Source organism: Chelmon rostratus, chromosome 1 (assembly GCF_017976325.1).
Source record: "Chelmon rostratus isolate fCheRos1 chromosome 1, fCheRos1.pri, whole genome shotgun sequence".
NCBI classification, from domain to species: Eukaryota; Metazoa; Chordata; class Actinopteri; order Chaetodontiformes; family Chaetodontidae; genus Chelmon; species Chelmon rostratus.
The window spans coordinates 9,200,604-9,266,058 of record NC_055658.1 but is presented as its reverse complement, the minus strand read 5'-3'; the positions used below and the strand labels follow the sequence as shown (position 1 = coordinate 9,266,058).

Genomic DNA, 65,455 nt, shown 5'->3' with positions numbered 1-65,455 from the left:
AGCAACATAAATGTGTCAAAATTTTGTCTATACAGTGCATGTGAACATTGTGTTATCTTTAGAAATATACAGCAGGCTGTTCAAGAATGCAATCAACCACAGGCTGAGCAATAAAGGTTTTCTCACATTTCTATTTAGGGACACGGGGCAACGTCCCGAGTCACTGGCTCCTACAGCTATTTCATAGCTGCAGGAGCCAGTGACTCGGGGCGTAGCCCCGAGTCACTTATTACTATCCCGCGCGTTTCTTCTTCTTCTTCTTCTTCTTCTTCTTATTTTTCATCTTCCTCCAAGTTTTCGTCCTCAAACTCGCCCCGCAGCTTTGAGAAAACCCTCGCAAATTATATATCAAAACGTGCGTATTGTTCGGGATCGGTGTGCTATTACTTTTCTCAAATTTATCGCAGTTTTTCGCGTCGTAAGACGCGAAAAACTGCGATAAATTTCCCATAAGAAATGAATGGGACGGGCGAAAAAAACAAGATTGAAATTGGAGTTTTTCAAACATCTGTAGCTCAGGCATACATTCACCGAGAGACTTCATTTCAACTTTAAAATGTAGACCCAAGTCTGGTCTATTGGTGTGTTCATCCACATTTTGATTGGTCCTATAGTTTTTGATCAGTCACTGTTCAATGACAGTGATCGTTTGGCGGGAAATTTTGAGATTATAATGGGTGTGTATTGCGCGGAATGTTCGTGCTAGAGTGCGTGCTAGAGTGGCACAGAGTCTAAAAACGATCTGAAAATCTTCTCTTTTTCTCGTCGCTACGGCCACAAATTACACTCTACACGCATAATTTTGGGCTCATTTTGTAGACAAACTTGTCCTCTTTCGTGTGATGTCCTCGAAAAAGCCGAGAGACTTACTGAATTTAAATAGTGAGACGTTTTGTGCAGCCAGCGCCCTCCTGTTCTCCCATTAAGTCCCATGTTAAAATTCAGAGCTGTTTTGTGAGCAAAGCAGAAATGCCTCCTGTCTTTAGATCGCCATAAAACAAAAAGTTGTTGTGTCAGGAATAAAACGAGGAGATGGCCGGACTCAGGAAGTTCTCGGGAGTCCGATGATCTATAGTACACTCTGATACGAGGTACGGTTCTCTCACCAGAGGATTTAGTTCAGGAGGTTCGCCGAACCCAAATCTCACTGCATACAATACAAACTCCTGTTCTCTGAGTCGCAGAGTCTTTTTAAGTCGACCATTTTGTCATTTTTCTAAAGAATATCTGGACATAAAACACACGTACATCTGGCCCAGACTTGTCCGCATCTCACAGTGTAATCGGTTTTTTGATAGCAGCTACGGTTTTGACACAATCGCAAGTTGTTCGGAAGAAACCGACAGCGAAAAAGCCGCTTTTCAGTTAACAGGTGTAACTGTCATTTACACACACACCGGTCAATAACCCACGCACACACATCTGCAGGACAACAAGCCTGAGAATGATTATCTTAACGAGCTCAGTCAAAACAAGGGCATTGTTTGAAAACAATCTCCGTCCAACAAACAGTTAAACTCAGCTTCACCAAGCGCTTTGCCAAAAAGGTTGAGACAGTAGTCACACAAACGCACACACAAGCAGGGCTAACCAACAGCTAAAAAGTGATTAAAAACAAGCACGTCAAAACTGAACAGGAACAGGTAAAAAGTGGGTGAGGTAGAGAGGTAATTATCAGCAGGTGGGGCAGAAGTTACACATGCACACAAACAAACACACACACACACACACATTCAGACACACATATACCAGACACATCTCCATGTAGGAGCTGGTTGGGCTGCTTGTGTAGTTCAAGCAGACACACACACACAAACAGACGAAGACACACACATACGCAGTCACACACAACGACAGATACATAAACACACACACACAGACAAATGCATAATGAAAACCCCATCCCCCCGCCCCCTTGTTAACGCCGTTAGCTCTGTTAGCTCTGTTAGCACAGTTAGCTCTGTTAGCGCTAGCGCCGTTAGCTATATTCGCACCTTTAGCTGTTAGCTCAGTTAGTGTTAGCTCTGTTAGCTCCGTTAGCATTAGCTCCATTCATGTTTATTGATTCAGTTCATTAATTCATGTTAACAGAGACATGAAGCAGAGGAGAGAAGCAGACACAGACAGCTGAGGTGATCAACAGAGACAGACAAGGAGAAAGCCACAGAAACACAGCTGAGAGCAATTCATTAATCAGGGACTGACTACCTCTGATATCTGCCGTTTTCTCAATTTGCAGCCTTTTTCAATTGTCCGCTGCTTCGCCATAGTTTCTCCTAGAGACTTCATTCAAACTTTAAAACGTAGATAATTTTGTCGGCTCAAAATGACCCTCGGCACATTTTGATATCTCTTACGGTTTTCGAGCTATGACCATCGAAGGCCGACGTAAGACGCAAACAACTGCGATAAATTTCCCATAAGAAATGAATGGGGAAATTTCCTCAAATTTCAGCCTTTTTCAATTGTCCGCTGCTCGGCCATACTTTGTCCTAGAGACTTCATTCAAACTTTAAAACGTAGATAATTTTGTCGGCTCGAACACACCCCGTGTCCCTTTCAAAATTTCCCAGAGGGAATTTTCTAGTTAATTGTTTTTGTCCCAGCTAATACAGTATATAACAATTTAGGTTTCTGCATGTTTGACTTACTGGAAATTCTTGCTCTCTTTTATTTCACATGAAGACTTTAAAAAGAAAGTTTTACATTTAATTTTAGCTTCCAGAAAGTTTGTTTATGATTGCCTATAAAAATGTTGCAAAATGAACACAGTATAAAGTAAACATGACAAACACACAACAACACTCCAAAAACTTCAGGCAGATATAATCTTAAAGAGGAAGAGGAAATGTGGAGGTGCAGCCTGAGCCCACAGAGCTGCTCACAGGCCGCCGCATGCCGGCACCATTATGTAACAGCTCTGCTAACTGTGCTGTAATATGCCTTGATAAGTACCGACGTGGGCTTGAGGTCATGCGTGGAGATGTGAGCTGTTGATCTAGCACATTGCTACACTGCACACAAACAGGCTAAAGCTCACATGCTCTGTGCATAGAACCAGCATACACACTGACACTGAATGTAAACTACCCGGTTGTACAACAGAAGGACACACATGCTCGTACCTCTCGGTCAGAAATACAAACACACGCACACACAAAATGAGTGTAGAGTGTTTTTAAGGACACAGTCAAGCTTTCTGGGAAAATATTTAACTGGTAAAGTAATCTCTCTTCATGTCAAAGGGTTATTAGAGATTATTCTCAGTAAGAAGTTGGTGTTACACTTCTATTCTCCACTCTTATGTGATGACAAGTCCATCAGAGATGCCTCCACCTTTCTATAGAGCTGACTTTCAGCTTAGTTCCACTCACTGTTTTCTATCATACACTTATCATACATGGCCAATCCAGGCCTACATCCCTGCTGCTGAGTGTTTGTAGTCCAGTAGTTCCATTTTCATACTACATTTAGTAGAAACATTCCTGATACAGGTGAAGTAGAAGGGGACCTTTTATAACATAAGTTATAGGGTAGGAAACTATGGAGTAGCAAGGAGTCTACAAAAGAAAGCACATGGTTTAAAATGATCATCTACTGTCCTGGATTATAAATAATAATGATAATGATAATAAATATAAAAATTAACTAAATGTTGTATTTCATTTTGTTTAGCTCAGCAAAGTAAGATTTTTTTTAATATCTGTTTGTCTCTTTGTGTGTATTACTCTGCTGACCTCATACAGCTATGCAGCAGATATATTATTATATTGTTACCCAGGACCAGCTGTCATTGGGGCTGTCATCCTCACTGTGGCTGCTGAAGTCTTGCTCTTCTGTGTGGGTCATGGCTCCATATCGCTCAATTCACGATGCTGAGCTGCTGTCAAGGCTCTTCAGTGAAATGTGTTGTGCGGGGTCTCAGAACGTGGCAGGATATCTAGTGGAAGTCTTCTGAAAGGAGGAACTGGTTACTCCTCTGAGATGATCAACAACACTTCCTGACAGATGCAGAGTGCTGTTTGAACTCAATCTGTGGGACTGTTGGAGTTGTTAGCTCCTGCTTGAGCAACATGCTGCGGGTGTTTTAGACTAAATTTATCAACAGGCTTTTTCTAGGAATGGACTACTTGAAGGAAATCTGAGAAGGTCTAGAGATGCTTGACTCTGCTGCTCGTCTGACACCAGCCTCCACACACACACACACACACACATTTAAAGGGATGGTGTCTATGTACGTCCTATCAGTGTTTCATTGTGAGTGAAGCACCTACTTCTCCTGAGAAAACAAAAGCTCTTCAAAAATCTTTTTTTTTAAATTCTAATTTCTTTAATTTAAGGGTAGAGTTTGCCACTTGACTCTCTCTGTTTGTGATACTTGTGATACTGACGACAATCTGTTGGACTTAAGAGGCTCTAATATCTCCTCAACAGTGACACTGGCACTGCAGTACACCTTTTATAATGTCGATTAAAGTTGTTCTGGCAATGCAGGGATTATGACAATTTGTTTTATGTGAGTCACAAAAGGTTACACAAACTACATTTGGCCGTTCAAGTTAGATAAGTATGAGCTATTCTAGCTTGTGTTTAATTTTCAGTGGCAGTGACAGCAAGTGTACAAGCACAAGAATCCACCCTAGCCTTTAGTCTGTAAGAGTACAGAGTATGTGAACCATTCTGTATCTGTTCAGAGTAAACTGGAAGTTTAGAGCGATCATTAAGGGGTATTCAAACAAACACACACGAAAGAAATGTAAAATGTCTGTACATTTATACAGTTAAAGGCATACAAAAGTATACATTGTGAAATGCTGCCAAGACGAAGTGGATCTGCGTTTCTTCAACAGTTACACACAAAATCATCATACTGTCTGTGGAGCATAAAGCATAACAAATGTTCTACGTACAAACAGAATACTACAGACACAGTACAGACACACACACACACGCAGTTAATAAGTACTTTTTTTTTACATACTGCAAATCTGACGACATATATTCAAAATATTTCATTTGTAAAAACAGATATGCAAAACAAACCTCTACCTCTAAATTGGCCAATAAGAATGTTTGTTGCCAAACATCGGCTACCATTGAACACAAATGATTGTGTTTACCCTTTTTTAAAGCTTCTGGTGTTGTGTGCACCTGCAAGGAAGTGTGCAGAACACTGATATTGCAATAAAAACTTGAACACAGCTAAACCTGCAAACGCATTCGAAGATATGCAAAAATACTCGTCGTTGCAATCACTAAGTCTTGTGGATAAAATGCACCGATTTCATTTTTCACCTTCAAATATAGTGTCGATCAAGATACTGTATGCGTTGATCAAGAGGTGGTTTTACAAGATGAATCCATCCACCTTATGATCACCATCATCATCAAGTGAAAGTGATTAATGGAGTGCTGCACAAACCACACTAAATGTAAACAACACCATTTTGTGACCAGAAAAGGCCTCCTGAACAATCCTTAACATTTCCTCAACAATCTTTTGCTAACTGACAGGATAACCACGACTCAATAAAGGCCACATAAAAAACACATTTTGCAAAATGATTTCCTCTTGTTTCCTTGCCGACAACATGTAATTATTTTCAAAGATAACAAACTTTACAGGATGAACGTGTCCGTCTTGATGTTGTTGGCGGCCGAGAACTGGACCTCACCTCCAATTCCTATTGTGTGTGTGTGTGTCCATCCACAATGTTTCCAGTGGGTCTCACAGGTGTGGGTAATATGCATAAGTCTGCTGTCTTTTGCATATCTTGCATCGTCTATTCAGAACCTGTTAGTGTGTAGAAAACACTCTTCTCTTCAGTCATATGTGTTTTCCGGTCAGAAAGAAGAGTGGTCGGTCCTCCTTGGCGTTGGCTGTCTGGAATTCGTCGCTGAGCCTGAACCTCCACTCCTCCTCGAGCTCCAGCCTGCCCACTGTCTGCCTCAAGGAGCTACGATCTGCACTGATGACACACAGAGTCGCACCTACAGGGAGGCAGACAGGAGGGAGAGGGATTGAGACTTTAACTATGACATGGAAATTAAAATGACTTTAGGATGCCATCATCATAAAGACCATTATCAGACTTTTATTAGTACACAGTAGAGATACAGACAGGGAATATGGGTAGATGGAGTGTATGACAAGCAGCAAAAGTGAAACTGAACAGAACTGAACCTGTGACGCTTCAGTTATATCATATGTTTCTTCTTCCCATGCGGTAATATAAAGAAAATGCAACATTTGGCACATTCAGAATGAGATCTAAGAGGTCATGTAACGCTTTCTTGGTCCAACACTGTTTCTAAAAATACATCATTGCCTATGCAGCACCTATAACACACATATCAGCATGTTTTTTCATTGTCTGTATTTGGTCTACTTTGTACCTTTGAGGAAAGAGAACTTCTTAAGGAACCCAGGAGTCACAAAGGAGTCAGCGAAACAGAGGAGAAGGCCGCTGAACAGCAGCCCTGTGGTGCTGATGTTGACGGAGTGAGGTCTGGAACTCACAAAACACACTGTCACCTGCAGGAGGCAAGAAGAGAGTGACTTATATACACTGTACGCTGGACTCCATGTGTATGTGGAGCTATACTACTGTTTAGAGGTTAATAATTTACCACAAACAAAGAGTGTGAGAGCGGATGTGGGTGCGTGCGTGCACGTGTTTGTGTGTGTGGCATACCTCAGGTCCCAGGTTGAGATAACAGTCCACAGACAGGACAGGGTGTGTGTAGTTCTTGGTGCTGAGTGGAAACAGCTTCTGGCTGGTGTGTTGGAGGTATTTTTCCAGGAGGAGCTGAGCTGGTGTAGCCAGGAAAAGGTGCTTGCTGTCTGGGGCACAGACGTACTGCGGGGGCCCCACTGAAGTGGGAACATCTGTCATCTGGAGAAATTTCAAACTTTTATTTAAAAACTTTTGCTACCACAAACCTCTGTGACTGAAATGTCTTTCATTAACTGTTGCACACATACATTTTTATGGTTATTTCGCTGTTTCTCTATCACGATCTATTTTGTGGATACTTGGGTTTGATGAATTGAATGTGGGTGAAAACCACAGAAATCATACAGGTAAACAAGTGTTTTTGGAGCCTAAAGTCAAAACAAGTCAATTTCTTCTTGTGTCACCAACATTTTACTTGGCATGTCATTTTGCAATTTATTTGAAAAATAAAAATAATTGGTTACTTGTTTGTCTTGATTAATGATGATGATGAATAGCCACTGCATTGGCTATTGTTAACTGAATTTTGTTTTTATGGAAAATGTATATTATCGTTTGTTCCTAGCTGCAAAGGTGGTGTAACATGATGTGTAACGAACTATAAAAGTAAAGCAATAATGATTAAATATTCTTCAGATCTCGTTCTTTCTTGTGCTGTGTGAGTACTATGTGGTTGTGTTTTCATGTGTCTTCAGCATCCACCTTGGTCTTGATGATAAACGTCCTGTATCCTCCTATGGCGATCTGCTTCTTCATGACGCTGAAGCTGTTGAACCTGCAGACGAGCAGTCCGGCACTGTGTAGCCTGAGGGTGAAGTCCACGTCGTGACAGGTGAAGCGGTTCTGGTCGTACTGGACATTCTGACTCCGATCCACATTGAGGAGGAGGAAGTCATGAAGGTGACCTCTGGAGAAGGGTTCCCGCTGTTTATAACCTGGAGGAAAGGCAATAAATTGGAACTTCAAATGTATTTTAATTGCACTTAATTCTTTATTAAAAAAATAATGTACATGTTTCTCATTGTAATTCATTAAATGGTTCAAATAACTCAATCAAAATGACTGAAACAGAGAACACAGATTCTGTCAGCCTAAGCTTTGCATTTTGTTAACTTACTTAGTGAAACTTAAAATGTTTCAGTGTTACAGTAAGATGTATGTATGCTGGAATTTGTTATACTACCATATTTTGACCCCTGGGAGGAAAATGTAGTTCCTGTTATTTTGAAAAGTATTTACATGCAGTCAAAATGGTTCTTGATATTTTAAGGCTTCTGACATCATGACCCCCTGACCTTTAAGTCCACGACTGTTCCACTTCCTGATCCCGCAGAGTCCGTAGTGGGCCAGGTCTGGACAGGCCTCCATGTGCTTTAAGACCTGCTTCAGTGACACGGCATGCTCCACGGGACCACTAATGACAGCAAGGAGCAGACAGAAGCTCTGTTAAAACCAACTCAGATAATTATAAAACATATTCTTACTTCTGCTTCAAGGAACAGCTATTATGTCCTACACACTTTTCATATAAATAATGTGTCTGTATGTACTTGTGTGCGTCCAGGTCCACTGCGTTCCACATAACACAAGAGTCATCAGCCAGGATGATGAAGGGCCAGACGTCACCTGCTGGGCCCCCTCCCTCCAAACGCCGACTCCGCTCCAGCTCCAAGTTGTGATATGAAAGCTCTTTAATCAGGAAGTGAGCAGCACCTGCAAGATAATAGGCATCAGTTATCAAAGTGGTGGATTATGAAAAAACTGTTGATATTGACATTTCATCGCTGTATGTGTCCATGTGATTGAGGAAGGAAGGACTCCCTAAATATCTAACAGAGGTAGCAGTGACATACCTATTCCTGCTCCATTGAAGACAGTGGGCAGTACCAGCATGATGTGGTTGGGCCAGTACTTCTTATAAACAGCCATCTCATACTCTTTGACCACCAGGATATGTAGATGTGAGGCTCCATCCATAGCGTGATACAGGTTAAACAGACCGTGCTCATGACGACCGGTGGTTGGGGTGAAGATTGGACTCTTGATGCAGTCTGGGCTCTGGGGAAGTGGAAGAAAATCAGAAAAATCTCTGAGTGTAAATCATGACTAAATAATGACCAAAAAAAGATACCTATATACATTTACATTTCAACACAATCCTATGAACGCAAAAGGGGAGGGGAAAGAGATGAAGCACTGTCATCAATGGCAATACACATTCAACTGTTAATTAAAGAAATACATATTAATTGCAGCTGCAGTCAAAATTTCTCATGAATTGTTGATTTCTAATGAGAGAATCTGTGCCATGACCTGTTGGCTAAACCCCTAAAATAGAGGTCTGCAGCCCCCTGGAGGTCTACAGAGATACAGGATGCAGAAAGTGAGCTTAGGGGAATGATGATGATATGAACAGATGCTTTGTGGCTGGTGTGGTGGTCAGAGGCTGTGGTCAGACTTTTTCAGTGCTTGAATAAATGTACAAAATATCTCCTCAAGAAGAAATCCTCTGTGCGCATCTCTCTCATTAAAATAACTTGGACTCAATGGGTGACAGTAATCCATTCTCACGCAAGGTCAATGTGAGCCATAGTCTGGCCTGTAGCACCACCCAGTGGAGCTAATGGGTGTTACGCTGTGGTCAACCTTGAAAATAAATATAAATACAATATATATAATGTGTTGTGGTACGCTGAGTGTTTGCACCTACGACAGATTAACAAAATGACTGACTCTGACCAGGTTTCAAAATATCAGTGTTCTTTTGCAATGTCAGGAAGGCTTAACGAGTAATTCACATCACCTTCTATCGAACTCAATTTTTTGTTTTTTCTTTCCTAGCATAACCCAGTCCTTGTTCTTCTGCTTTTATTATTTTTCACTCCGTACATCCGCATCTGGAAAAAATTAACTGCTGCAATCTGAGTTCCCTATGAAGGACTTACCCAGTCAGAGGTGAGGGGCAGACGCATGCTCTCCAGCTGGCCTCCTGGTTGGCTGAAGCTGAAGTAGTGCTCCTTAGACTTTGGTATGATGAAGTAGAGCTGGATCTCTTCCCCAAGCAGTAGATGGGTGAAAGTGAAGGCATGCAGCGTTGACTCATACATCTGAACATAAGATTAGAAGAGACTTACATGACAACCTGTGACATTAATATTTCAACAGCACAGTGTGAGGTTCCGTCATCATATTGTGTGTTCGTCATGTTCTGCTGACCTGGTATCTGGGGTTGAAGCCCAAATACTGATGACACTGTTCACAGTGGTGGTAGGTGTTGTAGGCCGCATATTTAGACAGCTTGATCCTAGATGTCCGCCTACGTAGGTAAACATCCTCCTGACGCACGGGGTTTCCTTGGAAAGACAACAGGGGCAAAGACAGATTAGGACACTAGCACAATATAAAGGTGAATTCTGTGGAAAGGCCTGGATTTGTTTTTGTTTTTTTTACAAGCGACAAACATTTAGAGAAGATGAGTGCTCTGTCAATATAGCTGTGGTTGTGCATTAATGTTCTGACTGTGCCTACCCTCAGCACTGGACTTATATCCAGGGCTATAGACAGAGCTGATGTCATCATATTTGGGGTCATGGAGGGTGTAGTCAAAGGGCATCGTCTTCATAATGTCTGGGTTTGGCCAGGAAGCATTGGGTGGGTGGTACTGCACCCCATCCGCCTGGGCACCTAAACACACAACACATTTACAAGTGTATGCATTAGACATGAGTTCACAGCACGGTGAACACTGAAGATTAGGATCTATTGTGGACACAAAAGCAGTGACAAAACAGAAAATAGTTGAGTTGAGTTGAGCCTAGACTGTGTGATTTAAGGCAGTTGAGAAATGGCAGCCACTGATGCACATATACTGACTGTAGTTGATGTCTTCTTCATCATAGATATCCACCTCCATCAGCCTGATCAGCATCCGAGACAGAATACCCAGGAAGTGCAGGTACGCTCCTGTCTTACCCACCTGACCGTTTAAAGAACAAAGAGAAATTAATGTAAAGATACAACACAGTATGAGCTTGAATTTGAATAAAAGAAAGAAATGGAGACAGAAAGTACCTGTGGGGGTCCACTGAGCAGCAGCCTGCGAGGGTGAAAGTTGTCGCTTCGTCCTTCAGCGCGATTGCTGCTGTCCATGTGGTAAGAGCGGGGGACTGTCCACTGGCGATAGTACAGTGACTGCTCTGTACATGTCATCATCTTACTCAGCAAGGGCCTGCACAAAAGATTCGGTTCACTGTTACATTCCTCCTATTGAGATTTACAGGGTTGGAGTCTTTACTGAAAAAAAAACATGATTAACTAATTCACCTGCATGACTTTTCAGTTCTAAACATTAATACCCCCTGAGTCAATCCAGTACAACCTTAACAGTTAGATGATTCTCTCTGGTGGTGTGCTTGAATTAAAGCAAACTATTTCTGACAATTTAGATAGCAAGTTTTCAATGCTTTATCACATTATTTGGACTGCAGGATTGTTTTAAACCTACAGCTGTGAGACCATCAGACCAGTATACTCTGGACATTCTGTGAAAAAAATACCAAATCAGTTAAAAAGATGAGTCTAATCTATTGACAGACAGTGTAGTTTAGTGTACATGTTCAACTAAAGCTAACTTTTCATCGTATTTGCAGTCCATGAAAGTAAATAGCGTTAGTGTCGGCAGGTGGAATAGTGGTTGGTGAATGGTTTATGGGCTTTTGTATCTATAATATCATGCTATATGTAGCGGTGTGTAAAAAGTGTGTTGGCTTTACCTGAAGCTGCTTGCCCATGCGACAGACATGTGTGGCAGGAATGAAGTACATCGTGGAAGCCCGCTGCTGTCACTGGCTGTGATAATGTCGTAGAGGGCACGGGGGAGGAGCACAGAAGGCGGGCGACTCACTCCCCGCGCCCAAGAGCAGCTCAGATGAGGAGAGGAGGCTCGCGGGGACAAGGAGCCGGAGGAGGTGGATTTGGAGTGCTGGCGGCGAGAATGGGTAGGGGGAAGCGTTTGAGTGTGAGGTTGGGAAGTTGTTTGAGACAACGGCTGATTTTGACCCTGAATTTGGGGTTGTGACTGCAGCTGGGAGATTGGCTGGGCCTGGGAATAACTCTGCACTTGAGGTTGGGCTTGGTGGTGTAGTGCAGGTTGAGGATACAGAAAAGATTGAGACGAGGGCTGGGATTGAAGTTGGGTCTGTGATTGCGAGGGGGTCTGTATGGTGTCCATGGTGCCTTTCTGGACATTTGGAGAGGTGGTGCTTTGGGCAGGGAAGGGATCTAAAGCTCCATTGTCTGGGCATGACTGCAGCTGCTGGCTGGATGACAGAGGGGAGTCTCCTGGACATGGAAGGAGGAAAAAAGAAGTCAAGAGAAAAAATAAGCCGAGAAAAAAAGCGTATGAACATTTCCCACATTTTAAAATCAGTTCATGTGCAGCTCATCTCACCGTTCTCCTGGCCCTCCTCCTCCTCGTTGTCAGTACTGCTGAGCTTCTCTGCGTCACTCTCTAACTGGTCACTTCCTGGTCCAGGGTTGTGTGGGGGTCGTGACTCTGCCCTCACGAGATAAGCAGCCAGTCCCAGCTCTTGTTCCAGTGTGGTTCTCTGAAGGTAGGAGCAGCTTATGACTCTAAGATCACAGTACTTCAGGGACCTGTGGGCAGAATGAATTCATTATTAAAGGCAAGACAAGACATGCCAACAGGGTAAACGTTTTAGTGAAAAGGTTTCACCATGAAAATTCCCTCGTTGCTAACTTACATTAACACAGCTTTTTTTTTCTACTAAATATGCACTAATTTGCATCAATGTTCAGAACAGAAATCTGAACTAAAATAAACACCTAAATGTATATTTTTGATCTTTTCTCTCAAAAATCTAAACATGCATGAAAAACTATGTTTCTTCCTGTAGTGTCTCCCATTAAATTTACATTTATTATAGGTTCTGGGGCTTTCCTACAAGAAACTAAGGTGTTACACTTTTGCATCAAACAGTAGAGATTGATAATCTTGATGTTGCTCACATCAAACCTAGTTCCACTCAAAATTAGCACTTGGTGGTGAGACTACAATATATGGGGGTTAGGAACAAAGTTTCAGGTCAAAAGTCAGGGAGCCAGGATCAGGACTCAGTCTTTGTACCTGGGCAGTGATTCTCCCAGTGGTTCAGCTCCCGACAGGATCAGGATGCAGGGAAGGGCCTCCAGCTCCAGGTAGGTCCGAGGAACCCAGTCAGCATCCTGGATCTTCAGCCATGTCTGCAGGACACGAGCACAGAAAACACACAGTTTTCACAGTCAGTCAGCGTCTTCTTTCTCTACTTGTGAGTTCATCTATCCTTAAAATGATTCATCCCCACCTTGATCTGGTCAGTGAAGCTCCGTCCAATGCTCAGAGCTTGGTTTGGATTCCCCAGTATGATCTCAAAGCTCTCCTCCAAACCCAGCTGCCTCCTAACTCTGGACAGCCGTCTGTGGGCCCAAGCTGCCAGAGCCAAAGACGGGATTCGCAGCAGGACCATGTGACCGTGGTGGGCAGGACATTGCTGGGCAGCATTGAGCAGTGATTGTACAATCTCCAGGGTCTCCACGGAGGTGTGTTTGTGGAGATTGTGGGAGCTGCCGATTTTGCCGGATGCAGCCATCAGAGCCACGCAGTAGTGTTGAATCACAACTGTAGTCCGGATCACAGCACTGTGCAGCTTAGGGAACCTGGGAGACAGAGATTGTAAGGTTCTCCTTGCTCTATTTTTTGTGTCGGGCTGCAAGTAATTAAGTTTGTGATGTTAAGTGTGTGTAGATTAAGCATCTCTGCGTTTGTGCTACCTTTCTTCTAGGGCAGAGGCCATGCTTTCAAAAGAGGAGTCATAACGCATCAGAGGCAGGCTGCTCCCTGAACGGGTCGACTCTAAAAGCTCTGACACACCAAAGTACCGCGTCCTCTCGTGGTACAGGTCCACATCCTACACAGACACACAATGTTAAGGGTACGCACACATTCAAGTGCAAACTCCCAGTCAATCATTTGTGTCAATCTCCAGATATGTGCCACTAGTGTGTGTTACATAAACAGAGAGTGTATCACACACAGATTTCTGTCTTACGTTACTGAATGCAGAGGGCCAGTGGATCTCATTGTAGGGGCTGATGCGGGTATACTGTGTCTGCAGCGCGAAGGGGAAGGAGGTGACGTGGAGAATTAGGATGTTTGGAGCATCTCTGACCTGTCGAGAGTTCAGCAGCTGGTCCACCAGACCCAAACCGCTGTCTGAGCTACTGCAGGATGCACTGAACGAGAGAAAGAGACAAAGACTCACAGACAGAGAAAAGACTTTTGATTGCTTTGTTGGTGCTCTTGTTGTTGTTGAGGTTGTAGCCCTGATAGAACAATAACAAGAGAACACAGTAATCATTCTGCATCACTTTTGATCTCTCTCTCATTTTCTCTCTCACAAACACCAAACACACACCTATTAATATCCCAGTGTGCGTGGTCATGGACCAGGATGTAGAGTGTGTAGGAGTTGCAGTGTGCTTCCTGGATGAGGTTGTCAATTCGTGCCTGAGCGCTCTGATCCATCTTGACCACATAACGCTCAGCTTCCCGTTGAGACACACACTCCTGGTCTATAGCTCCAAGGACACCTGAAATACACAGACAAACAGGGTGGTACACTTCAACATAAACACATCGGCATGCTATAGACGAGAGTGAATGAAAAAACTGCTGACAAAGAAAGAGCCATGAAACTAACCAGAGCTCCAGAGATGGAGAACAGTTTGCTGAAATGTGACCTCAGAGGGCGGGACCAGGATGAGGAAGCTGACCCTGTCGAAGGAGCCAAGGTCCAGGTTCTGTGTGCTGGAGTCTGCTATGGCACAAACATGGGACAGCAGCTTTCTGGCCACTGCCAGCTGGATGGGCCGAACCTCACGCCACTCTACGGAGTATTCTGCACATACACAAACACAGATTTATATCATTGCACTCAGTCAAAAGTTATTTTAAAATATAAGGATTGTCCTGGTCTCAACTGTGCATGTTTGCTGTTAAAAGGAGGAAAAAAGAAGGAAAATACATGCAGATGTAATCTTTTCTTTCAATTTTTCTATGTTCCACTTGAAATCAAATGAATCCCAGGGAAGAGTTGCATCAGCAAGCAAATAAAGTATGAAGTAAGGCTAATGCAAATGAGAAGTTTTAAATCCATATGATATTACGTAGAAATGTTAAGCTCAAAAGCATGAAATAGTATGGATTAGCTGTGGGAAAACCCAGTGCAACCTGTACACAACCTCTGGCCGACGAGAACATCATCTCATCCGAACACTAGTTTAAAGGGTGTTTTGACACTGAGGAGAGGCAAGAAAACTCAATTTCACCACTTTAACCTGTCTGTTTCTCACCTGAACAGGTGTCTTTGGGACTTGAAGCTCTCTGGACTAGTACAGGACTGGGTGAATCTTTTGAACCCTGTGTGTGTGAATCCTTTGGACTGTGTGGGGTTTTAAGAGTCCTGTCTTCAGTTGATTCCTGGCTACTGGATAAGGGAGGTGGGTCGTTGCTATCCACAGTGGCACTATCCAGCAGGGAATCCAAATCGCCATCTGAGGAACAGAAAGATGCACATTAATACGCCTGCACTGCACACACAAATGTGCATGTACCAACAGGCAGACAGTCGCATGCACCTTGTCCGAGGGAACTGCAGAAGTGGATGAGTTCTTGGGCAACACCAGTGGACAGCTGGTGGTTGATTTCTTTCAGACCCTCACTGGGAGAGTACATACTCTCTGCCAAGGCACGACATTGGTGTTTACCTGAAACACACACACAAAAATATCCTGAATTAAAATGCTGCTTTATTCTTTTTCTTTAATTCTCAGGGAAACTTAACAATATTCACACAAATATAAAAACACAACTCCCACCTGTAACTACCACACAGGACTGTGTTTCCTGTCCTGGTGCAGTAACGATAATCACGACGTAGTTGGTGTTTTCAAGCCGTCTGTCCATTAACCTGCTGAACGTTTGCTGGATGCCTTGAGCCAAAGATCCGATGTGCTCCCCCAATACCACCACACCTTCTCCGCAGGATGACGCAGCCAACTGGGCGAGCCAAGGAAGCTGGCTGGGGGTCAGGGGTTGTTGGCTCTGGGGAGGTAAGGAGAGATGCTGGGGGAGCCCTGGCAGGGTGGATGGTGTCTGGAGACAGAGTAGAAAATGAGTTGTTCATTTATACTTTTTATCTTTATAGTTTTATTCTGCCCTGATATCAGTACTTGTTTCTGTAATATGCAGCATGTGGAGGACATCATATTAAATTAGACAGGAAGCAGAGCAACACAGTCTGAGGTGTTAAAGGTGGGAATTGAGAGTACTGCATTTCATAAATACTCCTCTCTACTCTAAATATCAAGACCTCCTAAATGTCTGGAACATACATTTTACTTGTAAATGTGTTTGCTTAATCACATTTTCTGTATTTCTTTCTTTCTTTCTCAAACTTAACATCTGTCAATAGGACAGACGCCTCGGACACCCTGTCTCACCTCTATGCCATAGTGCCTCCCATGGGCGACTGGTGTTTGAGGCTGCTGGTACTGTCTGATTTCGCTGAGGTGGGACTCCCTCCATGACCTCATGAAAATCTGCTCCAAGTCCTCTATCAGGGGCACCTGGTCAGGGCCTTGGGTGGAAACACGTGAGAAATGTTTTATGGAATAACTTAAGTTGAACTTGATTCAATAACTGTTATTCGGTCTGCCTCCTAGTGGCCACTGTGAAGCGTAGCAACAATATCATCAAAGATCAATCACTTGCCTCCACTCGCAGTCCAATTGAACCATGTATGATTATAGTCTTTATTCTGGAAGACGGTTTTATACTGACCTAGCTGAACAAGGTAATAGACTGTGAGTAGAATCTGCATCTCAGTTGACAGTGGCTGAATGGGTGATGGTCCATAGTGCTGGTAGACTCTGGGGAGTGTCTGGGAGCTCAGGTAACAACTCTGGAGCAGAGAACTGACGAGCACTTCACTGACATTGCCAGTCAGTTGAGGGAGTGGGCCGTGACCTGTGTCAATGTGAGGTAAATGGATAAAACAGATGAACACAGTGAGGTGTCTGAGAATAACTTGTTTGGGGTTTGGGGCTGTAGCTCATGTGGTCGATTTGGCCATTATCTGTAGGGCTGTTCATTCAGCCAATTCCCTCCTCCTCCTTTCCACATGGCGAAGTGTCCTTGGGCAAGATATTAAACCTCAAAATGCTCCCATTGTATGTGGATGGGATAGTTTTGGAGACAGGAATCTGGCAAATGAATGTAATGTAATGAAGAGATCAAAAAGCACAAAGCTTTAAAGATGGATTGAAAAATGTTGAACACACCCCTAAATTATCTAATGTAACAATTACAATTTATTTTGCTGATCACAGGTGTATTGTATTTGTTTCAGTTACTATGTGAAAGTCTTACACTGCAACAAACCAAAATAGATTTCAGTCAGGTGGTGGGAAAATAAAGTTCTATCTACTTGTAAGGGAGAGAGGGACAGTAGCAGGGATAGGAATATGTGATGGGAGGCACAAAGAGGAGATAAAGTGGAGAAAAAGACAAGAAATAACACGATGGGTGGATGGTGAGGTGAAGCACATAGGTGATGAAGGAAAAAAGAAAGAAAATAAAAGTACATACGCCACATAGAGGAAGTGGGTGAGGGCACAGAAGATGGATAGGAAAAGTGGATGAGTTGACAGGTGATACAAAGGGGTGAAACGGGTGGAGGGGATGGGATGAGAGGAGGGCAAAAAGGCTGAGAAATAGCCTCGGGTGTTGGCTGACCTCTAACCTGTGAGGAGAGGCAAGTTAAAGTGGCCATCTGTTAGGTGGTTACTGCAAACTTCACCTGTTCAACGACTTGAGAAAGGCCAGTACTGACAGCTGAGTGGAAAATGATCACTAAACACCAACTAGTCAATAATAACTTCAACAGACCAGTTAGTCATCTCTGTCACAGGTACATATAATCTAATTTGTAGACTACAACTGCGTGTGCTGTAGGTGTGTATGACTGCTGATGAAAAACAAAGCACTTCTATCATCAGAAATCACTAATATAATTGGCCATCTGACCTTTAAAGATGACCGGTTGCAGTCTGCAGGTGTGCAGCAGCTGATCAGGGATCGTTACAGACAGCCCTGGGGGAGAAAGGGGGGTTAAGGATCCCTGCGATGAACTCAGAGGGGCTGCAGTCTCTGGAGAAAGCACAGACATGAATTTACATTTATTCAAGATTCAAGATTCAAGAGTCTTTATTGTCATTGCACATGTCAATGAAATTTTTATTGCAACTCCCATGTTAGATGGTAAGAAAGATAAGACTAGAAAGAGTGAATAAAATTAAGATAACTACAATAAAATAAAATAAACCAACATGCAATAAAAAAAAAATATTCGTGAAGCAATTAAAAATATATCAGAATGAAAATATACTTAGGCAATAAAATATACTAAACAATAAACAATAAAATATGGCACAATGACACACAGAAACACTGCAGGCAACACACAAGACTGTAATTCATGCACACAGCATTAGCGCTTCTCCTATCATTTTTTCTGTCTATGTATCTCTCCTCTCCTCGTTTTTACCTGATCTGGCTCCATTTGTGATGACAGAGGACACCGATAATGCTGCTACAGCTGATGAAGACGGCGGTGTCTTCACAGTGGTCTCTGGCAGACTGTTGGCAGATGACTCAGGTGACCAGCCCTTGTGCCTCTTTTTTGGAGGTCCAGCATTTGCATGTGGCCCTGCAGGACAGAACATCACAGAGCACGTTATTCTTTAAAGTTTGTAGTTTACACAATTTTTCTGCCGTTCCCTCAGCTAAAGGATCTTGCTGCATAACTTGCTGCTCCCGCTTTAACAGCAGCCATCACAATTACATTCAGTGAGTTGATTTTTTTGCTTTATTCAGTTTCTAAACTTCCACTTTAGAAGTGATTTCCTGTATAGCAGATGAGTCACTTTTCAAATTCTAATGATCAACAAATCCATAAAAAATGCACTAAATGAAGTTGTAGGATGGACTTCAGTTGATACAGTAATGGAAAACAGTAGTATTTTAGTCATACATTAACCTGTCTCATCCTCTTCCTCTGTTGAAATGCAGTAATAGGGAGGCACATAAAAGCTTTGCTTGTTAAAGGGCGCCATGAAAAAAACAACATCGACAGGAAGGAAGCTTTTCATTCAGCGAGAAGGCAGGAAAAAAGATGAGACAGAGAGGGAATTTTACAACCCTGGTTAATAGAGGTGACAGGCAGAGGGAGGGGGTGGGAGAGACGGAAAGACAAAGGACAACCCCCAACACACAATGCAGCTGGCTAGCTTCTGTATAGCAGGGGTGTTATAACGCGTGCGCACACACACACACACACACACACACACAGACACACACACACACACACACACACACACACACACACACACACACACACACAGTGGCTACTGGTGGTGGGAGCTCACCCTTTCAGAGGTGTGAAGAAACCCAGGGGAGGGGCTTAACGACAACAGACACAAACTGACCACGTTTACATGCACTCGAGAGGCCAGATAGGTGAGAAATCAGGTCAAAGCTGGAAGTCAGATGTGCTCCACGTTACATGAGCAGCAATACATTACACAGGCTGCAACAGTTATTTTTAAACTCAAGTTGGTGTTGGTTAGTGAGTTATCTTTACAAACCATTCATTTTGGAATACTAAGGAGCTTATTTTATGATACTTAAAACTGTCTCATTCACAATTTTTTTGTTTATGTGATGGATAATTTAGTCTTGTGTCTTGTGGTAAAATAAGATGTCAATAAGGCTTCTCATTAAATCTTCTCATCAAGGCCAGGAATAATGACTCCACATGCACGTAAATTGCAGCAAATGATTCCTCCTTTCCCTCTCTCAGCAGGTATGTGGGGATGTAGAAATCAAAGTGCACTAAATACAGTTTCTTATGGTTCATACGGTTTATATTTTGGGGGGTATTGTAGCGTAGTAGTACACTTTCAAATACTTATCCCCCAACCTCCCTGAAAACATTAAGTCAAATTCTAACACCTTCATCTTCGAGGTTTTCTCACACTGAAGCAATTGCAATTCAGCATAGCTTGAATTACACAACTAAAACAAATGCGTCAGTCTTTCATTTTACATGTCAAATATACTGTACACATCGTTCTGGATACTAAGTGGACTAAAGGGCTGAAGTCACCAGTGTGCACAGTCTGTACCTGTAGCTGAGGGTCTGCCAGGCCCTGACTGATTCAGAGGTGGCTGGGCGATTGAGGAAACAGCATGGCTGCCATTTGTCAGCGAGTGGGGGATGTCAGCTACTTGTGGCAGACCAATTGGGTCCACATGTGATCCTGCTGTTTACAGACAGATAGAGAAAATGAATTAATAACATTCATAACAGTGACTTATCACGGAAAAGGGAGGCCTGCAATCCCTTCTGTCTCTGTTACAGTTTATTTAAGTGAGCTACTGGTCTCTGTCAACAATAGTCTGCACTGCCGTTAATGTTTAGTGCTCTCATGGACAAACAACAGTCTGTTTGAAAAAGTAAAAAAAGAATGCAAACACATAACCAAGATTTTCAGATTTTCTCTCAGGCATCCTTGGACTTGATATTTGAGTGTGTCCAGATTTCTGTATGTTTGTGGTGTGTTATTTGTTTAGCTTTTGGTGTGTGTTACCTGTGTAGCTGCAATGTGTGTGTGATGGGTGAGTCAGTGGCATATTTGGTGGCTGTTCATCTGATGTCACATGGCTTTCTGAGAGGCTGGACCCCATCTGTCTCATCCTGCCATCTGAAACACACAGAGACACAAAAACTGAGTAATCTGATAGCCAGGAAAACAGACACTTCACAGTAGCTAGGTTATTGCAATAAGTTACTCCATGTCTGAGTGAGCCTGGGGGAACCACATACTATGCTTCACCCTTCCTCCTACTCCATACCCCTCTCATACCAAAGCAAGGGCCCAGGACATGTGCATGTTTTCTTTTTGAGAGGAATGAGTCAAGACAAGTTATCCAAACTATGTCACTGATGGTGACTGCGCATTGATCTAACTCAGGTTTGACACCGACTGACTCTAAAACATCAAAACGCAACAACAAACTAAAAAATTTGGGACGATGTGCCAAACGTAAAGACAAACAAAATGTGATCGTTTGCAAACAAGCTGTGTTTACCAACAACGGTTCCACGAAGTGTTCCCGCGCCCATTAAGAACATCCTTTATACAATCATGCGTTCACAAAGTGGCATTTATTTAGAAAAATCAATGAAGCTGACGAGGTAAAACATCAAATATTTTTGCTCTGTACTGTTTTCAATTGAGTATGTATAAAAAAAGGATCACCAAACTACCACATTCTGCTTTATTTATGTCCCAGCATTTTGGTAACAGGGCTATAGATTACCTGACGGGCAGCATAATTTCTATTTACTGCATCCACAGATAAACCCCAAGCTCTGACTTGTTTTACACTAAACTCTTAAGCTTCACTCTTGTCCTCACAGAAGTGAAGAACCAACAGGAACATTCAGAGAACACAACATCTTAAGTGGCTTAACTGTCACACCATGTTAATTTGGTGGGATACCTCCAGGCTGTGGCCTCTGAGTACACTCTATAGTCTCACCTTTTACCTGTCCTTAAGGCTTTACTACCTGTCCATCTGGTCAGACTCTTGCACTCATAGTTTCCCGATGAATACAAGTCAGATTTTTAGACTTCTGTACAAAAATACAAGATCTAATTTAAAGATATATCCTACAGCATGAATTGTGTTTGTGAACTGCTGAAAGTGCACATTCACACTTCTCACATAAACCATTTTATTCATGTTTTGTTTCACTTATTTCACTTTCATTATACAATCTTTTGCAATGAACACATTTACATTAACTGTTCAGAACAACAACGTTATATTGCAACTTGTGGGAATAACAGTATGATTAAGACCTGACTCTTGCCAGCATGCATGCATGTATGAACGTCTTTCCTTTCAATTAATTCATCCATACAGCCAGAAGGTGGTAATGCTTTTCATTTGCAGTCTCCCTCAGTGCAACACACACCTGATCCACAGTGGTTACCTTCATTAAATAAAGACAACTTTTAAAAACTAGGATACACTTTTCTTTTGCTTTATCACACTAGAATATGACCAAAAACAAGTGTAGCACATTTTAGATCAGAAAATCACTTCAGTTGCCAAATACGACACATGTATGCATCTCTTACCGTGTCCCCTCCAGCAGATGGGCGCTCCTTTGACCAGTATGCCCTGGTTGTTTCGGTACAGATGGTACTTCAAGTGCTTCTGTTTCTTGGGCTGGGTGGTGAGCTTCAGGTTAATGTGGTTGGAGAACTCTGTGAAATAGCGAAAGCCTTTCTCTCCACAGCCCATGCAGTTCCCTGAGAATCCTGGAGGGAGTGCACATGCAGAAAATGTATGATTAGAGCAGGCTGTATTTTATGTATTCCTACAGTCACACACGTAACCATTCGATAATGTCACACATTCTTTGTTATCAACTTTAAAAGAATAGTTCAGCATTAGTTTTAGGAGTATTAACATTTTCTAAAATCGGAGAGAGCCGGGGGTTGTTGTTTCCCTTTGTCATGATGCTAAGCTAGCCTTAGAACGTCCCATCTCCTCTGCAGTTAACACGCATACATGAGATTTTCTGATCTCACTCTTTAAAAACTACCAAATAAAGGTGTTTGCCAAATCAGGAACTTTTTTCCAGTCCCGAGAGTTGAGTCTGCTGCCTCACCCAGCAATGCATTGTGACCCCGTTCGTCCGGCAGGAAGCGGCGGTCCACGGCACACACCAGCAGGTTCTCAGGGAGGGAGGGGGACTTCACCCCGACCAACATGAACCCAGGGGGCACATCCAAGGGATCTGATGCCAGCGAGGACAGACGCAGGTCCCTGCCTGCCTGACAGAAGCCTGTGGGGAGGAGAAGACAACGATGGGATGAGAGTCATTTTCACAAAATCATCTGGGAGCTTTTCTTTGACTTTTAGATTCCTTTGTCTTACTGTAGCATAAATAAAAAGAACAACAATATGAAGTTTACTTGGATATTTTTCTGCTGCTCATTCACTCTTATCTGTTATCATTGAGATTTCTAGTACAGTCAAATTATATTTTCTGCCTACAACTACAACACACAACCAACCAAACTCACAGAACTACAAAACTGATCCTTGCAAATAGTGTGACTACATACCCAACAGAATGCACAACCAACCTCACTCATACCTAACCTTTCATCACTTGCATGATGGTTAGCATGCCTGTTTGAAAACACATCTCCCCTGGTGACGATCCTGTCTGCAGTGCAGATCTGAATAAATGTGCCTCTGGGGGTGTATGTTTAGTGTGTTTATGTGTACAAACCATCTGTGGTGCAGCATCCCTCGGGTGGGGGCTTCATCTGATAGGGTATTGGAGGGCTGTTAGACTCTGAGCCGTCTTCATCATCCTCATCATCATTCTCTGTACGTCCTGTTGGGGACATACACAAAAAAATATACAATTTTATTGGGGAGCAAGAGACAAGCAGACACAGACGCAATAGAAATGTCAGGATTCACAGTGGAGGAAATGAACACTTGTTATCACACCTTCTCCTTTGCATCCATGCAACCCACCGTCATGTGCCAATGGCTGCTCTGTTTCAAGGTACAGCTGTGAGAAGACAGGTCGAGGCACAACAGTGTTCGACCTCAGTGATGCCTCAATGGAGTTATGGAGGACCTCCTCAAAGCGCGTGGTCCGCAGCTGGCCAGCATAGGAGTTCCCCATTGGTGCCCTGCCACAAACACAGTCATTTCATTTTGGATACTCAAAACATGTTTACCATTTACCAAAACCCCATTGTCTTTTGTGTCCGGTTTAATTTTTACTGGACTGAAGGCCATGCTTTGTTGCTTCAATGTGCATTAAATACCGATTTACCAGCCTTCCATTCAGTATTGTATGATTTAGTATTGAAATAGCATCAGCTTCAGCTTGAGAAAGAAACAGGAAAAACTGAATTCACCCCAATAACATCGGATTATCATTTTAGAGGATCAACTATGACAGTAAAAAGGCTCTGTATGTAGTAAAAGGTCTGCTGTTTGCACTTGTTGAAGCACCCTGACAATGAGAATAAATGCACCGCTTAATATTGTCAAGTATGAGCCACTCACACACACACAGACTCATAGAGATATTTATGCACTGATGAACACACTGAAGTACACGAAGAAGTACACTGAAATCTATAAACACATCTACTCACACAGGAACAAACACACAGCCCTACCCCAGACACACACACACACACACACACACACACACACACACACACACACACACACACACACACACACACACAAACAGTGGTTACTAGAGGATGGCATCTGTCCAGACAGCATGCCATAAAATCGGCTGCAATGACAGAGTCAGGGCACCCTGACCTAGACGCTACTCCTTCTCTTTGTTTTTCTTCTTTCTCTCTCCCTGCATCTCTCTCTCTCTCTCTCACTGTTTTTCTTTCTGGTTCACCTCGCTCATCTGGCTCTCGAACAGATGAGATATGCCAAGAGAACGCAATTCTTTCCATGCACTTTTTCTAAATGTGCAGTGAATACTGCTGCTGTTAAAGTTTAACATATCACCATGAACGCATTTGCTTTAAATGATTTGATCCTATTTATTTTTCATGTTTTCACCTTAAAGAGCATGTAAAAGAGACAGACACTTAGAACTGTAACAGTTTTTATTATTTTGTTATTAATTATTGTGTTTTTATTGTTGTAGTTTGTATTTATTGTTCTAAGTCAGTATGTTGTTCATAAAAAGTGTGTTAAAGAACAACAGAAAATGTGAGAAATATTTTCATTTTTGAACAGTACATGTTAAAGGAGTGCTGTATCATTTGTCATTGCGTAATATGAGACACCTCACACACTACTGATGTGTGTCACTGCTGCCATCCTGATTTACAAAATTACACAATCACTCCTTGTACATAAATAAGATGCTGAATGATTGTGTAATAAACACTAGCTGGGGCCTAGGACAGATTCGTGTCAGACCCAAAGATGTGTTGTACAGCAAACAAAGTGGGTCAGTAAGGAGGGAAATAACAAGATTGGACTGAAAACACCAACTTAATCCCCCTACTCTACCCCTTTGACTGTCCATATGCTGGCTGCTAAGCATGCACGCGCACATACACACACGAGAAGCTACACATGACTGACAGTGATTGATGACAAGTCACCAACTTGCAAATGATTTAATGAATAGACTAGCCTGTCAGATTACAGATGTAAAAGTGGTTGTGTTTAACTCTTCAGGTTAGCAGGACTACAGCTTCCTGACAGTGAGCATTGTGTCTGTTTCAAAACGACGAATCCTGTAACCAACATCATTTCAGGCTGTCAAAGTCGAAGGCAATATCAGTCAAACAACAGCACTTTGGTGATACTGAATATAAAGGCACACAGGTGAATGAAAAACAAAGCTTTCTCTGTCTTCAAAGTGATGCACTGATTCGCTCATGCTCAACTCTCTCTTAACAGCGAAACAAATCAAGGCAAAACCCTTTTTGCAGCCAGGGTCACCATCCTTCTTTCCTAAACAGGATCCAGAGGTGCTCAAGAACTGCTTCAATTTGTTCTTTCAACACCAAAAAATAAACTTCATTTTCTAAGCAGCACCACATTTATATGACATTTCAGTTGTGCCTGTATGCAGGTTACATTCCACTTGGAGTGCTCGCTTTTAATGTTACAAAAACAACATCAATATTGTAAATACTTGAATTTTCTTCAATGAAAGATAAGATGATTGAATTTGTTTCACAGTTTCACATAATGACAACAAACTGATTTGCTCACATAAATTCAATAAAAATATGAAGATGTACAGTAGGCAAGAATTTCAGCATCGCCATCAGGATCAGAATTTCCCAATATCCATTCTGCTGAGCCGAAATCTAAATTTAGCATTTCCCTTTGTGTGCTTGTTCAGGTGGGCAACAGCTGTATGCTACTCTGCACATTTGATATTAACAGTTGTGGAATTTATTTTCATTACTCACCCTTGGGGAGTTTATTTTCGCCTTTATCTCTGACAAAAAAAAGTCCAAGCCACAGACTGCAGCAGCTACTCTGGCTATGATTTTCTCTAGACACCTGCACGAAATCAGATGAAGTGAAAGACACCTATTCTCCTCTTTTGAAATTCACGCTGGAGATGAACACACACACAGACTCTCTTTCTCTTTCTCCCTCTATCACACACACACACACACACACCTTGCCAGCCACCTTCTGCTCCCACACTTTCATATGTAAAGAAGCGGTGCAGACTTTTAAGGCCTTGCACCACTTTGTAGACAGACAGAGGATGGAAGACAAAAAGCCCTGTCATAACACAGCCAGCACTGACAGGAAGTAATCACACCTTCTACCAAAGAGCACACTGATCTTTTTACAACCAGAGAGCGAGGAGACATGGAGGGAAACTGGGAGAGAGGAGATGAAAGCAGAGAGGGTGTATTCTGCCTTTGATTGAATCCTGACCAAAATCCTAAACTTCTGACCAACTGGTAATCAAATCACCAAGTAGTGTAGATCTAAATATGAAGCTATTTCACTTGCTGTCACTGCGTGGTTACTACTGGAGGTAGGCTGTTTCGCCAAATATTAATCAATACTGTATTGTCATCAAAGGGAGAAGTTTATGCAGGTATTATTGATTCAGGATAAAGCAGATGAAGGTGTGTCTACTATGATGTCAACCAATGTGTTGAAAGGTAAAATCAAAGGGTTGTACGGAAGCACACAAAGGAACCTCCTGCCGTGACCTGTATTGTTAAATTAAACTGTCCATTTTAATTTCTAGCTGCACAAGAGCTCTTGTTGGTGTTACACAGCACTATCTGCTCCTCGCAAAACCTAAAGGACACGTGGCACATAACAGGAGACATGTAGGAGAGATGATAGAAACAAGCAGAATGTAAAACTTCTCATGAAGCTTTGTTGATCTTTTCTCTTCCCATCTCCCCCACCCCTTCCTCTCTCCCTCACATGGAGGTGGGAGACCCTTTCATCTCCCCGCCCCTCCCCTCTTCTTCTCTGTCTTTCTTTCACCCTGGGGAGAGAGACACCATTGTGGTGTTTTATGACCCCTTGGACTGCCTTCCCACCACCGGCATCAAACACCCAACCCCACACATACAAACCTGTAGTTAGGATCCTTTTAAGCTCTGAGCCCCATGCAATCCACATATAACACTACCTCCCTACAGCTTTCAAACTAAGTATTTCGACACTTTAGAGGAATTATTATGAAAATATTTTGTCAGGATATTACTGATTGACTGTCAAATGGTTGTAGCTGAACAAGTAAGAAAGGCACACAGACAGGTGACAAATTAAAGGAAAAACCAACAGGAAGGGTCTTAGTATGGTGTTGGGCCACCACGTGCTGCCAAAACAACTTCAATGCACCTCGGTGTTGATTCTACAAGTCACTGCAAAGCCACTGAACATACTCCCTCATTTGGTGTTTTGATGATGGTGGACTGCTATCTAACACGTCTGTCCAAAATCGTCCATAGGTATTTAACTGGCTTGAAGTCTGGTGACTGTGAGGGCCTTAGAACATGATTCACATCATTTTCATAATAATCAAACCATCCATTCTTGTGTCCTACGGACGGGGGCATGGTCATCCTGGAGGAGACCACTCCCATCAGCACAGAAATGTTTCATCACAGGATAAAGGTGAGAACAACTTTGATTGACTGATTAGGAGAGTCTCTTCCCTCTAAAGTGGACCCAAAACATGCCAGAAAAATGCCCCCCACAGCATAGCAGAGCCAGATCCCCTCACTGCAGGGGTCAAGCTTTCAGGCCTGTACCGGCCTCTTTGTGTAAGTCTGGTATAGTATCACTCTCCCTAATAGACTTGCATCAAAATCCAAGGATTTCAGAAATTATGACTCACTCGACTGGAGTGAACTGGACTAGACATGCCACAGCCTGGCGGAGAGTCAGTTTGGGCTTTCAGGGAGGGGTAAAAGCACACTGCCGTAAAGGAAAGGGGTGTGCTGTATTTATGATACTAGACAAAGGAGAGCATCAGTGCCAGACATAATGTGGCACAATAATTGTTTTATCTTGATTACCTTGCTTTAATAATCATTAAAAAGAAAATCTGATCGATAGCCCAGCCCTCGCCATATAGCATGATTGGATGTTAACTGCACGATGCAGTGCACCTGTGTTTAAACATCTGCAATCGCTATGTTTCTCTCTTTTTTCCTTGTGTAATTCTGGAAATGATGGAGCAAAATTGTATTGTATGCTAAAAAAGATACTGCGTATAAAAGAAAGAGTTATGAAGAGATTTGATGTCCTGGTTAATGCCGCTATGCCTCATTTACCAGGCCTATACATTATGTTCTGCTCTGTTCCTTGCTAATATATGCAAACCCACACATGCGCTCTCTGCTTTGAGAGCATGACTGTTATAGTTGAGGGATGTCTCATGGCTGCAAAGGTCAAAGGGGAGTCCAGATATCAATGTTTAAGTAAGACTTTGATGTGGCCTATACTTCTAATACACACACACACACAAACATATGCAGATGCACACAACGCATACGCACCCACGCACATGCTCTCCCATGGGCTCAGGCTCAGAGCACACAAAGGGCTTGTCTTGAGGGGTGAAAGGTCATCCTGGGAGAGGTCAGATAAGAACCCCAGGCTCTTTCTCTGTTGGCCGGGCCCACATACCAGGCACACACAAACACATCCAGCATCCCTGCTATTCTTTCTTTCTGTTCAGTCTGACAAGCAGGGGTGCAGCGTCCAACCTCCACCCCAGCCCACCTTCAATAGCTGGTCATATTACACAGACACACAAACACATGCAGACATGCTCAGTTAAGTGAATGCATGCATACAAATATGCTCAAAACAGTTCTTGAGTGGTAATGTTTGAGTGTGTGTGTGTGCACGCGCACGTGCATGCATGCATGTGTGTGTGTGTGAGAGAGAGATAAGGCAGAAGAATGTCGAGCAGTGTCAGCTGGTCAGTGCAGCATCTCTTTCAAGCCTGAACAGTAGAATTAAAACTTGCAGCTCTGCAGATGCTCTGTGATCACTGACCCACAGCAACACATATGCAAAGCCATGTCAGTTGTACACATAGACACGCGCACACACACAGCGGACCCTCCGATGGGCTCATCACTGATCAGTGACCCACATCAAATGCTCCCATTCACAGTTTGCTCCTCAGAAAATGGATTGATGGCCAGCCACCCAACTGGCCAACTGCTCAGGCAACCCCTCAGCCAGCCATTCAACGACACATCCACGCACTCATCCACACGATCTGAACTGGCCAGCCACTCAGCTAACCTGTCAACCCTGCCAAACCCCGAAACAAAGACTTTCCAACCACTGTCCTGCAGGCACCCTCCAACTAATCGTGTACGAACAATTATTTTTCTTCCTTTACATGCCTGTATAACTCCATGGACGAGAGTGTCAGCTGTGAGCTACGGTGTGACAATACAGGCAAATACAGGCTGTCAGTGTGTTAACATACTGCTAAGTATACCAACAAGAGGTAGTGTAAAGAAGTTGCTGGAAGGTAATACAAAGCTCCAACCCTGAGAAGTCACCGGCTGCTCTGCCTGTTGGTTCACTATCTTGCTCCACGTCCTTGGGCATTTTTTTCTTCTCTTCGCTCTATCTTGCACAGCTCCAGGGGAACTTGTGTTGTCTACAGACATGCAAGTCTGGCTGGACTTGTACCTCAGCATGCTTTTAAACCTTTGGATGTTAGGAGCAGGATCACGAGTCGACATGGGTACATACAAGCATGCAACTCCATCTTTCTGTCTGCATGTTTTTTTTCTCAAGTTTTCAGGGACAACACGTTGGTTTATTTAACAGCCCTAAACACCAGGGCCAATAAAACAATATTAAAAGACTAATATTATAGGACATGTTACAGGAATTTTTGAGATACACAGATGTACAAATGTTTTGAAAATCAGTAACCTATTCTGATATATCTTGTAATACCAAATAATTACAAACAGCAGCCTAAAAGTTGACAAAAAAAAATCACAAAGTTAGTTACTTAAGGGCAACACACACTGAAATAACTGTTAACTTTTAATCGTTTCAGTGGCAGCCAAATTGTGACCACATTTGTTTTGAACAATACATGAGATTAAGAGCTGCACTTTAATCATGAGATCAGTGTGTAAAACATTTGACATAATAAATGACCTGGCAGAAGAGGCACAGAAAAACGGCCAGTACGGTGTGCCAAGGCACGGAGGATAATACATTGGTAATAGAGAAGGCACAAATTGGGGCAAACTGGTGTTTCCCGTTTACACAAAGTTAAGAGGGGTTTGGAGAAATGCACCGCAGTTTTCAGGATTTATACGTTAGTCATGATAAAGAAAAAACAGGGCGACATTTCTGTGGACAAAACGGGTTAACGGTCAGATCCCGAAACTACACATTACACAGTGAACTGTTCTTAAAAGCGTACTGGACGTGAAAGAAGATGAACACGAACAAAAGTGTCAAAGACCGATAAATACCACAGATTTTCTGGCCAAACAGCCAAATTCAACAGCTCAAATCCGCGGCTCCGCGATTTAAACCCCTTCTTAAACACTGTTAGCATCGATTATTTCCCGTTGCCGAACAGCATCAGCAACAAGCGAGCGGGCAGCGAAGCTCCGCTTTCCATCACCGAGGAGCCGGGGATGGTCGTTAACGTGCTCCACCTGGAGAAAACACGGCACACACGTACGAAACGACGGTAACATACCTCACCTGTACGATCCAGCGGGAGAAGCGCCGGAACTACTCTTCACCAGGGGACCGACAGTTGGTCCTGCGTGCTGTCATCGTGACTCCGGCGCGAGATCTACGACGGGGTGTCGCGCGTGTCATCACCTCTGATCCTTAACGAGGAAAGGTCCCCCCCCCGCACACACTTCCTCCACAAAATGGTATGGTCCGAGCGGACTCGCCGTAACCACTTACTGCGTTTGAACCACTCTTTTCAAAGGTAATGTCATATCCTAAATAATTCATGTCATTGTTGTATTGTGACGACGAACAGACCTGGCAACAGTTCAAAGGTGGAAGAACATGTCCTTTAAAAGCGTAAGAATTGTGTGACACCTCAGGGATTTATGGTAAATCAGACGACACCGCTTAAAAATACGACGTAAGTGTCAAAGTAGTGCGGTTTATTATGATATGGCCTATTCCTGTATTTCTCATTTGTCTGTTCAGTCAGAGCATTTCGGCCCAAACACTAACTGGACTGTAGATTTATTTCCTCCAACTTTTAGCACATTGTCAGTTTTGCCCTTGCTCAATTTGCTTAAGGCGAATCAGATCTGAAGGGCCAGTTCCGCCGTGGATCAGAGCTGAAACAGTCTAAAATAACATAGAAGCTCCTCTTAGTAACAACAGATATGACTCAGACTCATTAAGGAAAGGTCCTCTGCCAGATCCGTGAACACACCAGAGGAAAACTATGTGGTCATCATGAGTATCTTTTTCCTTGTAGCCTAAGCCAAGTAGCCTGCTGCTTAACATGATAATGAATTTACAAGTAGCTCGAAACAATAGATTCAGCACTTTTTATGTAGCGTTATTCCAGTTTTCTTTATGTAAAGTGCAGTTAAATCTTGTGAAATGTAGTTACAGTAAGTCAGTCAGGTCAGTTTCATTTATGCATCCCAAATGTACAAGGGCTTTACAATCAGTATATTTTCAGCGTCAGATGAGGGGAAAAAAATCTATAATAAACTTTTAGTTTAATTGCTAAGATTAGAAGCAAACCAGCGTCCCTGAAAGTGTCAGAAAAAGTAAGGAAAACGAAAGAAAAAACTGCACCACTAAGTCCGTGATGTGTGTCAGTTACATCTAGCAAATTAAAACTGTTTGATACTTTTAATCACATCACTGATCAACTCACATAACTGTGTATCTGTCGCCCTCTACTGGACTAAACGCGGACGTTGCGTGTACACGCAGAAGAGAGGAGAGGGAGTGCTGATTGTAGTCTCACACACACAAAAAAATACTGTAGCAAAGCCAAAAGCAAATCATTTTTACCATAAAAGTGGTTGAAAATTGTGATAATAGAACAGTTTTTCACACCAACTACTCAGTAATGTGGGCAAATCTTTGTCATGAATATTTTCATTACATTTTGGAGTTGAGACACATTTGATAGTTATCCTTTGATATAGGGTGAATATGCCTCTTCATCACTGCAAAAATAGCAAACCTGATTCTGCAGAGAGTGGAAAAGAAACCGGCCCACATGGGCAGAATTATGAACATGTGACACGAGTCCGTCACGGCCTCAGAGGACAGAGCTCACCTATACGCTGATGCAAATGATTTCTCATTCAGCACCTCCCCTCTCTCCAAGGCAATCTGTCATGACGATGGGACAAGAGAGAGACCCCCCCACCCCCTGCGCTGAATGTCCCTTCGGCCACAACAGACAGACAGGTGAGTATGTAAGGGGCATTACAGCTCTGATACTCATGTTCTCCATGTCATGTTGGTAGAAAGGCTGGTTTATTAGATATGTGAGGAAACTGTAACTGCGATGAGCCATTTCAAGCAGTACAGATGTAATATTTTGGAACTACAGATTTTACTCACGAGATTTTGTTTTTTAATCACCGTCCCACATTCACAGAGTAATTACTGTGTGATTGGGTTTGACTGCAGATGAATTTGTTTTTCCCTCAGTGTTTGGGAAAACTTCAAAACTAAAACTGCAGCAAAACATCAGATTGACTTGCAAGATAATTAAATTATTTTAGCAATCTCATTGCTGAGATTCGGTGATGCAACAGCTCTGCTAGACGCAGCATTGCTGTTAAGTCTTTTAGGAGAACCTGCACTAGCAGCCAGACAAGCACATCAGTTGCAAACGAATCCTGCGTATAATCACATCATCTGCACTACTTATTTGTAAAAGTACCTGAAATGTACATGATCTTCATCAATTGCATTCAAAACCTGATGTGTTAAGTTGAACTGAATGATAAAATTAAAGGTAAACTATGGATGCTTTATGAAGAATAATTTAATTATAATTTAATTATATATCAAAGCACTTTAAATCACAAATGTATAAATGAATAACAGCAGAAAAGACTTGATGCTTTATTCATGTGACTGATGATCATACTCACTTTCAGGTGTTTCTCTCTAATAAGAATACTGTGCAAATCAAATCCAGCAGCAGCTGAAACAGTTCATCCATCTGCTAAAAGAATAACGTTATTTAATTCACAATTAATTTAATGAATGAATTGGTTGTTAAGACAGCTAAGACTTTCATACCAATGTGACACCTAAATCATAAAATGCAGGGGATATTTATAAAAGTCATGACCGTTTTCCACTGTGGTCCTCCCTCCTAATTACAGCTTACATTTTGTCACTGGGAATCTCATACTTCATCCTTTCCGCTGCCCCAACTGGGCAGTGCCAATCTGTACAGTGGCATAGCCATGCCACGCCAACACAACATCCCCTGATGGGAGAACAGGTGTTGGACAGGGTCCAGTGGAGCAGAGCGGAGCGGGCTGCCATGATATATCAGATGAACCGGCCAGCACCGACTCCTCTGGCCCGAGGGAGGGGGACCCAGCCATTTATTAAGTGTGTGCTAGCGTGTGTGTGCGTGTGTGTCTGCAGAGGTTCTGTGAGGGCAGGAGCAGTACAACAATGAGCCCCAACAAAACTGATTGGGACCCAAAGACCCAACAGGGAGGCAGGCTAATCTGGGAAATCCCTGAACAAAAACTATATATTCTTCCTTGAAGCAATTCAAAATGTTACAGCCCACAAAGGACAGACTGTTCTGATGTTATGTACCATGACATGAGACATAGAGATGTCAAGTTAAAAGACTGCAAACTTTTTGCTTAGGCCTTTTTATAGTTTAGATTAACTAAGAATAAATGTTCAGTCAGCTGCTTAAACAAAGCAGACGTCATACGGACACAATGCTGTGTTTTTGTGCTGCAGAGGGTTTTTATTTTTTGCATTACACCTGTACATATTTTCCTTGAATTGTGGGTGGCCTTAAAACAGGGCCCCGTGACCCCTCTCTGTTTCCTGACTCAGACCTTAAGAAACTGCTTTATTGGGTTTTTGAGATCAGTTTCTCGAGTCCCTTTACTGCTAATTTTACAGCCAAAATGACACTGGGTGTGATGATTTGCTCAGTCGCTGTGGAGCCATATTGGCCAAGGCAAGGCTTGTAGTTCCTGTTAATGGGTCGAATATAATATTTTATGTCCCGTTGCTATAGCCACGCTGCTTAACTTGTGATGTAAAAATAGTCAGGCCCATTCATTTTAGTATAAATACTTCACTTCGCTTCAAGACACAGACTGAGCTGTATGTAAAACATGTCTATTTGAATGTGCCCCGGCAGAGGGAAAAGGTATTGCTACTTTACACATAATGACGGCCCAGGTCGTTTGGCTGAGAATAATGGTGGTTTCGCTGTAAAGCATATCACTCTCATTAGGTTTTTACACACTGGTCGTGCCTAACTGGAGATGCACTTGTCTGGACACGCGCGCACACACACACACACACACACACACACACACACACACGCATTCAAACACGCACACAAACACACACACGCACATGCACACACACACACACACACATATCCATCTCCAAAGTCATTAAATCCCTTTGAAAAGAGGCCTCATTTGAGAGAAGCAATAAAATTTTTAATCATTTTATTACCAAAAGAGTATTTAACAAGTGGGTAATGAAACGCCAAAGGCAGGTTAGCTGAGTTTAACCTTCATAGAGGAAGCCATGTATCACATGCTGCCCCGAGGCATGGTGGGACAGAAATGTCATCCTCCATTATCCACCATACCTGAAGTGTGGCGTTGCACGGCTGGCAGGCAGGCGTCGCGCTCTGCAAGGCGAGGCTGACGGGAAATTAGGGGGAATTCAATTAATGGACGTTTTTTACGCACCAAGGAGAGGGCACAGCTGCACACACACCTTAATGCGCGGTGCACACACACCATAGCAAATGTAACACACTTGTGAATGCACCTCAAAGCATATCCTACACATCTCCCACTCTGAGGGGCTACTGACGGGACAGGAGAGCAGGGGGGACACATGTTCTTTCTCCGCATTACAACCCCTCTGTCTCTTTCTTTGGCTCTCTTCACTGTTTCTCTCTTTTGATACCTCTACGACTTAACTTTCCGTCTTCCTCTCTCTGCCAGTAGAGAGTTGGCTCTGTCGATTCTCCTTCTCTCTCCGCATCTCTCTCTCTCTCTCCCTGAGGTGATGGTACAGCGGGGTCGCTCCACTGCTTTCCCTCAGCAGGTCAATTAAGGAGAAAATGAGGCAGAGGGGGACACTCTCAGTCTGTCACCATAAAAGAACCATACCTACCTACCTGCCCGCCTGCCAATTGCTCATATAATATACCGTTAAACTGCCCTGCAGTGTAAGCGCAAGTCTGACTGTGTGTGCATGTGAGAGGGAGAGGAAAAAGAAAAGCAAAAAAGGGAGGGGTTGATTCATATACATACTTGTTACAGAGTGAACAGAAGTGGTGTTTCCAGAAAAAAGCAATCGCCAAAGTCCTTAAGGGAGGGGAAATACGCCATCCACCTCTGGAAGCACCAAATGCAGGCCCATACATTACATCTTTCAATTTCTTTGACATACAGGAATAATTTATGGCTGATAACAAAAATACTCTATTTTCAATAACAAGCTTCTGCGGTACTTAGACGGACTGGCCCCCAAAGTTAATTGAAAAGTGTCCTGGCTCTCATTTGCATAAGAAACGCATTTAAAGGTGAAAAATTATAAATAAATATGCGGCCACCTGTGAAATATGGCTTTTGGCCTGCTGGTCATTTATAACTTTGCCTTTAATTACGTGACAGGCTGGGGTTCTGCAGCTGTAATGAGAGGCTGGAGTGATGGAGAGGAGTGTGTGAGAGACAGAGGGCTACAGGTCATTTGGTGCATGAACAGACAAACATGCATTGAGACACACACACACACAGATGGACAGACACACGCGCAGGGAGGAAGATATTTTGAATGTACAGACACAAACGCACACATGCAAAGACAGAGAGACACCTGCATGGTTTTACACACACACACACACACACACACACACACACACACACACACACACACACACACGTAAGTGGACAGCTATCCACATGTTCATACACACAAAGATGGACCAGAGAAAAACTATACACAGAAACACACACACACATAGTCCCGTTTTTGTTCTTTAAAGGTGACAAGCAGGTTTTATACACACTGGAAAGGTTCTGGTTGACCCCTCCCCCATGTGAGTTCACCCAATCAAAGAAGAGAATTTGTACTTTAAATAATGAGTTTTATGATGTGAATGACTAGTTAGTTGTGGAAAATTTCTCCTTCAGTCATCCCAGTCTCCATCCATGAATGGACAATCTGACTGTGGTTCATTTGAAGCCTTTTTTTCCCTTTTTCACTGAAAAGAAAGGACAGAAACAGAGGGAAAACACTTTGATATGTAGCCAACCCCCTGCAGTCAGCCCAGAGAAAGATGTCATCAATGATCTTTTATTATTTATGATAATTTACAGTATGTTTATAATCAGTTTTTCCAAATGTTTAAACTCACTTTGGATGTAGGCTTCCCTTGCTGGTACTTTTCACTAATTCAGTGTATTTTGAATTTACTTTGCCCCATAGAACTGCTCTGGATATGTTGTCTGTGTGCACACCAGCACACCTTTCTGACAGACCAGCAAATTATTATTAAGCGTCCTGCAGACAGGTTGTAACAAAAGTCAGGCAGAGAGACAGACAGACAGGTATTGCAGAACATCAGACAGAGAGTTAGACAAAAGACTGGGTGGTGGATATGCGTTGTGTGGCACTTCTGTCTCAGTGTCTCCTCCTCCCTCCCTCCCTCCTTTTCTTTTATGCATAAAGAAAACAGCTTGCATTGCCCTGCAGGTACTACCAGAGCGCTGCGCCACCACGCACCGCTTTCACTTTCACCTTCACACCTTCTCTGCGGTCACTTCCCGGTAGAGCTTGCGTCGCAGCGGCGGCACTTCCTGGGGTGTTCTTTCTCTCTCTCCTCATCTCCTTTTTTTTTTTTTTAACCCTCTTTCTCCATCTCTGAATAGCAGTAGGGAGGGAAGGAGGGAGGCACAAGCATGCCCCGGCCCATCTCACTAAGTCCTATTATAAGTAGAAGAAGGCGATAGTTCGCCATTTCACCCCCCAGAAATATTACAAGATAGACAAGCAAGCGGGGGCTAATCCCTGGGATGAAATTAGCAGCGGAGGGGTTAGCGGCAGGATGGAGGGATGATAGAAAGGGGGGTTGGGGTGGGTAGCTGAGCCCAGCTAGAGGCAACTCGTCCACAGGGATAATTACAAGATGCTCCCGGGATCTGTCTGTCTGTCTGTCGGCTGTGCTGGGCTGGCCTTCATTTTTGATGGCTCTATTTTCAACAAGGGGGACTAGGTCTGTCCCTTGCTCTGTATGTATGTGTGTGTGTTGGTGTGTGTGTGTGTTGCCCTTTCTTTCTATGTCTCCAGTGCTTCAGATACATAGTAAAAGCTATTAAAATTGAAATTGTTCTAGGGGCAGTGAGCGAACGGGGGAGAGGAGCAACACACTCAACCCCCATGACAGACTGTTTAATAATGGGTGTATGTGTGTGTGTGTGTGTGTGTGTGTGTGCGTATGCGTGTGCCTGCTTGCGTGTATGTATGTGTGTATGGGAAGTGAGCCTATGACCCACCTGGCAGCCCTGGTGTGAATATTTCTTCCTCCTTCTAGCTACACTTGTATTGTCTTAGCAGAAAAATGCCTTTTACAGACATGTTTAAAATTCTGATTCCTTGTGTCACCACATTTAGGGATTTTGACACAGTCTCTTCTTCTTCTTCTTCTTCTTCATCTTCCATTAGAAATGTTGCTAAACCTGTTCTTCTTTATACCGTTCTTTTCCCCAGTAAATATTCCCCAATTATATACAAAACAAATACAGTTACAAATGACCACAGAAACAGTGATAGACCACAGTGTCACTTTAATTTGCCTACATTAGAGGTATAAGTGAGTAAGTCTCCCTCCCTCTCTCTCTCTCTGGTCAGTGGTGGGAGGTGAGCATGGCAGCAGAAAGCTTTGACCAGCACACTGACCCCTCTCTAGGGAAACAATGACTTTGAGAAGGCTGGAACACACACACCCACACACACACATGCGCACACACACACACACACACACACACACACACACACACACACACACACACACACACTCATGAAATGAAGAATGGAATGGGCAAACTCATTCATCACTTTAACAAATATAACAGGCTATTGTAGGAGCTCGCAAAATAGAAGACAAAAGCTAAAGCAGTTGCACTCAGGCCAATGGCTGCATTCACTCAGCCACATACAGCATATGTACACAGCGTGCACACACACACGCGCACACACACACACACACACACACACATACACATACACACACAATCTATTTTCACAGGCAGGTCAGTGCATTCCACAAATTTAAAATGACACAACTTCTTTTTGAAACTTTTATGAAAAAGTAGTAGTAATAAATGTGAGCACATTCAGTGTGCTGTAAATGCAGCATTATCAAACAGACCTGATTTACCCTTGTGGCAATTATATAATAGAAATAATTATAATAATAAAGTTTTTTTTTCCTCCAGCTGATATATTGCTGTAGAGACATGTGAATATAACTGCAGCATACTGAAATCAGTGATTCATCTCATAATTTTGATAGAAAAATTACTTCAGTTTTCTTCTTCCGGCAGCCCAACTGTCCTGCCAGGGACCAGCACCAGGGAAGTAATTACAAAACAACATGTTTTATACTGAGTATAATACTCTGGGGCGTTTTTAATGTATTAAATTTCATGTACTTATACGTAGTGTTCATGTGTGTTGACACTAATCAGACATTGCTGAGTTGTTGCAGAGTCTAAAAATGTTTGTCCCTCTTGAAACCAGCAAAAAGGAGTAAAAAGATCTGAGTTGCAGCAGAGGTGGTGATCATGTGACCTGTAGATGGCGCTCTATACCAGGAAATGGCGACAGGCTTTGATGGACTGCGGACCACAGCGCAGAACAAATGTGTGTGTGTGAGAGAGCGAGAGGGAGAAATAGAAAAATAGAGCAAGAAGGATGGGAAGTGTGTGTGTTAGAGAGAGACAGAAAGAGAGAAAGAAGGAGAAAGAAACAGGGAGAGAGAGAGAGAGAGAAGTGTACAGTACCTGATGTTACAGAATAGTCTAATGACCGTCCTTCTTTGTCTTTGAGCTGGCAGACAGAGTCATCCAGCACATTCAGCACTAGAATAGCTACAGAACAACCACGCATAAAGTGAAGTTATAAACAAAAAAAGAGCACACTAGATCATTGAGACAGGCAGAGCCGGGATGACATTTTCCTTCTGATAACTGCAACCTCTCACATAATTCACAAATTCCTCCAAACGCTTGCTCTGGAAGCTCCTGTGGGGTCAGTTAGTTTTGAAAGGTATTGTTTTGCTGCTCAACTTCTATCAAGTATGCGCAGGTAAATGGAACAAGATCATCTGCAACACTGTTCGAGTTTTTCACCTTAAATTACACAAAACAAGCCCACGTATAGAGCTGTACTAAATTAGGTAAAGTTTAGAGTTAAACAGGGAAGATGAGGCTTTTTAATGACAGCTCAGATAGTGTTTGATATTTTCCTAATAATCAGGATGACTTGAAGCCGTTTCATCATGTCATCTCCATTATGTGGAATTTCCTCCTCTCAATAATTGTGGATTAATTCAATCTAAAAAAAAACCCCAGTGAATTATGAGTTGTTCTACAGGACCTATAATGTGGGGAAAATGCGGGACAGGTGGCGTATTTGTCTCATGGTGTCACTACGTCTAACGGTGTGATTAGTAAATTCAGTCAAGGTCAGGTGAATAATTGGCCTGGTGGTAGCAAGCAGCTGTGTCACATTTTGTTACACGTAGTTACGCTGTAATTACACCGTGATCCCCGAAAATAACTGCTGTGTTACTCATACTAAAGATAATGTGATGATTACAGAGATTTCAGTCTTCGTCGAGTCACATAAAAATGCATTTGATTTCATGACGACCATTATTTAGTTTCATTTTAAAAGGGCATATCACAAATTATTTCCTCTTTATAATAATGCACACATTGGGAATAAAATGAACCACTGAGTCACACTTATTATTTTTATCCAGCATTTAAATGAAGACTTTTGAGGGTAAAACCGGTTTATTATTGTGTTAGTGGCAATGACAGTCGTCTCTCATCTAAAAATAGAATTACAGATGTGACCACATAACATGCACAGTGCTGCGATCTTGACAACGACCTGCATGTCGCACAGGCATGCGTGTATAGCCAAAATACTGCAAATTTAAAAAATGATGAAAATAAAAAAAGAGAGGCAGAGACTAGAAATGCATCCTAACAGATTTTCTGCCACTGCCACATTTTTATAACTAATATGAATATGCATAGTTAATAAAATAAAGTTATCACTGGCAATGTTATTCAAGTGCATTCTACACCGGTACATATGATTAATGTATTTTTATTTTTTTTAGCTGACATGGTCTTCAGTTAATCTCATTCCAATCAGATGATTAAAGGTCTGGCTGATACTTCATGCACAGATCGTGAGAAAAAAAAAATTCTCATACAAGCCTGAATCTCAATCAGGCTGACTTTTTAAAATTCCTCAACATTTGGTTGGAATAAAATATACATATGCTGAAATTATAGATGTTAAATATTTTGTCTTTTAAGAATTTAGCCAGTGATTAAAAATCGCAGAACACTTTTGGACCATATGCTGCCTTATTGTCGACAGTGCAGTCATAATTTAATAGTAGCTGCATATGCATAATCACAAACATGTCCTACCCTGCACTGCATCTAAAAAAAGGTGCCCTTGACAATGACTCAGCCTTTCTGTATTGATGCTTTCTATCCTTGTTTAATTGAGCAGTTCTGAGATGTATTCTTTTGTGCTGTAGCAGTTAAGAAGCAGGAGAAGCAGGTGAGGTTTCAGGTATACAGAATGGTTAATGCCAAACTTGTTTTCCCTTCCATCTTCTCATAAATTGTGTGATTTCAAAAATATTTAAAATACTGTATAACAAGGGCAATATCCCCATTCTTCATCAAATAATTACAGAAAATCAGTTTAGACTTTGTTCATATTTCTCATTGTACTTTATATGACACAGCTGCTGTTGTTCCTGTGATGTCGTGTGTGTCCACCGAACCAACATAAACTCTTCAAAGGTATTAGGGAAATTTTGCATTTTAATCTTTCATTCCTGTAGAGCAACTTACTTCATTTGCTGCCTCCAGGGAGGTCAGAGGGGAAGGTTAACTATAAAATGGCACCCATGGGAGCCAGGGAGGGTCCAGTCTCTTGCTCAAGGACACTACAGCAGGGAAATTACTTCAGAAAAAAGGGGGACAGCAACCCAAATGCCAAATTTTAAACATTAAATTAAAAAAAATAGTCCTTTAAAAGCAATGCTAAATTTATGTGCATAATTTGCTAATTATTTTGTCGTAAATAAAGTGATTTACCTGAGCAGACATACTGTATCTGTATGTGTTGCAGTGTATTGTTGGCTTTATCTTCTATTATATAACTGAATTCATGCACATGCCAACAAAAATATATTCAAATTTTAATTTTCTTCATCTTATTTATAGTTCAAACTGGCTGTGACTTGACCATCATCACCTTCATACCCCCCCAAGGTGTCTCTCACATATAAGGACACACACACACACACACACACACACACACACACACACATATACACACACATACACACACACTACTGGCTCTTTAGCACTCACCATTTTACTGTTCAGCCTGTCCCACTCAGCAGTGTATGAAAATAAAGCCAGCGCCCTTGACAAAGACGGTCCAATGTTGCAAGTCCGCTTTCTTTTTTCTTTCAAGTTTTCTGATTAGATTCTTTATTCAGCGCTGCTTTAGCGAAGCTACCAGGCTGCTCATGGACAGCCATCGTCACATGTGGACTTTGTCAAACGGCACGAAGAAAGTCGCATCTCTTTGTCCTCTCCTCAGATAAAACTGAATGTAGTCTTTCTTTACTCACCTCAATATAAACTGATAGCCCTTTATTTATTTTACTACAACAAATGTTAAACATTATTTTAATTTTATGTTTAATTCTATTAGTGTTACCATTACTTTTCTTCTTCTTCTTCTTATTATTATTATTGTTGTTGTTTTTATTATTATTATTAGTAGTAGTAATAGTAGTAGTTTTATAGTAGTAACAGAATTACTAGTATTATAATGAATATTATGAGATGTAAAAAAAGGAAAAATTTATAATAAGGGGTAATAGCATATATGCCATATATAGTCTCTCCTACTTCATGAAATTGTGGTCGTTTTTTTGTACATATTTGCGTCACATTTTCATAATACATGAATTTCTTTTGCTTTGAGTGGCTTTTCATTTTCTTTTAGCAGTATATTTATCTTATTTTTTTTTAATTATGATTATGGTTTAAATGGTAGATTTTACTTCATGTTTTTACTGTTACATAAAATGATCTGATGATCGCTTTTTTGCTATTTATGACGCGTCTCAGGAATACATTGAATACAGGCGTGCAGCCGCAAACACTCCCTCTCTCCTCCTCTCTGTCTCGACGCTCTGACTTTGTTGTGTGCGTAATAGTTCCTAACGGTTACAACTAATGAATTGACCAGCCTCGGGGAGGTATATATAAACCTATTAGCTTTAATAAAGTGTGAAGGTATAAAATGACTCTCTGAGGTATTTCACTATACACTTAGTACTCTCCCCAACCTAATAATACCAGCTTCTCTTCCAAGCACATTGTCGTGCTCTTTGATTGCATTCTGGGGTCTGTCTGCACAATTATTTTCAATTTAACCACTTAGAGGACAGTGAAGAGAGAGAGAGAGGAGAAAGAAAGGAAGAGTCGGGGTGAGATGTGTTGTCTCCTAGCTTTGAGATGCATGCAACCTCAAAGTCAACCAGGACCTGGAGAGAGGTAGAGGCAGAATGAGAGAGAACAAGAGAAGTTAAACAAACGGAGGGAGAACGATGGAGAATGTGGAGGGAGCGATGAGGGGAGAACATGACGAGACGAGGAGAGTTAGCTGAGAATGTGCATGTGTGCTCATTTGGCTGCCTCCTAATCCCTGATTCAATTTCCAGCCTTTAAACATGACGAATTACATTCCTGTCCTCACCTAATGCTTTTAACACATCCCTATAAGAGGCCTTAATCAGGTGAGATGGGCCCCAATGTTGCTGGTTGTGCACACACACACACACACACACACACACACACACACACACACACACACACACACACACACATACACACACAGGCTGATTAGCCTAGCCACGGTGCTAGCCACCCTGGATAAGCCACCAGGTGGATAATGTGCTGCTTTAGCACCTTAATTACGCCATAATCTGTTCAGCGCCTCAACCCCCTGCACAGAAGGACAGAGAGAGGGTGGGGGTGGTTTGGTTGGAGGTAAGGGGGACAACAGAAGAGCGGGTGGAGGGAGAGAGGGAGTTGGGAAAAGGAGAGGAAAAGCAGCCTGGAGGCACTCTGCTTCTTGACCTATACCTCCTTCCCCCCTCATCTCATCTCTAAACTATCTCTGCTGTGTTTTACCTGCTTGTATTGTTTCCTTCCTTCCTTTCCTTCTTTCTCTCCTTCCATGCTTCCTTTCTTCCCAGATTATTTCGCACACTTTTGCCTCAAACACCTCAACTCTGGCCTGTCTCCCTCTCCTCCTGTTTCCTGTGCATCTTGAAGCCCTACTGTATTTCACATCACCCGCCTTCTCTTTCTTTCCGTCCCTCCAGCCCCCCCGCCTCCCCTGGCCGTTCCCCCTCCGTCCACCTCTCTCCTTTAGTTGCTGTGTGTCTCAGTAGCTCGGGTCCTCCTGTACCCTGTACCTGTCACTGTGCGCACCCCTTTGACAAATCACGTGAAGGGCAGACTGAGTTTTGTAGGACGAGACAAAGCTTAAACATATGGCTGCCGTGTCCCCAGGTGCTCTGCTGTGTGCTGTAGCAAGTCCCCGGGAGTCCTTATATATAACATTAGCTACCTGTCTGTCTGCCAGGCTCGCTGCCTTTCTGTCTGTCTGTTTCTGTCTGTTTGTCTGTCCACATATTTATGACTGTTTTTCTTCAACCCTGAGTCTGTTTGGCTACTTCTACCAGACTTTTTCATTAGTTTCAAAGGTGATAAATCCATAAAAGTAAAGTGGTACTACTCTGTGGCAAAAAAATGCACAAACATATATATATATATAGCTGAAAGTTTGCAATATAAGAAATGTTGAAGCACAAATTCAGACATGTCAAGATAAACCAAAGGTACAAAAAATAGTGAGAAATTTGGGCCTGGTTCCCCACAAATACGCTGTGTGGAATAATAGATGTCAGCAACAGTTGATTCTGATGACACGTTAATGTATGTGGTGTGTGAAAAAGTACTAACCCAGGCTAAAACAGACACTTGGCACGGGCAGACACACCCTGCTACCAATTACGTCACAGCTTCACAGAGCAATTCAGATCCACTGACCTGACAGGACAATGGCTTTTTATTTGACCTAACTTGTATTTCTTACATCATTCATGGCAGCATTGGAACTGCTATAATACAAGAAGATAAGATAAAACTTTACTGATCCCACACCAGGGAAATTTACTAATGGTCGATTATCAGTTTTTCAAGACCTCCCCAAAACTTGAACGTCTGCTTGAGATCATGCCATATTTTGATATTTAAAAACAACAGAGAGATGCATTTAGGAATATTCTACTACAGTAACAATGGACCTCAAACACATAGGAGTGACAGCAAGTTTGACATTTACAGATGATTACATGCCAAAATGTCAGAGGCCTCTTTGGACTAGTTGAGGAATGAAACTGGACCATTGCTGTGGCAGGTCATTTAAACCAAAGTAGTTTTTTATTCATCTGACGCACCTTGTTCTGTCAGTACTGAAAGAATTCTGTTGGATTTATTTTTCAATTTGATACTGAAAGTTTTCCATTGAAAATACACATCTGACCCAGTAAAGCTGTTTTTATCAGTGCCTGCTGCTGACTGTTCCTTTTGAAGTACACACAAGCAAATCACATCAGTTTTTCCCGCTAATGAAGATGAAGTGAGATATGAGTGTTCTCTCACCATTCTCGATGCCCCATTTAATGCCAATTAGCCACTGAACCTCAATTTGTGTCATGTTGTTTATTCTTTTTAGTTTTTCTTTCTTCCCATAATATCCGTCAACGCAGGAGAAGAACTCTCTTTCCTTCATTCAACACTACAAAGATACAAAGATGCTTCAGACTGAGGCACAAAGACACATTAGCACAGCAGACACACGTAGCATGTACTGGAGGTTCTGGTAAACCTAAAAAAAAAACTTAAATCACAGTAACAGGTTTGTTTTTATGGGGTGGGGGAAATGCTTTTGGAGTGCTTCAAGAAGTTTCTATGGATGGCTCGTAACTTTTTGTCACAACTTGTCACCACTTGAATTCAAACTGAAAACTGCCACTGAGTAAACAACCAGCTTTTATTGAGACACCACTTTCACAGCATGCAAAGTTTTTAAATGTGGGTAAACCTGCTAAAAATAGCTGACTGACTCCTTTCTCATTGCCAGAGGAGCTTGTCTTCCTGTTTTTTCTGTTGTGTCATGTTCGACATCACACAAAACAGGCAGCAGCAGAAAACAGCCTACATGGAGGCCTGTGACAGTGTTATTGAGGTAACTTTTTTATTGCTTTCATGAGGTGATGATGATGGGATGGAAACAAAGTGTAGCGAGTTGACATTTCTGTCTGATTATAGGCAGTGTTTAAGCCACAGCATCCAGAACATCTGCGCCGTCATTACACTGGAGCAGGGGCATAAAAGAGCATTTCCAACCCTGGTTTCATGTTTCCATCACTGTTGATCGGAGCAGCAGTGATGGAAGCATGACACCAACCCATGTCGTTGAAAAAAAAACCAGTTAATAATAGGTAGTTTTAAGTTTTAGTTTTAGTCATATTGCTCACAAGAAATCAATCAAGCTTCCTAGATTTGGCAGTCTAAATGATTTATTTAACAATGATTATTAACTAACAAACTGTCTAATGTTAGCTGTCACTGGCTCTGCAGGACTAGCTGTTGTCCCTGAAGTTAGAATGACTTGCTTAGGACGGAAAGATAATTTTAAAATGTACTGCTTTTGACTTGTCGTGGCCTTTGAATGTTCCACCTCTGGTGTTATCCTGAGATCTGATTAAAAAAGAAAAATGATTGTTTTGTGTCAATGCTGAGTACTTCCAGTGTGATGGGCTATCAGCACATCAAGACTAAATTAAAGTCAAATAGTAATAAGGTAATTAATTAACACTGGTCGTCACACTGTCAAGTACAGCAAGAGGTTTTTTTATCATGCCAGGGGATTTATGACTGTCCTGCTAATGTTGGCAGCCTGTCTGAAATGATCACCCATCAAATGCTGGTAAAACTACTTCTAGATGTTTCCACAAGAAAAACAGCAACAACAGACACTTATTATATGAGCTGATAAATATCACAGTTTACTCTTATTTGGTAAAATTAGCAGCACTTTGCAGAAATTGGTGGCAGGTAATATAGGCAAAAATGTGTGATGAGTGTAAGAGAAAGGGGAAAGGAAAAGGTGGGCAGAAGGAGAAAGAAAGAGGGAGAGAAAGACCAAGTTTGCCAACGTCCTACAAAGTTCTGAAGTTCTTTCCTTGTTCAAACTTTATGTGTATTTGCTGTCATGCAGAATAATTCTGGGCTTTGCTCGTCTCCGGGGCAATGGCCTCAGGGGCAGGCAGACCCCCATGGGGGACAGGTGTCAGGCAGGTGTGTATGCATGGGTGTGTGTGTGTGTGTGTGTGTCAGTGAGTAATGGCGCTATCAGCTGGCCTCCACGATCCATCATGCGCGTCCCTGGCCTAGCACCTCTAGGGCCGTAGCACACACATGCGCACACACGCGCGCGCAAATGAGCAAACGCATGTACACACACACACAGACATGCACACACACACAGCGACTCATAGAGGCACATAAATACACGCCCACACAAGCAGATGTACTTAAGCATGAAAAAACCATCAGATGTTGGAGCAATCAGTTTGCTTCTGCCCTGCGCGTGCGCGCACACACACACACACACACACACACACACACACACAGAGTAACTATTACATACACTGTATGTCTCTCACATTACCTTAGTAAGAGTTATGTTATGGTAGAAAGTTTCAGTTTCAGTTGGTTTTGGAAAGTTTCGTGGTTTTCTGCTTTTAGCTGCTGTGAAAACTGCATCTCCATCATCGGAGGGCAAACACCACAAGAGTCTAGATTTCAGTCAGCCATCGCGGACACTTGCTGCTTCAAAGTCCATGCTACTAAAAACTTAATCAACACTAATCACAAACGCTGTTGCATTGTTTAGCTTGTTTGAATATGAAAAAAGGCCATTTTTAATTCTCACTACCATGCACCACCCTCCACTTCCTCTTTCCTTCTCTTTTTCTCTCTTTGTCCTGCCAATTCGTCCGCCGTCTTCCTTCATGTTGCAGAAAATCTTTCAGAACAAATCGCTCTGTTCGGTTATTATCTCAACGGGGGAGGGTGGTATTATAATTAACAAAACAATAAAAGTTTATTAATGAACATTAAAATGCAAAATAGCAGGAAGAGAAGACGCTGGGCGCTATCAATCAAAAGGAAGTGACTCCCTCGCTTTTTTGAGTCTTAATTAGCCGTCCGCTCATTAATGGGATGAGTGTGTTTGTGTGTGTGGGTGCAGGGGAGGTTACAAAGGGACTTTAATTGATCAGTGGCCCCTAAATGGGCTATCAGCAAGTTGGAGACAAAAAAAATGTAATTTATAGAACGATGTCAGTTTTATTTCCACGCCAACTAATTATGAATACCAAGGAGTGCAGCTTTTACTTGGCTGAAGGCCTCGTCCAATCAGCCGCTATTATTTTGCATGCATATGAAAATGGATTTTAATAATCTACATAAAAGAAAAGTTTGACATTTTGGGAAAGACTCTTATTTGCTTTCTTTCCAAGCGTTGTAACAGGAGATTGATGCCACTTTCACATCTGTGCCACAAGCAACTTGGTGTGTTGCATAAGGCAGTGGTTCCCAAAGAGAGAGCCTAGAGGATGGGCCGAGGCTGCCACAGCATTTGTCATATCATTGTTCATATATTGTCTGTTTTTACATTAAATATTCATCTGTAAATCTGCAGAGCGCCAGCTGGCCTCTAGTCTGAGTGTTTGAGAATGCCCATTAACTATTATTTAATATATTATGATAGACGAATCATTCTGAATCATTGCTGCTCCTGGATCTGATTTACAGCAGCCAATACAAAGAGAAAAATGAGAGAGTAAGACACCAGGCTGTCATAATGAAGCTATATTTAACAGTGTACTTTGAACCAATCAGAGGCTACCTCCCTTTTCCTCTCTCTCTCTCTTTCACACACACACACACACAAACACACACCTGAACACATATACAACCCAGCTCGATTTATAATAGTTGGCATGACCCTGTGGCCCCTCTCAGGGAGGAACTAAGAGAGTTCAAATCGTGGCCTAATTACGCCCCGCTCCGCTTCGCTCCCTCCGCCCTGTGCTCTCAGAAAGTAGAGCGCATGGCTGCAGCACACACATAGACACCAACACTGACACACGCTCTGCTTTCAGAACAGACGGCCTGTTTCAGAATGAACTCCCCAGTTTCCATCACCCACACACACACACACTCGCAGTCCTGTACACACTTGCAACTGTTCCTTCGCTTCTCTCCCACAAATCTTGCCTTGTGTGGCACTCTATATCAATTATACACACACATGTACACACACACATTTGCTGGGTCAACCTACATTTTTCCCTCAGTGAGACCCAGTCACTGTACTGGGAATTCATGAGGTGGAAATTCAGATGCTTGTGAAAAAAGGCCAAAAAAAAAAAAACATTAGAAAGAGGAATGATGCTGAAATATACATACATAAAATGTAAACATGAACATAAAACTATAAAATGTAAAAAAATGCTGACAAACCATCAAATGATTGCCAGGGTTTCCTGACAGTCCAAACAGTCCAAACTCCAGGACAGTCGAACAGCATCAGGACCTCCCCGACACCTTTCCGACATGGAGTCGAGTCTGGTGTCTCATTGGGACACAGAGGTGATCGCTCCTGGAAGGAACTTTGTTGCTGTTGGCTCATGATCCTACCCTTTATCGGTGATTTCATGTGATCATCATTCTCTCGTATATAATTCACAAGACTGGGCGGATGCTTCAACTTGATTTGTCGTTTCAAAACTGTTGCAGATGTCGCTGACCCTTTTTCAGAGCCAGCAGGCATCTGTTTCCGCTGGAGTTCAACACTGTTGTTTTAAGAGTTTAATTATTTTAAAAACAGTATTCTGACACTATTTTAAATAATTGTTTCGTTCTAATATTAAGAGTTTTGCCGCTGAAAGCACTAAGGCCCCGGACGTTTCCAGTGCCTCCTGACAGAAAACAAAATCCGGGTTCTTACTAAGGCTCTTAACCATCAAAATGTAGTTGAAAGATGGAAAAAATGGAATCACTGGAGGCGAAAAACGTTCCAGACCTCTCAATGTCACAACTTTCCAGACACAAAGCTTTGGTTTAGATCGCCTGACTGTGTTTGAGGATTGGAGAGCTTAAAGTGGTAAAAATCTGCCTGCAGAAGTTTAATTCTCATTCCCTATCCAACACGCTCACACACACACACACACACACATGCTGCTGCACACACAGGTAATCTCTGTCAGTGTGTGAGCGGACCTGATGAAAGAGAACAGGAGTAAATTGGACGCTGAGTGTTTGATAACTCCATTTCTTCTTCTCCTTGCATTTCTGCCATATGCTCGCTCCTCCTCCCCCCCAGGTTGTTCAGCGACATTCTGCACTTCTTTCCACGTGTCCCTCGGTTCAAACAAAGATTACTGTAAAATCAAATCAAAATCAAAATACAGAGTGAAACAGAGGGCGAATGAGGGAAACGGAAAACCAAAGCAGAGACTGAGACATGCAAGTGTGAATAGTGTGTGTGTGTGTGTGTGGGCTGGTGGGTGTGCGGTCTCGCTAGAGAGGGGGGGGGGGGATTTGAATTGGCCCAGTGGAGTCGCAGCAACTCGACGGCTCTATTCTATTTTTGCCTTTTTTCTCTGGCCAGACCCACAGGCTTTTCCCACAGAGCTGCCACAATACATACAGCACTACCTCCTCTATATATGTGTGTGTGTGTGCGTGTGCACGACTTTGACCCGTCCTTGAGAAGATGTGGCTTCCACTGAAACTGCCGGGAGAGAAAGAAACAGAGAGAAAGACAGAAAAAGAGGAACGGCAGAAACGAGAAAAAATGTTCTTTCTTTGTTCAGAGTGTGTTGTGCAGAGCTGGAGGTGCAGATGAACAAGCTGTCACGAACAAGTGTTTGTGATAGCCGCCACACACTCAGCCCGTAAACGTATACGATCAATGATCTTTTATTGACACCTAAAAGAGGAACACGGCTCGCTTTGACTACAGGATCTATAAACAAACTTTACAATCAGTCAGAAAGCATGAACAGTGTTTTTCCTACAAAGACTGTTTAACAAATCAGTCAGTCAACTCACAGAGATTCAGGAGTGATATGAACCCATGTAGCAGATAGAAATTTATCAGTGAAGAGTCACCAAGAAATCACTAAAACTTTTTTTTGATGATCATTTATAGCCTTTAACTGCATGCAACACAAAAAATTGAGCATATGTGTCCATTCCTATACATGATATTATATTGCTGTCCTAATTTGATCATAAATGCAGCAACGTTGTCGTGATGTGACAATAATTTTGTCCATGGACCAAACTTTTTCAGCTATCATCCAGAAGATGTTGGAAATAACAGAGAAAAGCATTTTCGTTGAAGTTGGCAATTCTCTTTATGTAAATCTCTTTTTAACACCTACCAGGGCTACTACAACTTTTACTGTGGCGAAAAATGAATGTTATTCCTCTGGTGTGAAACTAAATCAGCCATCTGCCTAACACTGGCACACACAATTTTGATGAATATGTGCTGTCCTCAGGTATAAACAAATGAGATGAAACTAAACAAGCTGACTTCCAACTGTTGAATTCAAACAAATTAGCCTTATTATTAACAGAGACAGAGAGGGGAAAGGGGCTGAATGTTCAGTCTCTTCACCCTTTCTTAATAGATCCAGTGTGTAGGATTTAGAAGCATCAAGCGGTGACGTTGCTGGCTGCAACCAAATGAATAACCCTCACGTGTTTGGTTTGTCCATTCTGGGCTACTGTCGAAAAATGGCAGTGCAACATGGCGGACTCCAGGGGGGATGTTAGGTTTTTGGGGTTTAACAGAAGCTCAGACAGGAGTGAAGTAAAACAGTTTAATGAATGTTCAGTAAGTAAACCAGCAATAAGTCCAATGATTCACCAATACTGAGTCCAGAGAGCTACTGGTCCGGGTTTCCAGGGGAGGGCAGACAGACATCGTCCGGATGATCCAAGGAACGAGCTTATATACTGTGTAGGCAGGTGGGTCTTGATTGCTTCATTGAGCACACCTGTGCTCAATCAGAGAGGAGGCTGGTCCGACCCGTCGGCCCCGCCCTGCAGTGATGTCACTCAACAGACAGACAAGAGACAAGAGAAGGAGAAACACAGGAGCTCAACAGGGAAAAGGAGAGGAGACTGCAGATCTCCTTCGAAGGTAGCGAAAACGTCTGGTGATTATACACTAATGAAAACAGAACTCTAAATATTATTCAATTTCTACCAATAGATCCCCGAGATCCGACACACTGGACTTTAACTCCTGAACGTTTGTGGGCTATTTTTCAGATTTTCCCTCCACATCGTTTGATCAGCGTAGTTAATAAGAGCCTGCAGTGTAATATGTCCCTGTCTCATTTCACAGCTGCACACTGCTTGACTACACGGTAATGCAATTGTTTCATGGACACATGCTCGCCAACACACACGTACTGTAAATACAAAATGTTGTACACAAACACAGTCGCACACACAGTCACACCGGTCTCTCTGATGAGAATATGACAGGACAGACGAATGTGATTTGATTCTCTGTACAAGCCTGCCTGTGACGACCAACCCTGACTGCAAGTGGAGCTGATGATATGGCAGATCACTCTGTGTGTGTGTGTGTGTGTGTTCACTGTGTTGACATCTTACTTTAAGCGACGTAGACAGAGAGATTGAGATTAATGAATCGAAGAGGAAGAGAAGAGAGGTGAAGAGAGGTATAGAGAGACATGCAGGAGGGATGGAGGAGGTCAGGAGGAGAGGAGAGGAGAGGAGAGGAGAGGAGAGGAGAGGAGAGGAGAGGAGAGGAAAATGAAAAAGAAAAGTGTGTATGTATCAGTCCATGTATAGCATGTGTACGTATTTGCCCCTGCGTGTATGTGCACGTGTGCTTTGGTAGCTGATGACCAACTAACTGGTCAGTTCTTGTAAACAACAGGACAATGAATTCAGACTTTCTTAAATGACTTCAATTACCTTTAAAAGAGAAGATCAACTACTGTGGTTATTCACACTGGACAGAAAGAGCACTCTGCTGGGCAGGCACATTAAATGCTGTGTCTACTGTGCTTGTGTGTGTGCACATCTGTTTCAGCACTGACACACACGCACACACGTATCTCTGTGTGTAAATGGATTCTTTTGGTAATTTGGCATCCATTATAAATGCGCCACAAATGTCTTTTTAAGCTGTTGGGGGTAATTACTGTTTGTATGAGTGTGTATCAACCCCCAATGGTAGCATGTGTGAAAGGCTTGCGTGTGTGTCACTGTGTGTGTGTGTGTGTGTGTGTGCCCCATCCCTAAGGGAATCTCCTGTTGAAAATCAACTCTCTACTGCAGACTGCCAATATTTTAGTCTGCTGTGTAATGTACTAATTATTTATTTAATATACTGTGTGTAATAATATGTGTGTGTGTGTGTGTGTGTGTGTGTGTGTGGACAGTGTGTGTGACAGTTTCAAAACAGAAAACAGAATAGAATAAATAGGTAGAATAGAATAGGTAGAATAAAAAGAAAAAACTGCTTTCACTTGAGGACACACTGGGTGAGAGTGCGCTCAAAAGAAACTGCAACCTTATATAACACCATCAGTCGTTGTTCTGACCTTTCTAACCTTATACTAATACATGATTCTAGCTACATGCTTAAGATGGTTTCAGGCTGGCAGTTTCTGTGGGATGGGATTGCCATAAAACTCTGTACAGACATTCATTCGCTTTGTCATGACTTTGATCATCTCATGACTTTTAATCTGAAAATGGAAGATGTTTGCAGAAGTTTGACTGAAATGCTAAGAGCTAATTGATCAGTGACTGAAACAAGGCTAATCAGTTGTTTCAATCAACTAAAAGTAGACTAAAATGTTCCTGGTTCTGTTCGACCAAGATGAGACTGAATATGCAGCGTTTCAATGACAACAAATTAAGAAGGATGACTAAATATGACGAAATCTCCTGTCATGTCAACTTTTGATTTCAGAACACTAAATCAAAATTTCAGAACACTAAATCAAAAAATACCTGAAATAACAGAGACTCTTGAGAAGCCGCCGCAGCCAAAGTCAATGATTCACACTCTCGGTAGAACGGAGTCCAGCTGAACCTGGACATTTTGTAATTTAATGTCCTGTCCTGTCCCAGGATCATCTGAAACCCAGAGAGAAAGAGTTGAAGCGATTGTAGCAGAGTATTTTCTTCAGATTCTCAACAGGTTGGAAAATTGTCTCAAACAGCATAATGATGATGACCTGACTGTGTCAAATGTGGCAATGATATACCAATAAATGAGCTCCATGTGGTTTTTATTCATGAACTCAGATTTTCTTGCAAAGGTCCAGTCACACCAGCATTTAAAACCAAAATCGATTCATTTCAATGGAATAGATGCAATCAGTGGAGTTGTCAGTGATGGGAAGGTAAATCCACACTAACCTTCTGTATGAAGTTCAGCTATGGTGAACTTTGACACGTTGGTGTTTTGGACTAAATAGCAGCCGTCTTGCTGACTTTTGAGAGAACAGAGAGGTGGAGAGTCTAAGCGGGAGGATGCTGTCATAGCTGTGAGCCGTGCTGCACCACTTTTGTTTCACCTCTTCTCTCAGGGTGTAAACTGCTTCATATAAGAAGCATGTTTACACACCAGTTATTCACTGTCCTGTTAGCAACTGAGCTAACACGCCTTCCAACTGATATTCAGCACGCTAGCTAACACAGAGAGCTACTGCAGCCATGATTGTGGCAAACCGCCGCATTCTTGGCTGACCATCAACCGTTTGCTTTCTAGCTGCAGTAGTGCATTAACTAAAGTATTTCCTACGTCACTCCATATCTACCACCACCTGTTTTGCAACGAGCGGTGGATGAACGTTGCTTTGTGACTTTGTTGTGTGGCCAGGCCTTTATACTGTGCCGTGAAATCTGAACACACCAATAAAAAACTGTGATAAAACTGTTGAACAAAATCCACGGGATTTTAGGTAGCTGAGGAGGTCCGTTGAGTGGGCTGGTCTTTCCATTACCAGGATTAACTCCTGGCCGAGCATGAACCAGTCTAGCAGGGCCACAGCAGCGGACTGTCCGCCTCATCCTGGTGGACCTGCAGCTTTCAGCATGAGGGCCACCTCAACAATGACGTGAAACACCTTCCCGTTGCACATCTGAAGAATATCAACACATATATACCAAGTGGTTATAACCGAAAGTTCCAGCAGCTTCATTTTTAGAAGAATAGGTTAATAATGAGCAGGATGTGATCACTCATCCAAAGTAGAGTTGTGAAAGAAATGTTTAACATTCATGTTTTAGTTTGAATTAGACAGTTACTCTTCAATATCAGATGAAATCACTCACCACATATCTCACAGCCCCTCTGCCGCTTGATGGCCACCTGCAAGACACAATCATTGGTTGGTACTTCCTGAGCATCAGTGAATGTTGAATAATGTGTGTGTGTGTGTGTGTGTGTGAGTGAGAGACACAGAGAGAGAGAGAGAGAGAGAGAGAGAGAGCATGTGTTTGTAATACTGGTAAATTGTCTTAGTTGCGGAAACCAGCATACACAGAGCCAAAGCCTCCTGCACCCAGCGGAGCGAGCTGAGAGTACTTGTCCTTGACATTAGCTAAAAAAACAGACACATTCTTTTGTCTTTACATTTCTACTTCCAAAACTCTCTTAAGTTTTGAGTAATCCTGATTTTATTCCTGAGATAAATATGAAATCAAGTCATGAAAAAAGTCCGAGCACCCTCAAAAAAACAAAACAAAACAAATAAACTAAGAGATTTGGCCGCAGCCTCCTTGTGCCCCTGGTAGGGGGGGGTGTCAGTGGGGCCCGCGGCCGACAAAAGCTTGGATCGAGGGCTGACTTTCAATAGATCGCAGTGAGGGAGCTGCTCTGCTACGTACGAAACCCTGACCCAGAATTAGGTTGTCTGCAAATGATTCAGCACCAGGGTCTCCACAAACATGAGGTGCGATGATAGGAGAGGGGCGACCATCGTCATGGGGGCGACCCAGCCCTGTCACGTACGGCTCTGCTCACCGACTGAGGCCGGCTATCCGGGGCCAACAGAAGTTCCGTGTGGGGCAGAACCCTGACCAGGAAGAGGCACGTTATGAGATCCGACTTAAAACTATGAATTTCATCCTCCATCAGCTGGCCAGAGCATTGCACCACATTAAAGATTAGTTTTCAGGATTTGAAAAATACACAACTACACTACTACAAGCTCTGGCTGGATGCTCTTAACTTACCTTGATCTTTTCCGGAGGCCAAAGTCATCAATTCTCGTGTAAACATAGAAGATACGATGCTGTCGATCTTTCCAACAAGAGTCTCTCAAAATGCGAACACCTGCAGATACCTGAAGAGTGTGTACTGAGTGTGTGTTCAGTATGTTAACTCTTTCGGATGTGATGATGCAACAAAGGCACACAATATGCAAATTAGTTTTCCAAAACTCCATGGCAGCAGCATTGTTTGTTTGTTTTTTCAAATATTTATATTTTCTGGATGAGATCATGTGATTCAACTCAGTTACCTGATGTCCCACCTTAACCCTAATATCCAGTCTATTTTGACTCAAATACTGGTTCCCCAATAATTTGGAAAACCACACAATCAAACAAAAACTCAAAGGGCAAAAATCCTACAAATGTGCTGAAGTAGGTCATGTCTTATTTAGCCTGTTACCATCTATTCTGTGTGGTAGTGTGTGTGTATTTAACACTACCAACAGCCTCACAAGTTATTTTCCATTAAACTTTAAGGTTTATGCAAATTCCTAAAAAATCTGCTAAATAAAATGTGAATCAGTGCATTTTTCCATCAACTGTTGAACATGCTTGTGAATATATTAAAAAAGGGACAACTAAATGACAAAACACCAGTAAGTCTCATATGATGGGATTTAATACTCAAGATAGCAGTTTTTAATTGGTTAATTTGTCCCTTTTGATCTGTTTGTGTACACTGTGGTGTTGTTATCAGTCACTGGTGATGAGAGGATGGTAAGGGCCCCATGTTCCAGTCACTCACTGTATACTTGATTTATTTTGGCTTTCTGACGATGGCAGAATTACAACTGTGTATACAGTAGAAGAAGCATCACAACCCTTATTGCATCTTCTGTTCTTTTATTAGCCAACTTTCCATCTCAGGAAACAATTAAAGAGTTCATTTTTTAAAAACAAATTTTCAGCTTTTTTCCAGAATATCTGGGATTTAACAGGCAACTAGAAACGTACCCACACACAGCAGTCCAACTCTCTGGAGCATAATTACATCAGGAGTTTGGTTGACCCCCTGACGTTTCCCCTCGAGCCACCATCAGGCCAATGGTTTCATTTATACACAAGAAATTTCACAATCCAGTGGGCAGATTGCTCTCAGAAAATACCTTGGAACTAGGGGACAAAGTTGGCCCCCAGTTTTTTTTTCTATCCTGTAGTTTCGGTCTTGGTGTATATGTATCTGCACACACTGTCAGGATTCTATGTTTGTCCCCTGTGTTTATGTGTTTTCGCCTCCTCCTTGTGGTTCTTGTGTGTCTCTCTCTCCTCCTGTGTGTCTTCTGTGTGTCTGTGCTGAGCTGGGCGTGGTTACCTGGTTCCTCCCACTGCCTCTCCACCTGCAAACGTGAGGCTCATCACGCAATCACCACCACAGTTTATAAACTCTGGCTCTTCATTTCATCTGTTTGCTCAAGTGGTCGTATTCTCTGCTCTGACTCTCTCTGTTGGATGTTTTTTGACGCACCTGTGCCTCTGCCTTCGACCACCTAGAGCCATATCACACCTGGACCCACTGCCTAAGCGAGCCAAACTCATTCTCTGTCTCTGCCTACCTGTGGTCCTCACTGTCACTGTGTATGTCTGATTCCTGTGTGCACAATAAACTGTCTGTTGGGTTAAACACTCATAAAGCTCTCCTCTCACTAATGAATGATTACATGAAAAGTGTAAGGTGCCAGCTCCTGTTGCTTAATGCAATGACATAATTGGTTGAGTAAAACACATGCACACACACACAGACGGATTTGTGCACATGCATGGACACACAAGCAGTGACTGATGATCACATCGATAAGTGATAAGAGCAAGTGTGGCACAATAAGTCAGTTTCTGGCCATTGACCAAAGTCACTGACTCTATTACTGTTTTTAGGATAAGGCTCTGCAGTTTTCTATGTGCTTCTCAGGTTGGACTGTTTAATCACTGTTCATTTTAAGGAGAATGCTTTAAGTTATATTGTTCATTTTGCAATGTTTGTACCAACATGTGGGAGTATCGCTAAGGGAGCAACAAGTCTGCGTTAGGGAAAACGGGAGTCTCGCGTGATTTAACCAGATGCATCAGAAGTCCAGTGTCAGATGGACGCAGATGTTACTGAAATAGCTTTGTTAATCTGAAGTGATATTTCAGTATTTTACAGCTGTTCATTGTCAAAAAGTAATTTGGATAAGAAAAAAGACTAAACTTATTTAAGTTGGCCAAACTGAAACAGTTGAGTTAAAATCTAAAGAAAAGTGGAACAGAGACTATGAGCCTGTTTGTAAATGCAGGTCAGGTCTTTTATTGTGTGGAAAACTCCCGTGCAGAAGATCCAGCGATCCCAGTAGATGGCGATCCTCCCAGCTTGATTCTCAGGAACCAGGATCTCTGCTGCCACTGAACCAGAGGATGAACTGTGAGCCAGTCACCTGGACTGGTACCAACTTGAACACACATGCTTAAAGAGTGAATTCTGCCCAAGACCCCGACAGATCAGACAAGCAGATTTGACTTTGACCTGATTTTCACTTTCATTCATCAGACACTTGAAACTGTTGAAAAATGCCATATTAGGACAACTGAGGACAATTTTTGGTTTAATGGGCCAAGTTTTATTTTTCATATCCATGTAAAATTGTACTGATGATGTTGAACCTTGAGTGAGGGGTGCTTACCCAGAGGTGGGTTACACACGCAAACACAGTGTGTGTGTGTGTGTCTGTGTGTGTCTGTGTGTGTGTGTGTGTGAGGGCACAGACTCGGTTTCAGGGGTGAGGTTTGAGGCTAGGGTGAGATTAGGGTTGGGGTTCGGCAGTTCATTGTGTTGGTTAAGGTTAAGGGGAGAGGGAATGCATTATGTCAATGAGTGTCCCCATAAGGATAGAAGTGTGTGTGTGCATGTTTGTGTGTGTGTCTGCCTGGAAAAGGAAGGTCTCATCTCATTCAGATATTGATGTGCTTCAACCTTGACGCCTTCCTTTCACACACACATACACACACACACACACACACACGCCTACAGTATACCTGACTGGAGCAAAGCAAGGTGTAATGGAACTCAATTGGGGAAGCAGCACTGAGAATAGATCACTCATTACTTGTCCCGTGGTAATCACACACCATGCATGTGCATGCACACGCACACACACACACATAGTCAATCCATCACTTTTAGAGAATATGCAAAAACTTAGACTTTTCCTGGAGACTTACCATACCCATAACCACTCCCTAACCCTAATGATTTGCATTTTGGGGACTTGCGTTTTGCCTCCATCAGGAAGATGAGTCCCCACAATGTGACTTTGTAAACAGTCAGGTCCATAAATGTTGGGACATTGACACAATTCTCATCTTTTTGGCTCTAAACACCACCACAATGGATTTGAAATGAAACGAACAAGATGAGCTTTAACAGCAAATTTTCAGCTTTAATTGGAGGGTATTTACATTCAGATCAGGTGAACAGTGTAGGAATTGCAACAGTTTGTATCTGCGCCTCCCACTTTTTAAGGGACCAAAAGTAATGGGACAGATTAACAATCATGAAGCAAACATTTACTTTTTAATACTTGGTTGAAAATCCTTTGCAGTCAATGCAGGCCTCTACTCCAACTGTCTTCAGTTCCCTCTTGTTCTTGGGGCATTTTCCCTTCAGTTTTGTCTTCAGCAGGTGAAATGCTTGCTCAATTGGATTCAGGTCAGGTGATTGACTTGGCCATTGCATAACATTCCACTTCTTTGCCTTAAAAAACTCTTTGGTTGCTTTCGCAGTATGCTTCGGTTCATTGTCCATTGGCACTGTGAAACGCCGTACAATTAGTTCTGAAGCATTTGGCTGAATACGAGCAGATAATATTGCTCGAAACAACAGAATTCATCCTGCTGCTTTTATCAGCAGTCACATCAGCAATGAATACAAGGGAACCATTTCCATTGGCAGCCACACATGCCCACGCCATGACACGACCGCCACCATGCTTCACTGATGACATGTTTCCTTTCCTTCTCCACACTCTTCTCTTCTCGTTGATTTGGCCACACCTAATGTTTTAGCTGTCTCTCTGATGGGCTTGTTTTGATTTTTCAGCCTAATGATGCTTTGCTTCACTGATACTGACAGCTCTTTGGATCTCATATTGAGAGTTGACAGCAACAGATCCCAAATGCAAACAGCATTGTAAATGGGATAATGAGGGAATAACACACACCTGGCCATGGAACAGCAGAGCAGCCAATTGTTCCATCACTTTTGGTCCCTTAAAAAGTGGGAGGCACATATACAAACTGTTCAGTAAGTGAAGTTAAAGCTCATCTTCTTCGTTTCATTTCAAATCCATCGTGGTGGTGTTTAGACCCAAAAAGATGAGAATTGTGTCAATGTCCCAACATTTATGGACCTGACTGTATGTCTCATGTCTGTTCAGATTTGTTAATGTGTTTTGTTCACAAGCGTCATGTCTTGTCTTGCACTTCCTGTTTTATTGTGAAACCTAACTCTCCTCTCGTTTCCGGCCCTTGACTTCCCGGTGTGTTTCCCGCCTGTCTGATTGTCTACCCCGCCCTAATTGTCTCCACCTGTTCATTGTTACCTCGTGTATATATAGTCTCCCTTTGTCTTGTGCCAGATTGTCTTGTGCCTTGTCCTGTACTTGCCTTGCTATCTAGTGTTCCATGATCCTTGTCTTCTGTGTCCCTGTAAGTCTAGTTATTAGTCCAGTTTTTATTACTTTGTTGTCGAGCCATCTTTGAGCCTTTGATAGTTTTTGTTCTTTATCTAGTCTAGTTATCCTTAGCGTTTTCTGTTGCACTTTGTTACATTTCTTAGTTTGTACTTTGTCATTTATCCTGAGTGCTTTGAGTTAATACATTTCCTTTATTTTGAAACCTTGCTGAGTTGTCTGTGGTCTGCATTCTGAGTCCTGAAACCTCGTGCCTCTGGGCTTGTCAGTATGTCCTCACAACATGAGTAATACATGTCCACACACACATACACACACACACACACACATCTGGCTGCAGATGGCTGCTGGCATACACCGTGTCTACCTGTGTTCTGAATCATGGCAGCAGATGCTTTTCCGTTGGCGGTGCACGGCACAATAAGAACAACGTGACGTGAACACTGCTGGGCTGAGGGCTCAATTTCCAGCAGAGCCACCTGTGGCCATGTTACCAACATTTGATCATTTTTTTCCACAAAAGACATGTTGCCATGACACAGCAAGAGAAGCACAGGTGTAGAAACTTAAACTGTTGATGGCTGAGTTTTTTATTTAATTGACCATCACCATTCTGGCACAGCTCCACCCCTCTGAGTCTTTTAAGTGAAAACACACACACATGAATAAACCTGCAGCAGATTTAACATTTTTTCATTAATAATTCAATTTGACAGTTTTGTTTGTCTTTGGTTATTTTAAAATTAGACTGAAGAATCCACACAAAATAAGTGCTTACTTGTTTGGTCATTTGCCATGAAGGTAAAGCATGTGTGCTAAACCATCAACTAAAATGTGCCATGTGATTAAATAGGGCAAACTGAGGCTGGCACAAGTAGCTGTCTGTGTGTGTTTGTGTGTGTGTGTGTGTGTGTGTGTGTGCGTATGTGTGTGTTGAGGGGAGGCAGACGTTGCTCAGTATGCAACGTCTGCTGAAAAGAACATCTCTGATCTCATTTGCCACAAAAGTGCTTGTGTTGGTCTGTGTGTGTGTGTGTGTGTGTGTGTGTGTGTGTGTGTGTATGCTTGTGCACAGTGACAGTCAGGACGAGGGCCTCCATCGCACTGCTGATGACCTGTCTGGTCCAGTCAGACCCCAGTGGGTGTGTGTGTTTGTGTGTGTGTTAAGGAGGGTGAGAGGGAGTCTTAAAATGTTACTTGGCACTCTTCCCTAGAGCTGCATCTTTGACCTGATAGTGACCTCAACACACACACACACACGCACACACACACACACACACACACACACACACACACGTGAGAACAAGCTTTTTCTTGCTCTCCCCCTTCTTTAGAAATAAATGCCTTGAACAGACAGACAGTAAATTACAGCTGTGAAAGCAGCACACAGAGACATAAAATACACTGCCTCTGTCATACTAATGTAATATCAGTGACAGGTGAGTCAGTGCAGGTGTGTATGATGGCCGCCTCTGTAATCGGGCAGAGAGTAGTTTGGTGTAACAGTCAGTGCTATGTGATTACCAGTGTTTTGGCAGTTAATGTTACATTATTGACACAGGTTTTAAAGTCAGAGTATTGACGTTGTAAGGGTAGTAGTGGGCTAATTGATCAACCACTTGCTTAATGCTGACAACGTTAAGAACACGCTGGAACTCCATTACCAAATGCTCTGAACAGCCAACACACACACACACACACACGGATGCATGGCCCTTCTGTGTTAATTTCAGCCAGAAAGGGTAGTGAAATGCATTTTCAAATAAGCACATATAATTAGCAACGGGAATTGTTTTTTAATATTGGGTAACAAGCAGTATTTGTTTGAGGCACAAACTTCCCAATGCATCTGTGTTTGAAGTGGTCTTAACACAAGCTGTTGTACCAGGACATCGCTAAAATAAAAGGATCTAATAGGTGGAATGAGATGATTAATAACAGAAAATGTCTCGTCGAAGAAGAGGTACACAAAACCAAAGCATTCACCAAAGTAAGTCACCAAGTACTGATACTTGGTTTTCTGAGTTGGTGTTCAGGACATATTTTGGTCACACTGAAAAAGTCCTGAGGTTCGATAGAGACGCCCTAAACATCACTGATGAAAGGAGAAGCAAACTTTAACCTTCCCTTCGCTCTCTCTCTCCCTCTCTCTCTCTCTTTCCCTCTCTCTCTCTCTCTCGCTCTCTCTCTCCCTCTCGCTCTCTCAGATGCCAGCCGTAATGGCAGTGCCAGGCAGGTGATGGTGATGCCAAGCTGGAATGACACGCACACACGCACACACAAGCAGACCCATGCGTATCCCTACGGACGCTCTTAATTAGACTCCACCCGTCCCCCACGGTCCCTGTGGCAGGCGAGACAAAGGGAGGCTCACTCGTTTGGACGTGTGAGTGTGTCTCTGCATGTGTGTACTGTGTGTTTGTGTCTGAGGGGCCTATCTTTAGCAGATGCTCATACCTCTCCCGTCTCTCTGTGTGCGGAGCAGTGGTGCTATCATTAAAGTGTCATTGAGAAGTGGCACCACTTAATTTTAGCTGCTCTCACTGGGGGCACTGAGGGAGACGCTGGAGACTGAGTGGGGAGGGAGGGAGAAGAAATGGAGACAGAGAGGGAAGCTTGTGGAAAGATGCAAAGGTTAGATGGAAGGGATTAGGAGGGGAAAAACACGTAGGTTCAAGAGAAAAAGCAAAAGAACCTTGATAAGAAAACTTCCTCCAGCCACAGGAGCAACCGTGTTTCTGCAGGAGCAACACAGATCCAGTCTCCTTTACTTCGTCAGGCGTTGTGAGGAAGGCTGCTCCTGCACCAGCATAGAGATTCAATTCCAGCTATAGACCTTTGTTGCATCTCATTACCCCCCTGTCTGGTTCTACACCACCTGCTGTCAAATAAAGCCATCAATGTCTGAAGAAGTGTTTTAAAAAGAAGGAAAACATGCAGCAAATATAGAAAACACATAAAACATTGTCTTCAGTAGCTTGCGTCCTCTCAGACACAGTGCTTTCCACCATCGTAATGTTTCAAACTCAACCCCGAACATTCAAGAATGTTTTAATCCGCTGAATAAAAATGTCCGCTGTGTTTTATGAGGCCACCCGTTAGCTTCCGTAGCGAGCCACAGTTGCTGCTGCACAGTCAGAGGACATAACCAGCTCTCTAGTCAAAACCCATGCTGCATAAATCAAGCTGCATCAGGTTTCCTGCAATTTGTAGTAGAGAAAGAGAAAGAATTTAACAAAATGTGGCATACAAAAAGAGAGAGCAGGAAAACAGTGAAAATGACAGTGTGCAGGGGAGTATATTACACCTCCCTCAGCAATTTCCCAAACAGCTGATTACCCTGAGATGAGTTACACGAGACACGCACGCACACAGCATCCCGGTGGCGTCGGGCTCAGTAATGAATCCATGTCTCAGGGACGTCAGGTGAGAAGCAGCACTTCCTATGGAGGACCCAAAATAACCAAGTGGTAGAGTGTTTGGAAGAGAGAGCAGGCAGACGGACAGTCAGAGATACTGTGTACCTGTAGAGCGACAGATAAGCCAGCGTATTTTCATTCATCAGAGAATGAGAAGACAGACAAATTGTGAATACAGAGGCCTGTTATATAAAATGCATATTACATTTTCATAGGGTCTTCCCACCTTTTCTCAGTGATTTACTGACCTTGACCTTGGCATCCTCACTCATTCCCTCCCTCCGTCCCGTTTCTCTGTCTGCCTGATGTGTCAGTAAAATGTTAGCACATTGTCGTTGTCTTCAAGAGCAGGTATAGACTTGTTAATCCTGCCCCCGCCTGCCCTCCACTGCTATCTGCTATTTAGATTTTGTCTGGGAGGCTCATGTGTTTTCATAAGGCAGTTGCCAACACATACAGAACATTCTTCCACAGTCTCCACAAACTGTTACTTTTACTGGAGGGACTTTTAAAACTTTTTTTTTGACTCCCTGCTACCACAGAATCTTCTCTTTCTCACCTCTCCAGCCTGCCATCACTTCCTCCCTTCCATCTCCACTCAAGGTCTTTGAGTTTTTAAGGTTTTGGGTCGTTGTACAGCTTACTCCGCTTTAGAAGTGGCTGGAAGTGCTCAAGCTGCTATTATCATTGTTTTTATTCAGCAGTTTTAGCTGGATTGAGCTGAAATGCTTGTGATCCCAGCCACGTCCATTTCATGGAAAACATCCTAATCTAGTTACTCTTTTCTAATAGTGTTGTGAAAACAGAATTTATCCAATTATTTTTTATACCACCTCTAGATGCTGCAGAGATGTTAGGTCAGTTTAAGTGTGAAAATGTGCGCAGCTGCAAGATTTTTCTCAACCTTGCCTAACAGAGTCGGCGTGAAACCAGAACTCCCTGGTTTTGCTCCAGAAGTGAGAAAACCTCATTCAAAATCCCACTGACATTTCTGATTATATGCTAATCACTTGAAAGACAGCCTTAGTACGCCATCAGTATGTCGTGTGTCTCGCTTTATGCTTTGCGATGAGGACAGCAGTTTTAATTTCGTTGTTTATGTGGTATTTCTACTTTTCAATGACCTTTACCGAACACCATTTCCCATAAACCCCTGACCTTCACGGGCTAAATGTCACGGCTGGACGGGGTCTGCGGTTAGCTCAGGCATGTTGGTGATGACAGCCGGAGAGAGAGGAGAGAACGCTGTAGTGGTCTTAAGACAGCAGAGAAGAAGATAGTTGGAAAAAATGGCTGTAGAGGAGAGCTTTGGTGGAGCTCTTCACAGTAAATAAGCACATCCTTTCATGGAAGCCTT

General features: G+C 42.6%; 1 protein-coding gene across 1 annotated transcript; it reads right to left on the bottom strand.

Moving 5' to 3' along the window:
- Window positions 1–5,827: 5,827 nt before the first annotated feature.
- On the bottom strand, window positions 5,828–23,638 carry greb1 (growth regulating estrogen receptor binding 1). Its single transcript, XM_041938312.1, has 33 exons — window positions 23,485–23,638; window positions 23,231–23,338; window positions 22,601–22,777; window positions 22,065–22,247; window positions 20,505–20,618; window positions 20,040–20,177; window positions 18,401–18,562; window positions 17,881–18,003; window positions 16,636–16,821; window positions 16,296–16,432; window positions 15,672–15,948; window positions 15,432–15,560; window positions 15,147–15,347; window positions 14,495–14,692; window positions 14,210–14,384; window positions 13,844–14,027; window positions 13,566–13,702; window positions 13,100–13,451; window positions 12,883–12,998; window positions 12,187–12,392; window positions 11,510–12,077; window positions 10,809–10,965; window positions 10,611–10,713; window positions 10,266–10,421; window positions 9,954–10,090; window positions 9,683–9,844; window positions 8,591–8,795; window positions 8,288–8,450; window positions 8,033–8,151; window positions 7,440–7,672; window positions 6,696–6,896; window positions 6,397–6,535; window positions 5,828–5,991 (listed from the first exon to the last, which is right to left on the bottom strand). The coding sequence occupies exons 1-33, from the start codon at window positions 23,636–23,638 to the stop codon at window positions 5,828–5,830; spliced, it is 5,964 nt and encodes a 1,987-aa protein (XP_041794246.1).
- Window positions 23,639–65,455: the final 41,817 nt, after the last annotated feature.

Coding starts and splice junctions, on each gene's coding strand:
- greb1 (XM_041938312.1), bottom strand. CDS start 23,638: ATGGGGAACTCCTATGCTGGCCAGCTGCGGACCACGCGCTTTGAGGAG. Junction 18,004..18,400: donor CACAAATGGAGCCAGATCAG/GTAAAAACGAGG, acceptor TGCTTTCTCCAG/AGACTGCAGCCCCTCTGAGT. Junction 16,822..17,880: donor GCAACCGGTCATCTTTAAAG/GTCAGATGGCCA, acceptor ACATTGACACAG/GTCACGGCCCACTCCCTCAA.